Genomic DNA, 71,313 nt, shown 5'->3' with positions numbered 1-71,313 from the left:
AAAATATTTTGTGTATATGTGTGAAAAATGCAGCTAGGAAAATTGTTGAGACTGGTTTGGAAAGGGAGGAGGAAGTGGAAGAATGATGCAGGGGGTGAGTCTGATCAAGATGCATTGTATACATAAATGGACATGTTGAAATTAAATCCCTTTGTACCATTAGTTAATACTAATTTTAAAAACTAGCTGGGAGCCGGTGCCTCATGCTTGTAATCCTAGCTACTCAGGAGGCTGAGATTTGAGGATTGAGGTTCAAAGCCAGCACAGACAGGAAAGTCCGTGACTGTTATCTCCAAAAAACCACCAGAAAACCGGAAGTGGCACGGTTTTTCAGATAGAGTGCTTGCCTTGAGCTGAAGAGCTCAGGGACAGTGCCCAGGCCCAGAGTTCAAGCCCACGACTGAGAGGAAAAAAATTAATGAGCAGCCGTGTACAGTGGGTAATGCATTTTCTCAGTAGGCAGAGATCTGAGTATCATAGTTCAAAGCCAGCCCAAGAAGGAAAGTCCAAAAGAATGTTATCTGCAATTCAAATACCCCCAGAAAAAAAGAAAAAAAAGAAAAAGCTAGAAGTGGAACTGTGGCCCAAGGGGTAGAGTGCTAGACTTGAGAGAAAAAGCAAAAGGATCGTTCCCAGATCCTGAGTTCAAGTCTCAGTGTCTGTACAAAAGAAACAGAGGGGGCAGTAGAGAAGTCAGTAGAGAGGTAGAGTCCAGGCTCTTCCAGGACCAGGCTCGTCTAGAACCAAGATCTGGGTCCTGAGAAAGGAAGAAGGGCTACACTCCATCTGACAGAGGAGTCGTACACCTTCAGGAAATTGTAGGAGTTCAAGAGCAGCAACCTCATGCTCATAAAAGACGGGGTAGGGGGGCAGACAGGGCGGGGACAGCAAGCTCTTCCAACAACTAAGTTGATTATATTGAGAGAGGCGGAAGCAGCTCAGTAGGATTTCCTTAGGTCCCACCTCCCACGTGTCTCCAGATTGGGTGGCACCAGCCTTGGACAGGAAGTACGTCATCTTTCGTGGACCATCGCTGTACACCGAGAGGTAATGGCTTACTGCTTCGTGTTTTGTCTCTTTCTTCTTTGAGGGGAAAGTATTAGGGTTCAAATTTATGAACTCATGCTTGCTAACAGGTACTCTTGCCACTTGAGCCATACCCTAGCCCTGAGGTACCAGCTTAAGGTTAGGCAGAGCCAAATGGAGAAGGCTAGGCTCCAGGAGGCGTAGAAGAAATGGCGTAGACTGGACAGAGGAAGCTTTTCTGTATGAAGGAGTAGAAAAAAACAGCCTAGAGGAAGCCACTTCATTTAGCAGGTACTCAAATGATGCAAGTGTACCTTTGCTTTTAGGTCTACAGAAGAAAGAATCTTCTAGTCCAGCGAGCATCTGTCCCCGCCCCCACCCTCTTGTTAGACTTCCGCAAAGTGCTGAAGGTGAGTTCTAAGGTAATTAGTTCATGTCCTGTGAATGGTCTAGGTTAGAGCTGAGAAGAGGCAGAAGAATCCTCCTGCCATGTAGAGGGGCCCCAAAACCATGGCGCCACATGAAAGTGCCATTCCCCTAACTCCACACACCCCGTCTTCCGCCTCATGGAACCTTGGAGTCAAGAGCCTGCTCTGTGGTAAAGTGGAGCAGCTCAGCACTCTCTGAGGCATTGGTCATGTGGAGTGGTATGGGAAGGAGGGAATACTTCAGGGATTTTTTGTTGTTGTTGCTCATGGGACTTGAACTCAGGGCCTGGGCGCTATATTTTGGCCTTTTTTTTTTTTGTCGGTCGTAGGACTTGAACTCTGGGCCTGGGTGCTGTCCCTCAGCTCTTCAGCTCAAGGCAAACACTCTACCACTTGAGCCACACCAACACTTCCGGTTTTCTGGTGGTTTATTGGAGATAAGAGTCTCACAGGTGTTCCTGCCCGGGCTGGCTTTGAACCGCGATCCTCAGATCTCAGCCTCCTAAGTAGCTAAGATTGCAGGCATAAGCCACCAGTGTCCACCTGTATTTTGGCTTTTTAATGGGAGAGACTTGAGGATGTCTGAGTATTAGTGAAAAAGAAATGCAGTAGGTAAAAAAAAATTGGTGGTTCAAGAATAAGTAAATACAATGCCAGAAAATAAGAAATTGTCTTGAAGGTGACTCAATTGTACATGGGAATTTGACATGGCATGGATAGGGTTAAACTTCGATAAATCATGTGTTGTTTCTGAAGCAGACAGATTATATATATATAGAGAGAGAGGGAAATGATAGCTAGATAGACAGAGACAGACAGACAGACAGACAGATAGATAGATAGATAGATCAAACAGACAGATAGGTAGATAGATAGAACATCTCTTTATGGACTTATCTGTGCATATATATGTGAAGAGTGGACAAAGAAGATGTGTCCCCAAATAATCCACTTATACTTTTTTTTTTGTCAGTCATGGTGCTTGAACTCTGGGCCTGAGTGCTTTCCCTGTACTCTTCAGCTCAAAGCAAGCACTCTACTGCTTGAGCCACAGCACCACTTCTGGTTTTCTAGTGGTTTATTGGAGATACTCTCCCAGAGTTTCCTGCCTGGGCTGGCTTTGAACCATGATCCTCAGATCTCAGCCTCCTGAGCAGCTAGGATTACAGGCATGAGTCACTGGTGTCCAGCTCCACTTATACTCTTGTTAGTTCTGCATGCAGATGTATGGACATCTAGTCAGACAAGTGCTCACGCCACTTCCCAGCTATCTCCTTCTACCTCTAGAAGTCACAGCCTTGGACTGAGGTTAGAAGATACAGTTCAGGCTCTGCTTACAGTCAGAATGTTTCAGGAAAGATCAAGTGGACAAAAGGGAAGAAAGGGGACAGAGACCTCAACAGATCAGATCAGAGATGGATCATTGCTAAAGAGGGGCACCACATACCATCAAGCAAAGTCTGACATACAAGGGCACCGAAGGTGTAGAGTTGAGTCTAAGGGAGCTGTTGTGGCAGCTCCAGATCCCACACGTAGCAATGTACATTTTCAGGTAGGGCTGGGGTTGAGGTTTATTTTTTTGAGAACCACTCCAGGGTGGGGATTTCTTTTTTTTTTCTTTTTTCTTTTTCTTTTTTTTTTTTTTTTTTTGGTCGGTCATGGGGCTTGAACTCTGGGCCTGGGCACTGTCCCTCAGCAATTCAGCTCAAGGAGAGTGCTCTACCACTTGAGCCACAGTGCTACTTCTGGTTTTCTGAGTGGTATATTGGAGATAAGAGTCTCATGGACTTTTCTGCCTGGTCTGGCTTTGAACCACGATCCTCCGATCTCAGCTAGGATTACAGGCGTGAGCCACTGGCATCTGCCTTCAGGTCGGGGATGTCTGAGAATAGGTCCTGAGAATGGACTGGGAGGGAAGGAGGTCAGTAAGCTATATTGGTTGATGAGGGCAGTGCACATTGCCATAAGAGAGGACAATCTGGAAAAATGGAAAGATCTTCACAAACCTACAGTAAGTCTGCTCTTTCTTGCATTTTCCAGGCAAGGTGACTACATGTCTAATCACCTAATTTCGTCATTGGGAGTTAGCAAAGAAGTGAGGGATTTGGACACACATCACAGGGCCTAGATTAAGAGAAAGAAGATCTTAGGCTGCAGAACAAGGGAGACCCCATGGCATCCTGCCCTCGCACCAGTCCAGGAAGGCCTCAGGCAGGGTGAGCAGATGGATGATGGGTGACTTCTGCATGTTTGTCTGAGAGACGATGAGGATTGGCAGAAATAGCACTACCTTAGCATTGGGAGAAGTTCAGGTCTTGTCAATGATTAGACACTAGACAGACATGAGAGGCCCAGAATGCACAGCTTCAGCTCTGCCCTAGCTATCAGACTGAATGAGCTATGTTTTCCATCCAGCTCTGCAATCCAAAATAGGATTCAAGTCACTGAAGGGTGGGGCTCCTTTTCAAGTCTAAGAGAGATTTAAGAAAGAGTAACAGAGCATATTACACTTTGAATCAAACGAGGACCTCTACCAGGACCTCTGGAGCCAGGAGCCCCTGTGTAGAGTGACCACATTCTTAGCACCTTCACTTCTGCATCTGGGATGTTAGGGAGGGGTACACGTTGCTGTGAGTAATGTGGCCTCTGGTCTTCAGGGCCCTGAGCATGTACAAAGAAGATCCATAATTTTCCCAAGACATGAGAAACCTGACCCTTCTATCAGCCCTGGGTGGCTCTGACCAAGACCTTGGGAAAAAGAGATGCTGCTCTGGCTTCCGACTCAGGGTTGGAGTGGGAGTCAGTGAGACAGGGTCCTTGGCCAGTAAGATAGACATGTGGTTAGTACAGGAAAAGGGTCCAGGGCTGCTGAGAAGTAAACATGAAAACCTTGGGGACATTGCAGACATTCCAGACACAAGGGCCCCTGAAACCTGCCACTTCTGTCAGCCTTGGGAAAGTGGTGCCAGTATGTGTACATGAGCTGTAGCCTCACTACTATCTCCTAAGTTTCAGGGAGGTGAGATTTTGAGGTGAGAAGAGCCATCAGAACAAAAACAAAGGAGCACCAACTGGTCAGCAGAGAGGTGCCAGGATCTCTCAGAAGTAAGGGTGAGGAGAAATGGAACCCTTCACTAAAACACAGAAGACGCCAATACCAACCTACACTTCCATCAGCTATTGAATAATGTAGGGGCTGTAGTTAGGTTGGCTTTCTATCTCTTCCTCTTCTAACATTGCACCCACACAAACACACAAATACACACACACACACACACACACACGGCTTTGGCTGAAGTGGCCTAAAGTCATCAGAGGGGAACTGTAGACCCTGCCTTTTATCAAGACAAAAAGCAAGCAGTTATTCTACCTATGTGGCCCACATTAAATTTGGACATCTGTGGCTGTCGCCCCTGGGTAGATGTAGGCAGATGTGAAGCCCCTCACTGCTGTTGTTGTATTCCACCTCAAGGAGCTAGACCTCTGTTTTGAGAGGTTGCCTCAAGCCATCAGAGGGGTGGTACCTGAGCTTTTCCAGGGGAAAGTTGAGGATCAAAATAAACACAAAATGGACCTCACAGAGTCCAGGCCATCTGTTGTCCTTGCAAGCTGCAACTTGAAGAAAAGAAGGAGGGAGATGAAGTGGCACTGTAGCTCAAGCGGTAGAGTGCTCTCCTTGAGCTGAAGAGTGTAGGGACAGTGCCAAAGCCCAGAGCTCAAGCTCTATGACCGACCGAAAAAAAAAAAAAAAAGACAGGGAGAAGGAGGGAGGGAGAGAGAGATGAAGGGAGGAAAATGATTCTCAGTGTCTACTTTAGTAGCTCTAGGGTCTAGAAGTTCAGAGTAAGATCTGAGGCAATGTTCTTATAGGCCACACAGCTGGCACCCAGCGAGAGTCAAAAGTCAAGGGGAAGTGACTACTCCGAATATGGACTGATGGTTCCACTTATCCCAGAACACAGGAAACCCCCACATTGCAGCCCCAGAACTTCAAGCTCTGGGAGCTACCTGCCCCACGAGGAGCCACCAGGAAACCAGGAGCCTGCCCCCCCAAAAAAAAACACCAGCAATAAAGCATTTGCTAGAACACCAAGGGTGGAGTTCTAGGCCGTGTCCACTCACGTGCTCCCTCTCTCCCCAGGTCTGGGAGTCCGCATCACCAAGTTCTTGCCTGGTGTGTCCAACGACAGCCATGATGCCTTATCATCAGAGGAGCAGGCAGGGCGAGCGTGAGGAAGACTCTCAGGACCAGAGAGAGGCGCGGCAGGGCCTGGTGGGTAGGTCCCCAGTCCTGGTGGCTGAGGAGGAGGAGGCCACTGCCACTGCCTCTTCCTCCAGTTCTGCTGTGATCCCAGGCACTCCAAGGGTGGTGCCTGTTAATGGGGTACCAAGGGCTCCCCAGAGTCCTCCAAGGGCCTCCCTTCCCCCCAGTACCCTGGTCTCCATTCCATGGAGCCACTTTGATCAGGGCTCCAGATGCCCTCAGGGTAACCTGGCAGACCCTGTGGCCTTGCTGAGAGAGAGATTAAGTGCCAAGGTAGTTAACTTGGTACACTTCCTGCTCTTCAAGTATCAAATGAAAAGGTCTACCACCAAAGCTGAAATCCTGAATCGGATCATCAGATGTCACCGGGATTATTTCCCTGTCATCTTCAGTAGTGCTCAGAAATGCTTGGAGCTGGTCTTCGGCATTGATATGAAAGAAGTGGGGCCCTATAACGAGTCGTACATCCTGGTCACTTCCTTGGGGCTCACCTATGATGGGCTACAAACGGATGTCCAGGGAGTGCCCAAGACGGGCCTCCTAATCATGATCCTGGCCATCATCTTCATGAATGGCAACCGCATACCTGAAGAGGTATTCTGGGAATATATGGCTATGTTAGGGATGAATGATGGGGAGCACTTTATCTGTGGGAACCCCAGAAGTCTCATCACTGGAGAATTCGTGCAGGAGCAGTACTTGGAGTACCGACACGTACCCAACACTGTTCCTGCTCGCTACGAGTTCCTGTGGGGCCCGAGAGCCCATGCAGAAACCAGCAAGATGAAAGTCCTCCTGTTCTATTCCAAGATCAGTGGGAGTGATCCCACATCCTATCCAGTCCTATACGAAGAGGCATTGAGGGAAGACGAAGAGAGACAATAAGCCTACATTCTGCTCACTTACTCTTCCCTCTGCCTTCCAAATGATGCTACTGGTATGGCCAAAACAGAACTTCTTCTATCCACAAGGAAGTTCTGAGGCAAGTATTTCCCTGTTTGAAGATGGCCATCTATTGTTTGCAGTAGTACGCAGAATGTATGAGGGTAAGGGAAATAGAGTTACTAACATCTTTATCTCCTGTTGTTTAATACATATGACTTGGAACTTTTTAAACCTTCTGTTCTTTTTGGTATTTTGCTGTGTTTCTCCTTTTCATTACAGTCTTAGGAAATAGAGGTAAAAGTAAGAAATCAAAAACTCGGTTTTCATACTCTTTTTCTAACTACTGTTGTTCTGTAAATTCTTCCTGTGTGTGTACAAGTCCTGAGGCTTGAACTTGGCCTGGGTGTTATTCCTTAGCTTCTTTTGCTATAGGCTAGCACTCTACCACTTGAGACACAGTTCCATTTTTGGTAGTTAATCAGTGGTATGAATCTCACGGAATTTTACCCTTTAAATACTGTTGTTCTGTAAAATTTGTGTGTGTGTGTGTGTGTGTGTGTGTGTGTTTCTGTGTGCGTGCTTATGAGTATGTACTATGTGGCAGTCCTGGATCTTGAATTCAAAGCCCAGATGCTGTGCTTGTTTTTCTCAAGGGTAGTGCTCTACCACTTGAGCCACAGCTCCACTTCTGGCATTGTGATGGTGATAACAATCTCATGGACTTTCCCTTAAACCGTAATCCTTAGATCTCAGCTCCTGAGAAGCTGGGATTGCAGGGTTGAGACAACAGTGCCTGACTGGTGTAAATTTGAAATGCATGTGTTAGCCTCAGTTTGCTTTACTATTTGAGTGTGTATAAGAAATTTGCTAATAAAAAATTTAAAAAATAATAAAATATCTAATAATTTCTAATAATAGAATGGCTGGGATGGTCTGCCTTGGGCTTGACAGCATGAGAAACTGCTCTGAGCCGTTTCTGATGGGTGCATAAAGTTGAAAGGGGCCTCTGCTGTGTGTGGGGGATGGCTGGGGGGATAGAAGGGGACCCTGTGCTCTTTTCCCAGTGAGGTTGAACACAGTGCAAAAACCAGGTAATTTATCCTCATTATCCCCTAAGAGATAAATGAGTCTCCTATGAAGTGAGGCTCAGAAGCCACTGGCTATATAATCTTTTCCTTGCAGTGGTGGTACCAGAACACACAGCATTAAAATGGCATTGCAATTAGGTGATCTCCAATATAATTTGGGCAACTGTACACAAGAGATATTTGAGGTGTGGGGAGAAGAATGAAAAGAAGGTGCTATCATGTGTATGTATAGGGAGATTGGTCCTGATATACTGATACCGAGAGAGGGCTGCACCATTAAGAAAGATAGGACCCCGCAGGAGACCATTGGAGTCATTTCTCATAAGAGGAATTTGTGTAATTCCTGTGGGACTGTTCTCCCCAGAGCTTGTTATAGAAGAGTGAACCTGGTTCCAAGTCACTCTGGCTCCTGCCTTGCCATGTGGTTTTCACCCTCTTACACTTCCACTACCATATCAGCTAACATGCACTTCTCACCACAGTTGATACCTCTAAAAATATGACATAAATAAACCTCTCTGTATAGATTCCTCTCATTTAGAAACTGTTCTGTAATAACAATGGAAAATTTAGACCAAAAGTTCCAGATGGAATAGTAGCTAGGAGGGAGGGAATGGAGAACTTGCAACTGAACTTAAATTCTCAGAGCTCTGAGTTACCTCCGGATGGAGAAGGCTCCAAGAAATGAAATAACATCCTCTGGGAAGAATATTTTCATGAATTGTATCTATAAAGCAACATTTTTTGTTGAATTGCTACTCTCTGTACTATTGTGATAACCAGGCTCTGCATGTGTCACAGACATTCCAACAATCCTACAGGATAGCACTTACCAAAACTGGTTTTCAAATGAAGAACCTGAGGTTCATTGGGCTTGATAGTATTCCCATAACCACATGGCTAATATGTCAGAGAACTGGGGTAAGATCCCTATTACTATGAGCAGAAATGTGTTAGCCCTAAAACTCAAATGTTCAAGTCTTAGCCCTTAGCACCTTAGAATGTGTTTGTAGGTGAAGATGGGGTCTTTAAAAAGGGAACCAAGGTAAAATGAAGTCTTTAGTGCAGGCTCTAGTTCAATGGGGCCTATTTTGGGTTTTCTTGTAAAAAAGAGGAAATTGGGGCACAGATACATGCCCAGAGTTGAGACCACGTGAAGAAACAGAAGAAGGTTATCTGTAACAATAGGGACTTCCGTTTGGTAACAACCAAATTTACCAACACTTGATGATCATCTAGGATTGCCAGCCTGCACAGTGTGAGTTTCTGCTGTTGAAGCCATCCAGTCTGTGTGGACCTTTTGCAAAGTAATACATACACATGCTCTGAATTCATCTAGAGCCCACACCATGCCCATTCCTCCCAACCCATGTCTTATAATTACTTTTCTTATCCTACCTCCACAATGTCTCTCAAGCAACAAAAAGAATGATCTTGTAATCAAATTACTAAAAGTAAGCCTAAAGAACAGTTTCAAATTTTTAAAGTCACTCCTCTGGCAGCTGTCATGCCCTGCCCCCACCCGCCATCATCCCCATTCTGCACAAAGTAGCCAACTCAGAGCTCAACACCCAACACCCACCATGTCCTGACAGGGACAGAAGTCAGGAAAAACTGAGAAGGGGGAAATGAAAGAAAACATCAGCCAATTGGTCCAGGCCAACTTACAAGCTTACTGTATCGCCACGGGTAGCCACCACCAAGGGCAAATTCTTGGATCCTTCTATAACCCAAAGCAACCCTCCTACAAGCCACTACCCAAGGGAGGGTCTGGCTTGTTTCAAACAAACCAATCACCATCTGACAAATTGGAAAGAGCTCCCCCTTACAATACAAAATAGCTGGTCCCCTGACCACAAGGTGGATAATTGATTTCTGGTCCCACTGCTCCCTCTCCTAAATGGCCTTTACTTTCTCTTTTCTGAAAAAAAAAAAAAAAAAAAAAAAAACCTCTTACAGCTGTAAAAAAATTTTAAATATTGGTTTAAAAAATCATAAACATGTTGAAATAGAACCACAAAAAATAAGCAACAAAAGCAAAAAGGGTTAGAGTGATGGGTGAAGGTAAGGCCTCTGAAGCCCAGTTCAAATCATAGTTCTGAAAAAAAGGTTTTATTTTGAAATAACTAGATTTAAAGAAAGTTGATTTTATTTTTTCCAATGAAGCTATAAAGAGAAGTTCTAGCCTGCATCCAGTTTCATCCAGGAGTTAACGTAGTACCATGCTGAAAACCAAGAAACAAACATTGTATAGTTCTGTCAGTTTATCAGAAATGTAGCTTTATATAACCACCATCACAATAAAGATGCAGTCCAGATACAGAATTGTTCCATCTCTTTTGTATCATATTCATCCTTCTTTCCCCTACTATTCCTAACCCCTGGAAACCAATCATTTCTTTTTCATTTCACAATTTAGGGGTTTAGGGGTTTTTTTAGGAGGGGGATACCATTCTTGGGTTTGAACTTAGGGCCTCAGTGCTGTCTATAAACTTTATTTGCTCAACGCTAGTGTTCTATTACTTGAGCTACAGCACCACTTCCAGCTTTTTGGTAGTTTATTGGAGATAAGTCTCACTGACTTTTCTGCCAGAGCTGGCTTAAACCACAGTCTTTGGATCTCAGCTTTCTGAACAGCTAGGAATACAGGCATGAGCCACTAGTACTCAAAGACAACCTTATTATTTTAACAGTATTTAACACACAAATTATACAGCTTAGGATTTTTGGAGATGGAATTTTTCACTCAATACAATGCCCTTGATGCCCACATAAAATTACTGTGTATGTCAATAGTATGCTCCCTTTTCATGCTGACTCTTCTAGATCCCCAACTTCATGACAAATGCCTTTGTATAGCCAAATGAGATCAAAACCTAAACTCATTCCTTGGTCTCTGCTGGCTAGAGTTATATATTTTGCTGTGATATTTGGCTAGAGTACAACAATTATTGTCTAAAAGTGTGCTATCTTGCAGATCCTTTCCAGGTCCTTTGAATAGAGAGCAGAGTTTTTGCTCTAACTTTTTCATCTGTGCAAAATTTCCAGGTTGCACTGCTTCATCTTGAAGTCTGGGAAATACAAGGCAAAAATAAAAACCAGGAAACCCTCTACCATGACATTTCTTATCACTAGATATGCTGCCTTCTTCATATTGTTCAGTCTTCCCATGCTTAGTTTGTATTCAGTGTTCAGGCTGTTTAATTGTACATACTAAGAAGAATAGGAGAAAGTACTTCTCCAGTCTGGCACCACTGGCTCACATCTGTAGTCCTAGCTACTCAAGAGGCTAAGATCTGAGGATCACAGTTCAAAGCCAGCTGAGCAAGAAAGTCCATGAGACTCTTATCTCCAATGAACCACCAAAAAAGCTAGGATAGTTGTGGCCCAAATAGTAGAGCAGTGGCCTTGAGCAACAAAGCTCAAGGACAGCACCCAGGCCCTGAGTTCAAGTCCCAGGACCAGCAAAATAGAGAGGGGAAATAGAGAGAGAGTCAGGGAAGAAAGGAAGGAAGGAAGGAAGGGAGGGAGGGAGGGAGGGAGAGAGGAAGGAAGGAGGGAAGGACGGAGGGAGGGAGGGAGGGAGGGGAAGGAAAGAAAAAGAAAGGAGAGAAGGAGGGAGGAAGTGAGGGAGGGAGGAGAAAACTACTCTAGCTTCCTGGAGGCAGAAGTGAGATTTTTAAACAGTACTAAACCAAATTTTACGTCTTAATAATTATCAAGACCAAATTCGAGCATTTCTAAGTAATTACAGTGATTAAAAACTCTCCCTAAGTTTTTGTCTATTCAACAGTATATATTCTTGCAGAAAACAATTTTTAAAGCTCTATTGAGGTATATTTGATATATAAATTTTATAAGCTTTAACACATCTATATTCAGGGAAAATTTCACTACAATAAAAACAGTGAACAGATCCATCATATACAATAGTTTTTTCTCAGCCCTTTATAATTCCTCTAGAAAGTTATCTACTAATCTGTCTCCTTTTGCCATGAATATTTTTAGTCATGGAGCTTGAACTTAGGTCCTGGGCACTGTTCTAGAGCTTTTTGTGCTCAAGGCTAGTGCTCTATCACTTTGAGCCACAGCACCAACTCAGTTTTCTGGTGGTCAGAAATGTATTCATGGTGGCTGGGAAGGTGGCTCAGTGGTAGAATGCTTGCCTTGCATGCATGAGGTCCTGGGTTCGATTCCTAAGCACCACATAGGCAAAAAGAAAAAAGCCGGAAGTGGCACTGTGCCTCAAGTGGTAGAGTGCTAGCCTTGAACTGAAGAGCTGAGGGACAGTGCCCTGGCCCAGAGTTCAGGCCCCACAACCGGACCCAAAAAATAAAAAAAAATAAAGAAATGTACTCATTACTTTGTTCCTTTAATTGTAACCCCTCTGTATGGTATTTTCACAATTAAAAAAATTATTTTTGGGGGGGGTCGCCACCCCCCAAAGTTGTAAAGTTCGTTTTTCAACATAACGGCTTGCACATCTCATTGTTGCAATGGGTCCACCTGTATTCTTGCATCACAAAGTAGTTTCGTGTTTCATAGTTTTAAGAACTGCCAAATTTGCCAGGTGTGATGATACATACCTGTAATCCCAGCAGTCAGGAGACAGAATCAGACAGGTTGCAAGTTAAAAGCCAGGTTGGCCTACAAATCAATTTTGATGTCAGCATGGGCTACATTGGGAGACTGTCTCAAAAAGGAGCTGTCAAACCAATCTGAAAAGTTTTTGGAAAGTTGCAGGGCTGGGAAGGTGGCTTAGTAGTAGACAGCTCACCTAGCATGTATGAAGCCCGGGATTTGATTCCTCAGTACCACATACACAGAAAAAGCCAGAAGTGGTGCTGTGGCTCAAGTGGTAGAGTGCTAGCCTTGAACAAAAGAAGCTCAGGGACAGTGCTCAGGCCCTGAGTTCAAGTCCTAAGACTGGCAAAAAGAAAAAAGAAAAGTAGTTGCAGTATTTTATGTCCTAAGTACTTATAAAAATTCTAGTAGTCCAAATGTATACCAACACTTGGCATGGCCCATTATCCTGATACATGAGCTGTTGTTCCTCAACTGTGGTTTTGACCTTCATTTCTGAACTGACTAGTGAGCTCTTTTTCTTGTGACTATCATGTGTTTCTGGACAATAAAAAAAAAAACAAAAAAACCCAAAGTTTTATGGTTTTCAGTGGACATATTGGTCATGTGTTTTGTATATCCTTATGTATTTCATATTTTCTTTTTTATTGTGAAAATACTGTACAGAGGGGTTACAATTACATGGGCAGGATAATGCGTACATTTCTTATCAAGCATTGGAGCCTCCTTCTTTGTTTTCCCTTCCCATCCCTTCCCATCCTCCCCCTGCCCCCGCCACCAAATCCTCCTTCCCTTCCCCCCCCACTAAAGTTGTAAAGTTCATTTTTTGACATAACATCTTGGACATCTCATTGTTGCAATGGGTCCACCTGTATCCCTGTTTTAATGATTTGTTTTTTTCCCTTCCCCTTCACAAATTATACCAACATTAAATATAGTGAAAGCAGGGGTTATATATCATGGGGGAGAGACATACAAAGCAACAAAGAAATCATCTTATAAATGCATTAGAAACAATTGCATGAAAGAAAAATAACATTTGAACACATATCTTAGGGTTCATTTCCCTAACATCAATTTATCTCACCTTTTCTGCTTCACTCAGACATATACTACTTGTTGCAAATAAGGGAAACCATGGGGCCTATGTTTCTTTGGCCCTGGCTTACTTCACTTAATATAATTTTTTCCAAGCCTTTCCATTTCCTAACAAATGGGGCAATGTCATTCTTTCTGATGGAGGCATAGAATTCCATTGTTTATATATACATTTTCTTGATCCATTCATCTACTGAGGGGCATCTGGGTTGATTCCATATCTTAGCTATAGTAAATAAGGCTGCAATAAACATTGTTGTGCTGGTAGCTTTAGTGTGGTCTTGTTTATGATCATTTGGGTAGTATTTCATATTTTCTAAAGGTATTTTCAATTCATTATTATCACTGCTTCCCAAGTCATGATCTCCCCACTCTTACATTGAGGTTTCCTACAGCACAATCCCACCACATGAATTTCTGCCTTCTCTCCCTACACTGTTAAAAGCCAAGTCTGAGTTGTTACTGAGGTAAGTGAGCATTGAGGATTGTAATAAGACTCAGGCACCAGAGGAACAAGTCTATTCACCGAAGTTTGACAGTTTTGGGCAATGGGTTTTAGTTTGGAAAACAAATCCCAAGGGTCAGCTGTAGACCCCAAGAGAGGGAGAGGGTGGGTTGTGAAAGTTTCCTGCTGGTCACCAGGAAGTGTGTCCTTAAGACGTTGGAGAGAAATTTATCGGAGGCAAGCGGGATGATCACGTGTCCGCGAGATGAACTGTGGTCACGTGACCATGGCGCCATGCCGCCTGGGCGATGACGAATTGTGCAGAGGAGAGAAGGTGCAGTTGGGAGGTCGTGTCTGGGAATGGACACGGGCGGTGAGGAGGGGAGGGTGGCAGGAGATTTGGAAGGATGTTTGGGCGTGCTAGAGCAAAGGCCCCCTTGCTGGGACACCTTGGCCTCCCCTCCCTGAGTGGTCTGGGCCGCGGTGCTTTGTGACACCTGAGTCCCGCCCCTGGGCGGGGCGGGGCGGGGCTTAGTGAGCGTACAATGCGTAAGGGCGGGGCCACGCTTTATCCATGGGGCGGAGCTGAGTTCAGGGCAGTCGGTTAAGTTCAGGGCAGCCAGACAGCCACATTATTAGCGTACAGTAAAATGGGAAACATAGGAAGAAAAGAACCAACACCAAGCCCAGACATGGAAATACCTATGGAAGAGAAGAAGAAGACTAGGACCATTTTAAAACACAGACACAAACTCAAGATGAGTTGACCCATCCAAGATACTCTTCTTCCCTTGATTTTCCTTCCCAGAATTCCTGCCCTTTCTTCACCTGCCACCAGCCCTTCCCACAAACCCCTGTCCCCATGGTCCCTGCCTTCTTCATGCTTTCTGTAACCTCCTTTTATGCTTCCAGCTGCCAAACAAAAGAATGAAAGTACCCAAAACTCATCATGGAAAATCAAAGAAAAAGTCATCCTCTGCCACTCAAAAGAATTCTTTCAAAGCTAATACAAGGAAACGACCAGCACAAGGCAACCATTATGATCGGAAAAATGTGAAGCACCATCACCATGGGCCAAAGTGAAGCCAGCAGAGGAAGATTGATTCACCAAGCTCAAGCAATGAGCTGGATGCCCATTAGCACTAGCAGCAAGGCCAGAGACCTCACATCTGAGTGAGTGTGCCCATAGGCCTCTCCCGTTAACTGGTCAACCATGTACGTTAGTTTAACTAACTGGTACACAATTTTAAAAATAAACTGACCTCTTGGATGATGATTGTGTATGTGCTTTGTGATAGCCTGGAGAAGAAGGAGGGGAAGGGAAGGGATGGATGTTTGGTGAGGGAGGTGTGAAGTGAGAGGGACATATTCACAGTGAACCAGACACAGAAGACAAGCACTGGTTCAGACCCCAACCCCAACACCAAAGATAGATTTCTCCCTTGACATTTTATCCCAAAGGATAAAAGGAAAAGGACTGGGTTTTTCTACGTGTGTGTGTGTGTGTGTGTGTGTGTGTGTGTATGTGAAAAGGGACCAGATAAAAGTGAGACGTGGGGGGCTGGGAAGGTGGCTTAATGGTAGAGTGCTTGCCTAGCATGCATGAAGCCCTGGGTTCAATTCCTCAGTACCATATAAACAGAGAAAGCCAGAAGTGACACTGTGGCTCAAGTAGTACAGCACTAGCCTTGAGCAAAAGAAGCTCAGAGACAGTGCCTAGACCCTGAGTTCAAGCCCCAGAACTGGCAAGAAAGAAAAAGAAAAATACATATGTGCCTATGGTGACAAATACTCCCCCAAAATAACACAAAGTCAAGTGCTTTGCATATCCCTTTAAAATTTTAACTCCTAGTGTATCCTAACAAATATCCTGGTAACTTTCCTTGATAACCTTATTAGGGAAGTAATTGATGTTCAAAATTAGTTATTTGGGGGAGGCGGGGGGGCGGAAGATGGGAGGGGAGATGGGAAGGGATGGGAAGGGGAAACAAAGGAGGAGGCTACAATGCTTGATAAGAAATGTGTGCTCATTACCTTGCCCATGTAATTGTAACCCCTCTGTACAGTATTTTCACAATAAAAAAAAATTATTTACTTTAAGTATCTGGTTTGTGTTTGAATTGATTACATTGCTGTCCACTTGCCTCAGAGTTGACTGAGATATCCAAGGTAACAGATGCTCAAATCACAACATAGAACGCAATAAAGAACACAAGAAAGCTTCTAGCAACTCAATAACTGAATCCACACATGAAATGGCAGATAATTTGAAATTTTTCCCCTCCAAAAGATTCCTGGTGGCTCAGGCTTGTAATCCTACATACTCAGGAGGCTGAGATCTGAGGTTGCAGTTCAAAGCCAGCCAGAGCAGGACGTTTTACGCCCCCTCCCCTCCCCATAGTACTGACCAGTCCCTTCCCCCTCTTCTGCTGACACCGAATTTGTTCAGCTTTGGGAGTAGAGATGTTCCTTGTGCTCTCAGTAACTATGGAAATCCCAGGGTTTCCCTAGCAACACTTCTACTTGGGTCTTGTTGCTAGGGAACGCTGGGATTTCCCAGACTGCCAGATGAACAAGAGTGCTGTAGCTCCAGGGCAGAATCAGGAACTGAGTTGCGGGTCTGAGCCACAGGGAATGGATAGCTAGCTCCCTTTGACTCCAATCCATTCAGAGTGCCCAGAGCCATGTTAAAGAGAAATGGCTGCACACTGAGAAAGGACATCTGTAGGGAGGGCTGAGGAACGAATGCTGACTTAGATAAGCAAACTAATAATAAAAGTCCAAATGAACCCAAAGGCTAAACTAAAGACAGTAAACTTTAAGATATTCCTTATCTTCAAGTCCAGGATAACTGTGTATCAAGTGCTTTTGCCAGACTTATCGCACAGTACACACCTGTTCAGTTTCAAGAACAAGTCCAACATTAGACCCAAGGCTGGATTCAGGGGTGTACAACCTAGGTAGTCACACAGCATCCCACACTTTGTTCCTTAGTACCTAATTGATTTTAGGGCAACAGGAAAATCCATGTGCAACACTCCACACACATTTAATGAGGCCCTGCTTGTCAGAACCTAGTTGTCCAAATTCATATGGCAAAGTCTTTATCCCCAGCGCTACAGAATGTAACTGTATTTAGCGATAGGATATTTAAAGAAGTTAACTAAGAAGTAACTAAACAGCCAGGCGCTGGGGACTCATGCCTGTTATCCTAGCTCCTCAGGAGGCTAAGATCTGAGGATTGTGGTTCAAAGCCAGCCCAGGCAGGAAAGCCCCTGAGACTCACCCCTAATAAACCACTCAGAAAACTGGAAGTGGTGCTGTGGCTCAAGTGGTAGAACACTAGCCTTGAGCTGAAGAGCTGAGGGACAGCATCCAGGCCCAGAGTTCCAGCCCCACAACTGACAAAAAAAAAAGTAGCTAAAGTAATTGGGCAACAGTGGCTCATGCCTGTAATCCTAACTACTCAGAAGGCTGAGATCCTGAAGACTGCAGTTCAAAGCCAGCTTGGGCAGGAAAGTCCAAGAAAAACACTCTTACCTCCAATTAACAAGCAAAAAGCGAGAAGTAAAGCTGCGGCTCACATGGTAGAACAGCACTAGCCCAGAGCAAAAAAAAAAAAAAAGCCAAGCAAACTGGGCACCAATGGCTCAAGCCTATAATCCTAACTACTCAGGTGGCTGAGATCTGAGGATCAAGGTTCCAAGCCAGCTGGGCTGGAAACTCATCTCCCATGAACCACCAGAAAACCAGAAGTGGTGCTGTGGCTCAAAGTGGTAGAGCACTAGCATGGAGCAAAAAAGCTTAGGGACAGTTCCCAGGCCCTCAGTTCAAGCCCTAGGACCAATATTTTCAAAAAGGCCAAGCAAGAATGCAAGTCGCTGAATTCAAGGTCTAGTCTCTCACAAAAAAAGTAACTAAGATAAACTGAGGTCTTCAGTGTGGGCTCAGATGCTTCCTGCCCTCAGGCCATCACTAGTACATTTCCCTACCAGGTTTGAGTGTCTCGGAGCTTCCCTAGGATTTGGACCCCTGCCTCAAGTTAAGATGACCTCCCAGGTGTGTCCTTTGACAGAAAGACTCTAGGGAGATATAGATGGGGACCATCCTAAAAATCAAACACATGGTTGGTTATGCATGGCCTTGGAAAAGTACCACAAATTAGAGTGGCAGTTACATGCCCAGCCGACAAGTGCTCTCCAGTGTGAAATTGGCTCTGCCAGGAAATCCCAGATTCTGATGTCTTCCAGTGGCAGTACCACCGTTTCTGATTTTCTCCTTTCTTCCCTAAACATTGGAGGCTTTCTAAGCAAAGAGCTTCCTACCCAAGGAAGCTGTGCTACTCTTGTGGAAGACAAAAACAACTACCAGTGATTGTAGAGGTTTCTATTTTTAATTTGACAAAAAAAATGAGGCTAACAGAGCTTTAACAAGATGTAGTGTACAGACAATAATTGCACAGATATTGAGTGATAAGACGTTTAGCAAACATACATGCCCTCTCTGCCCAGCATCCTGGTTCACATGGCCCTTTAGAAATAGAAATCTCCACCTTTTTGCTACAAAGTCTCCATGGCGAGGTCGGCACTCCAGGCCATAGCACTTGCAAAGCTCCAAGCATGTAGACAGGCAGAGTTGAAGCACAAGAACAGTGCTCACAGATGGCCTTTTTTTGCTGTCGTTCAGAACTGAGGACTGAACTCAGAGCCTCACACTTGTCAGACAAGTGCTCTTCCACTGAGCTAAACCTCCAGCCCCGACACATGACCTTTCTAACGCAGCAAGACAGAGGTATGGCAGGGAAGCACAGAAAGGAGACCTGCTCCAGCCGAGAGCTGTCCCAGGAGACTCCTTCAAGATGTGATCTGTGAGTCGCCTTTTGAACAAGACACTGAAGGAGAGGGGAAAATGAGGAGACTGTGTAGACATCAGATGTGCAAAGTCTTAAGGGCTTGGGAGGTACTGTGCAGTGTAAGTACAGGAAGGGATGGCTCATGGGGTTCCATTTGGGGGTCAGGAACAAGACATGATTGTAGAGAAATGAAGCCAAGTTTGTTCTCTCACTGAGAAGCTATTTCTGAGGGCAGAACAGTCAGTGCCTATCTGATGTTCATGTCAGGTTTTATTGTTGTGGTCAAAGGCTGTTGCACAATACACAGAGCCCACAGCAGAGACTGTGTGACTATTTGGAGCAATGTCCAGAGGAAATGTGAACCTCTGCATGGAAAGTGGTATTGTCGAGCAAATATGGAAACAGAACCATCTGTCTAATAGATCATAGCACTAGTTGATCAAAGTACGTAAAAATCAGCTTAGTATTAATATTGAAAACAATACCAGAGATTTCAAGTTATAAATTTTTCTCAGTGCTGGTGGCTCATGTTTGTAATCCTATTTACTCAAGAGGCTGAGATGTGAGGATTGAGGTTCAAAGACACTGTGGGAAGGAAAGTCCATAAGATTCTTGTCTCCAATTAACCACCAAAATACCAGAAATGGACCTGTGGCCAAGTGGTAGAGTACTAGTCTTGAGTGAAAAAGCTAAGGGACATCACCCAGGCCCTGACTTCAAGCCCCAGTACTGGCATTAAAAACAGTTATAGAATCTAAAAGCGTGTTTCATTTCATTGTCCCAATATGTCATTTTCTCCATCTCTAAGCATTTGTTTTATTCTATGTCCTTGAACATATCTTTTCTTTGTGTGGGGGGGGAAGGGGGTGGGGGAGGGGGTCCGGTCGTGGCTCTGAACTCTGGGCCTGGGCACTGTCCCTCCTCAGCTCTTCAGCTCAAGGCTAGCGCTCTACCCCTTGAGCCACAGCGCCACTTCCGGCTTTTTTTTCTTTTTGCTTATGTGGCTGAGGAATCGAACCCAGGGCCTCATGCATGCAAGGCAAGCGCTCTACCACTGAGCCACCTTCCCAGCCCTGAATATATATTTTTTAAGTCATTATAATTCTCTTCTGGAACAAGGTGAGTATGAACATATGCATAGATGACCCCATATATAGATACATACCTGTTGCTTCAGAAATAGCTCATTGGGGCTGGGAAGGTGGCTCAGTGGTAGAGTGCTTGCCTTGCATGCATGAGGCACTGGGTTCGATTCCTCAGCACCACATAAGCAGAAAAAGCCAGAAGTGGTGCTGTGGTTCAAGTGGTAGAGCGCTAGCCTTGAGCTGAAGAGCTGAGGGACAGCGCCCAGGCCCAGAGCTCAGGCCCCACAATCAACAGGGGAAAAAAAAAAGAAACAGCCCATCATCTGACAGTATTTAACAGCATGCCTGCCTAAGACATTCTCTCGTACCTTTTTGGGGGAGCTTTAGTTATTTTTTTTGGACATGGTCTGGAGTTTTGCCAGTGGTCCATCTTGGACTGTGATCCCCATACCCTCAGAGTTGAGATTACAGGTGCACAATACCATACCAAGTTTATTTGTTGAAGTAGGGAACTTTCTAACTTCATGGCTGGACTGGCCTCAAACTGCTATCCTGCCAATCCCTATCTCTTAAGTAGCAAGGATTAGAGTGTACGTGTACTTGTCTAACTTCATGGCTGGACTGGCCTCAAACTGCTATCCTGCCAATCCCTATCTCTTAAGTAGCAAGGATTAGAGTGTACGTGTACTTGGCTTTCTAATTTTTAAATACCATGTCCTTTTCCTCATTTACATGCAGCTCCACTACAATCGCCAGAACCCTTTGTGATTAAGATTTCCATGTCCCCATGTGACTGAGCTATGGCCAAGATGATGGAGAAAGAAACCTCTGACGCTTGCATGTGTGTCCTGGTAGACCTCACATGTGCTCCTCTGTGATCCTTCTCTTCATTCATGTTCCAACCAAGTGCAAAAAGATGAGCGGAGGTCTCTGTGTGGCCAGGGGGCCCTGATAGACTTCATGGAGCAGAGCCCAAGCCCCATTCCAACCCATGTTCCCCAACTTGGAATTATAACATGACTGAAAAATACTCCATTATTGAGTCAGCTCATTGAGAGGCAGAAATTGATGCGCAGCAATTAGCCTAGTGCAACCAGCTCTATGCTAATGACAATCAAATATTTGAATTCCAGGCTTGGGTTCCTAATTGTTCATCAAATAGTTGACAATGGGGCTCAAAAATGATAGGGCAGAGAAAATTTATTTAAGCAGATTGCTGGGAAGCCACAGAGATTTATTCATTCAATTCATCCATCCGGCAAATGTTTACTGAGTGCTGTCAGTGTACCTAACACTGCCATCAGCTCTACCATTGCAGCGATGAACAAAAAGGGATCCTGTGCTTGCTCTCACAGTGTTAACAGAGCTGCACGAGAGAGGTTCCATGTGGCTTCTTTGCACTCACAGCTGTTAGAAACTTCCGCAGCAGGTGCTATTTTATATAAGCATACCAACAAAAGTGTTAATGTTTGCATGTGTAACCTCACATCTCCTTTAGGTGTGTCTATGAATTTACCTGTTGTGGGTACTTGTGTAAATACACTCATGCACTATTGTTCTCCAAATCTGGCTTTATTCACTAAGGGCAATGAATTCATGGTCTGTCTTTGCTGTGGCATAGACAACCCTTTTTGTGACCAAATACTCCATTGTATGGATAGACCACATTCTGTTTATTCATTCATCCATCAGTGCTACTAATGCTTCTGGGAGCATTAGTACTCGAATGGCCGCACATATCTCTGAGAACCCTTTTGATTCTTTTGCATGTATGCTGGCAAGTGTAATGCTGGATCATATGGTAATTCTGTTTATCCTGTGAGGAACCGCCACACCCTTCTCCAAAGTGGCTGCACCCGTTTACGTTTCCACCACCTCCGCCAATACTTGGTATTTTTATTTCTTTACTTACAGCAACTATTCCTAGCACCTGTGAAGTTGTATCTAACAATATTTTGTAAAATATAAAAAGTCATGCATAAATGTAATCTTTTCCCAAGAAATGCAATCCCACAGAATAAAAGGAGTAAGCTTGTTTCATTGTCGCCACCTCCAAGCTCTTTCCTTTGTGCAGAGAAAACTACTACTAAAGGATTTTTGTGGAAGCTTCCAAACCTTGCTTTCTGTGTGGGAGTGAAAGATGACATTCAGTACATGAATGGGCATTCTGTGAGTAAAGTCATTTTTCTCCCTCTTTGAACCCATTGCACTTGGTGTTCTGTGAAAGACAACTCACTTTTGAAATCTTGCCCTACAGCTTCCCCTGCTGTGGAGAAGGTGGTCTTTGACTGCAAGAAGAAAGCCTTACCGGGAAATGTCACTAGCAACAACTCTGAGATCTGCTTCATAGGGAATGCATTACCTTGGTCAGCCACCTCAGGCCAGACCTGGGCTAAGCCGCTCCTGTCATGTATACCCAGAACTCTTCATGCTTTCTTTCTGTGAAATTGCCTTCTTTGCTCTGAAAATTTAAAACAAGAATTAGAAAAAAGAAATATTTCTCCCTTTTGAAGAAAACAACTGTGCAACCGTCCTAACGTAGAAAACAAGCCATGCTTGGAACGCGATTGCCCTCTGCTGGCTGAATTTGTCAAAGGGTCTCCAGAAACAGAAGCAACATAAGAACTAATGTAACATATAAATACTGTATATTTTATACTGTATGTCAATATACACCCTATGGAGCATAAAATTATAGAGAGCTATATATTAGGAGGAGCTGGCTTTCGCAATTATGGAGCCTGGTGAGACCTGAGATCCTTACGGTGAATCAGGAAGGACAGCTGAGAATTCCTTTCTGAACCCGGCAGACTTAAGACCCAGGAAGAGCTGAAGCTACCATTTAAATCCAAAGGCAAAAAAGAGATGATGTTCCAGTTGTTGGCAATCAAATTCCTAAGCAAGAAAAATTAAATAAGCACATAAACCAAAAGGGAAGGGGAACACCTGGTATCTTACTTTCCTGCTCAGAACCCCACAATTGCTCCCCATCACCTGTAGGTCATCACTGTTACCTAAAGATTTTATGAGGCCTCACCCACTCCTTGCCTCTTTTTTTCCCAGTGCTGCCTTTAAACTCATGGCCTCGGGCTTGTTAGGATGATGAGCTACCACGTGAGCCACACTTCCAGCTGTATGTTTTGCTGGTTATTTTTCAGATAGAGTCTTAAGAATTTTTCTATCGAAGCTGGCCATAAACCATGATCCTTCTGCTCTCAGGCTCCTGAGTAGCGAGGATGGCATTGTGAGCCACCAGTTCCTGGTGCAGTTCCTTTGTGCTGCATCACATAGACTTCTCCATCGTTCCTCACTGTGCCAAGATAGTTGCTGCTGTCTTAGGACCTCTGTACTCGCTGTTCCTTCTGCCTGGGTACTTTTTCTTCCACTGTGCATAGTACTTCACATTTTGTCTCAAATGTCAGAAATTCTAGGTGTCCCCTAACCACTCTGCCCCAAACAGCATCTTTTTCTCCTTTCTTATCCTTCATTGCCTTGAGCTTGTGTCTATCTCCACTAGAATAAAAATCTATGAGGCTTTAATTTTTTATTGGCAGGTCCACATGGGAACAGGTGCAAAGTATTTATTGGGGAAATGAATAAATGAATGAGTGAATGAATGAATGTGAAAGATAAAAGGAGAGAATGGACCTAATGGTATATAAAGCCCACAAACGTCGGTGTGGATAATTAATTTCAGAAAGGCTAAAGCTGAACAAGAACTGAGGTTTTCAAAAACCGTTGAAGACAGAGACATAACGTGTCTATGGAAGGAAATGAATGAGCGATTTCTTGGAAGAAAATAAATCCTTTTTCACTGGTATTTTTCCTTCAAGATTGATCTCTGAGCTAAAAATGTGGAAGGGGAGAAGGGAAGGGAAGTGGACAATTCAGGCACATGATATGATTGTTGGGTCCCAGAGCCCTCTACATAGGTACAGAGACCGTATCACAGACACACATTTCTGGACACAGAGTGGCCCAGGAAGCAGGAGTCTCAAGCTCCCCGGCATGAGACAGAGCTACCTCACTGAAAGAACTGGCAGAGCCATGACAGCTACAGGACTCAGGCAGCACCTGTGAGGACAGAGAATCCCAAAACCACATTCCACTCCCCAAACACATGCTGCACATGCACACCCGTACACACACACACACACACACACACACACACACACACACACACACAACCTATGGTACAATTCTGTGACTTTGCATATTTTTCTTCATGCTCAATTCCAGGACAGTTGTCTCAATTTAGAAAGATTTTTTTGAAGTCTTTGACCAAATCTGGTGAAAACTGCCCACCTGCACATATCACAAGTGTGTACATGATTTCAGGAGGCATAAAAACCTCCATCTACTGGGATCCCTGATATATATATATATATATATATATATATATATATGTGTGTGTGTGTATATGTATGTATAAATGTAGATCACAATGGTATGTTAATCATGTAACTCCTGAACCCTACAGCTGAAAGGTGGCAGTCATAATTCTGTTTATTGTTTCAACAAATATTAACTGAATGCCTACTATGCAGCTAGGCTTGTTTTGTGTTCTTTTTTAAATACGCTTTTTATTGTAAAAATACTGTACAGAGGGGTTACAGTTACATGAGCCAGGTAATGAGTCCATTTCCTATCGAGCATTGTTTCCTCCTCCTTTGTTTTTCCCTTACCATCCCTTCTCTCCCCACCTCCCCAACTCCTCCCTCCCCCCCACAAGTTGTAAAGTTCGTTTTCAACATAATGTCTTGCACATCTCATTGTTACAATAGGTCAACTGTATCCCTATTTAAGCATTTTGTTTTTTCCCTTCTCCTCCCCAAATTAGAAAAGTGTATTACAAGATTCAGGGCACCAGAATCAAATACAGTGAAAACAGGGCTTATGCCACGGGGGAGGAACATACAAAAGAAACAAAAAAAAAAAAATCACACAGTATTTGATGTTGGTATAATTTGTGGAGGGGAAAAAACCAATTGTTTAAATAGGGATACAGGTGGACCCATTGCAACAATGAGATGTACAAGACGTTATGTCGAAAAACAAACTTTACAACTTTGGCATGGGGCGGGGAGGCGGGGGGATGGGAAGGGATGGGAAGGGGAAACAAAGAAGGAGGCAACAATGCTTGATAAGAAATGTACTCATTACCTGGCCCATGTAATTTGTAACCCCTCTGTACTGTATTTTCACAATAAGAAATTTTAAAAAAAGAAATGTACTCATTACCTTGATCATGTAATGGTAACCCCTCTGTACAGAATTTTCACAATAAAAAGAAAAAGAACAAATAGAAAAAAAATCACACAGTACATTATGTTAAAAACAATAGCTGGGAAGAAAAAAACCATTTGTGTCCCTGTCTAGGGGTTCATTTCACTTAACATCACTTTATATGGTCATATGTACATAGCTTTTGATCTTTTCTGCTTGTCCTAGACATATACTAATTATTGTAAATAAGGAAAATCATGGGACCTATGTTTCTTTGGGCCTGGCTTACTTCACTTAATATAATTTTTTCCAAGTCTTTCCATTTCCTAACAAATGGGGCAATATCATTCTTTCTGATGGAGGCATACAATTCCGATAGATAGGTAGATAGATAGATAGATAGACACACACACACACACACACACACACACACACACACACACACACCACATTTTCTTGATCCATTCATCTACTGAGGGGCATCTAGTTGCTTCCATGTCTTAGCTGTGGCGAATAATGCTGCAATAAACATAGTTGTGCTGGTAGCTTTAGTGTGGTCTTGTTTGTAAACATTTGGGTAAATGCCCAAAAGTGGGATTGCTGAATCACAGGGGAGCTCTATGTGGAGTCTTTTGTGTTCTTTAGACATACTTGCTCATGCAGTTCTCACAACCGCACTTGAGATAGGTTTTATTACATTAATATCCTCCCAGTAGGAGAAGTGAAACAAATAAGGGTATCATGCTTCAGGTAACTTTCTGGGGGTCACTCACTAGCAGCAACGGAGCCAGTAAGTCCTGCTGCCCCACGATGCCTCTCACAAGGTTGGTGCTTGTTCATTCGTAGGGCCAAGCTCTTCTGAAAGTATTTCTCTTAAACTACACATACCAGGTGGAAACAATAAACTCCACCCCTAATGGAATCCTGACACTCTGCTACCCTGCCTCTACTTATCCACCTTTCCCAGCCATTACAGCACACCTTTTGGACCTATAGTTAGAGGAATTGCACACGTATTTTCCTACACGTAGCATCTCATAAGGAAGTGATCTACACATACATGTATCAGCTCAGGCACTAAGTCAAAAGAAGAGTGTTTGAGCAGTGCTACTGTGTACCCCCAGGTGCTCATGGATCTACTCCTGCCCAGGGGGCGGGGGGGGGGGGGCAGGGGGAAGCACTTCCAGTGGCCATGGAGCAGGATGTTTTGTAGCACAGATTCCCATTCCATTTTTGTTTCCTTGGCATTTACTGCATTTATTTCTGACAAGGACACTTCTGGGAACAGAGGAAGTTTTTCAGTAATACAAACAGATTGTATGAATTTGCTGACTGTAGTAACAAAGTACCACAGACTTGAGGTATTTTATTTTCTCACAGTTTTGAAGACCGAATGTCCAAAGTTGAGTCATGTGCAGCATCTGTTTCTAAAATCACTTCATGATCCAAGACAGCCCAGGCTGTAGGGTGGAGGAAGTAGGAGGAAGAGGCAAAATGTGCTTGCCTCTGTCTTCCAGGGATGATTGCATAGAATGCCACGTGGATGACACACACTCATCTGCCATGGGCCAGTCACATGGTTACACACTTCACCGTGGGCAAGCTAGAGAGTGTTGTCTTGGTGCTCAGCTGCCCTGTGCCCGGAGAAACCTAGTTCCACAGGGAGGCACAGTGGATGACTGCAACGGAGACGCCTCTTCTACCAACCGTCCTGTCACTCCACCCCGCTCACCTGCTTGCTCAGATCACCCTCCTGAGCAGGCCCCTCCCTTGATGTGTGTGTGTGTGTGTGTGTGTGTGTGTGTGTGTGTGTGTGTGTGTGTGTGGCTGTCTTCCCCCTGGGTGTGTCTCTGTCTCTGTGTCTCTGGGTCCAAATTTCCTCTTTTTGTAAGGACAACCAGTCTACCCCCATGAGCTCATGTTAACTTGATCACCTCTGTGTTTCTAAATATGGTCACATCCTGTGGTACTTGAGGGCTAGGAGGACTTCAAGATATGGAGGCCACAATTCAATCCATAACAAGGGATAATTGTCAGGAACAAAGAGCTAGAAAAGGCTAAGAAAATATTACAGAATTAACAAGTCCTTGGTATAGGAACAATAAACTGAGCAAATGGCTCAGCATGATTATAGGTGGAGCATTATTCCAGGTACAGAGCCTAGCCATGAAGAAATGAAAGGCACACTGGCGGCCCTCCCTTGAGAAATCTTTAGGGGAAAGCCCATGCAGCAGGTAAATAACTGCATAAGCTCCACGTGCAAACATGTCACTGGATTCTCTTTTAATTAGACTCAGTAGGGCATTCTTCCAAAAGAGCAGTCATTTCATCAGTACTCACTTCTCACAGCCTTTGCCAAAGGGTTCCCAAGCCACCAGCTTCCCCTCACAGCCACACCTTTTCCAGCAGACTCCAAAGCTGCGTATGTACCAGGGAAGATTCATCTATCTATCTATCTATCTATCTATCTATCTATCTATCTATCTATCTATCTATCTATCTATCTATCTATCTAATTTCTATGTATCTGTATATATCTATATATAGAGAGAGAGATACAGATACGTAGAGATATATGTCTTGTCAGGCACTGGTGGCTCATGCCTGTAATCCTAGCTACTGAGGAGGCTGAGATCTGAGGACTATTGTTCTGCCCCAGCAGGAAAGTCTGTGAGACTCTTATCTCCAATGAACCACCAGAAAACCAGAAGTGGAGCTGTGGCTCAAGTGGTATGGTAACATAGTACCCATGAGCCAAAGAACTCAGGAACAGTGCCCAGGTCCTGAGTTCAAGCCCCATGACTGACCAAAGAAAAAATGTCTTGATTAGTACAAATTAGTGGTACAAAGGGGTTTTCACTGTGCTATTTACAACAAGCACATGATGTATTTGGATTAAATTTGTCCCATCTAGATTACTTTTTTACCTCATTCCCCCCCCCCCCCCTCCGCCGCCGCTTTTCCCTTTCCCCCTCCTCTTACCCAATGCCAACCACAAAATAAAAAGCAGTCTTCCTTTAGGATGACCCATCTTAAACCAGTGGTGAACTCCAAGAGGAGTCAGTGACATTACCTCTCGGTTTCTCTATTCTAGTACCCCATCTAGTGGCAAGTGATATATTTGCAAGACTATCATCTCCGATTTCCAGTTGAGAAATCCTCTGTTCAAACAAGGAGTTCTGAATAGTGTCCTAAGGAGAGAAACAGGTTTAGGGGAAAGATCGGGAATAATGCTTCAACTGAGAAGTGTGCATTTAGAAATGAACTCTAAATCCAGGCCAATACACATAGGCAAGGACAATGCATCCCAGATAGGGGGAAAAATAAAGAAAAACAGGCCAAGGCATCACCTGTGGCCAGGAGTGGATTGGTTTTGCCCAGACTGGCAGGTGAGACCATCACTTTCTGTGCCTGACATTGGCCACTCCTTTACATCTCACAGAACCCGTTTTTCACATGAGCAAACAGAAACTGCTGTTTGGAGACTCAGGTCCCCCAGTATGTCCTAGGACAGTAACACTGATTCACAAATGCAATCAATGACCACAAATCACCTTTTTTCTTTTTGGTACTACTAAGGATTGAACTCAATAGTATCATTCTTTTTTGTTGTTGTTGGTCGTGGGGCCTGGACTCTGGGCCTGGACGCTATCCCTCAGCACTTCGGCTCAAGGCTAGCGCTCTACCACTTGAGCCACAGCGCCACTTCTGCCTTTTTCTGTGTATGTGGTGCTGAGGAATGGAACCCAGGGCCTTGTGCATGCAAGGCAAACACTCTATCACTGAGCCACCTTCCCAGCCCCAAGAGTATCATTCTTGCTAGGCTGTGACCTCAGGTTAGTCTTCCCAAACCAACCATTCCCACCATTCTCCCTAACTCTTATCTGATCCAACCCCAGATCAACTGACCTTTGCTCTCTTGAGACCAATCCCCACACCTAACCATTTCCTTGAGCTAGCCCCATATGAACTGCCCTTGGCTTTTTCTTCCTCTTCCCCATGACCTCCCTTCATTGCTCTGTTCTGTCCTGCATGAACTGATCCCATCACCGTCTAATCCCTTCCTAGTCCATGTTTCCCTCTCCCTTCTCTTCCTAACATTCCCACTTGCTTCTGTAGATGCAGCAGCACATACACTGATCCTGATGGCTGCTCCTCCCCCCACTCTCACTACATCTCTCTGCAGGGATGGGCCTTATGTCTGCCACTGTATCCCATCTATCCTTTCTCTCTTAACATTCTCTACATAAGGTGACCTCAGCTCCTTCCCTATCAATACACTCCACTCCCCTACAGGGGTCTTTTCTGCCTCCCCATAAGTTGACACCACTTCCTCTTTCTCTCCACCTTCCAGATCCTTTTACAAGTCCCTGGCCCCACCCCATCTCAGCTGACTCACGCTCTCTCTGTCCCTATTTTTCTCCCCTGAGCAACTGCAGACCTCGCAGAACAGCTGCTTGGCCGAACATGGCGAATGCCTTATGCTTGTTATTATTTTTAGGGATAATGTTACTTGAAATCCTCCTACCTCCCTCGAGAGATTCCAGAGAGACTCTATTTTGTGTGTGGGAACACTAAGGAGGACAGAAGAATGTTTTCGTTTGTTAATTAGCTTCACTTAGCCATTCCACAATGTGGATATTATTCAATAATTATTTTGTGTAAAATAAATGCACAATACGTCTACATGTTCATTAAATACAGAAATTAATTTTTAGTAAAATGTTCCTAGAAGGCCAGGCATCAAGTCATGCCTGTAATCCTGGCTACTCAGGATGCTGAGATCTGAAGATTGTGGTTCAAAGCCAGCTCAGGCAGGAAAACGTCCTAAGACTCTTATCTCCAATTAGCCACCAGGAAGTCAGAAGTGGAGCTGTGGCTCAAGTGGTAGAGTGCTACCCTTGAGCACGAAAGCTCAGGAACAGCACCCAGGCCCTGGGTCCAAACCTCAGGACTGCACAAATACTGTCCTTCACTTCTTTCCAAAGTCTTACAGCATATCACAGGATTCTTTTTTTTTTAAAGCAATATAACAAAGGTCATATCCTCCCAAGAAATGCTGCCAACTGCCCTTGGAGACAATAATCACAAAAGTTTCATGGACCTACATTTTCACAATAAAGCTCATATGGTAACCCTAACAGGCATGGCTCAAGAGGTGCTGCCTAGACAGCACCAGACTCACCAAGAAAATGTAAATGAAAATGTTGAGGGGCTGGGAAGGTGGCTCAGTGGTAGAGTGCTTGCCTCGCATGCATGAGGCCCTGGGTTCGATTCCTCAGCACCACATAAACAGAAAAAGCCAGAAGTGGCGCTGTGGCTCAAGTGGTGGAGTGCTAAACTTGACCTGAAGAGCTGAGGGACAGCGCCCAGGCCCAGAGATAAGACCCCACAACCAAAGACAAAAAAAAAAAAAAAAAGTTGGGAGGCGGGTGCCAGTGGGTCATGTTTGTAAGCCAACCCAATTCAAACAGAAAAGTCTGTGGGTCTCTTATGTCCAATTAAGCAGCAAAAAGCTGAAGTATAACTGGGGCTCAAGTGGTAGAGTGTTAGCCCCGAACAAGACAGTTAAGAGAAGCTGGGGTGCTGATGGCCCATGTCTGTAATACCACTGGAGATAGTGGTTCAAAGCCAGCTTGGATAGGGAAAAGTTCGTGAGGCTCTAACCTCCAATTAATCACTAAAAAAAAAGCTGCAAGTGGAGCTGTGGCTCAAGTGGTAGAGCACTAATGTTGAGGGGAAAAAACTTAGGGACAGAGCCTAGGCCAATATATGTAATTGCTCATTTAAAATGTTGTTTTATATTTAGAGACACACACATATAATTGTTCCTCTGAAATTTGTATTTATCTAGCTTTTTTTTTTCTTAGCTAAGTCAAGCAGCTCTATCCTGTGAGGACTTGGATTCCCTTAAAAGTTTGAAACCTGATTTGGTCCCTCTTCGTATATGGATGAATGCATATTGCATTGTTCATTTTCTATTCCTCCTTGCTTTCCTTGTTGCCCACTCTCACGTGAAGCACACTTGAATGCCATCTACCTGGGCTTCTCTTACAGATAATCTTGTGCGGGGCAGGAGGGCAGTTGGACAATGTCCCTTTCTTTTCCAATATACCAAATTTATGATACTGTAAGTGAATAAACTGATGACTGCCTGAATCCTACCCACTATTACTCTTTACATTTTGCCACTACTTTGACTATATCAGTTAGGTTTAGGTGGAATGCAAATTCTAGTTTTACAAACCTACAAGTGCCCAAAGCAAGAATTATTTCATGCCAAGGGAATAGCAAAAGATTATTTCTTTTTTTGTATATGCTATTTTAAATCTACCAGGATGCCCTTGACACAACTATTTAGATGAGGGCTGGGAATATGGCTTGGTAGATAGCTTGCCTACCATGCATGAAGCCATGGGTTCGATTCCTTAGTACCACATAAGCAGCAAAAGCCAGAAGTGGTGCTGTGGCTCAAGTGGTAGAGTGCTAGCTTTGAGCAAAAGAAGGTCAGGGACAGTGCCCAGTTCAAGCCTCAGGACTGGCAAAAACAAAAACAACTATTTAGATGAATTCAAAGTCAAGGATAAAAGAAAATTCAGCCTTAAAAGCCAGTTGCTGGTGGCTCATGCCTAAGCCTAGTTACTCAGGAGGCTGAGATCTCAACTATTAAGAAGATGAATTCAAAGTCAAAGCTAAAAAGACTTGGCCTTAAAAGACAGGAGCCAGTGGCTCACACCTGTAATCCTTGCAACTCAGGAGGCTGAGATTTGAGCCCAGTTTAAAGCCATCCCAGGAAGCAAACACTCTGAGACTCTCATCTCCAAGTTGCCAGCAAAAAGCTGGAAGCGAATCTCTGGCTCATGGATAAAACATCAGTCTTAAGCAAAAAAACTAAGAGACAACACCATGGTCCTAAGTTCAAGCCCCAGTACTGGCACAAAAACAAACAGAAGAAGAATACTCAGCCTTCGATAACTAAAGCTTAAACTACAGAAGTTTTTATTTTTAAGACAGGATAAATAACATCAACACACCCAAATACCATAGCAAGAATTCACGCTATTTTATAAAAGACAAAACTGCAGTCAGGTATCAATTAAAAACCAGAACCACTGAAAAATGACCACTGTTTGGGGTGACACTGTCTATGTGCTTGTCTCAGGTATGCTGTGGCTGCATCCGTGTGGAAAGGCATGACAAGAGTGAAGCAATGCAGGTGAAATGGCAAGTGGTCAAACTTCGAGACCCTTTTCTCCACTTGAATGTGCTTGCTTTCTGCTTTTAAAAATCAGCAGGTCGTTTTACAAAGAACCTTAATATCAAAGAATACTTTCAAAAGGCTAAAAGACATTTAAGGTCATAGCTAAAGTTGTACAGTAAAGTCTGGAGCGGGGAGATTAGGTTGTCAAAAGCCAGATTTCACACAATGGCAGGCACACGTGCTTGTGATAGAAAAGAAGACACTGATCTTAATAGAGGCTGGTCTTTTTCATAATGCGTAGGAATTCTTGCTCATTGACCTCTCCATCTCCATCCCGGTCAGCTTCATCAATCATTTCCTGGATGACAGTAAGGATTAAGCTTAGATTAATTCACAAACTAAACTAAAAGATGATTATGGAATAAGCATCTAAAAATGCTACGTGGAGAGATGATTATAGTTCACCAAATGTGGATCTGCCACCTTTTATAATAGCTCACTTCCAGAAAAATTAGCGTAAACCATGTCATACAGATCAATTTGAAGCAAGCCCCCAAATCACTTTAACAAGAGGGATTTCTGAAACCTCAAATAAGTTCATTTGCAAATTTATGCATTTTTCTGGAAGCAGGGCTTAGGTTTGTATGTCTCACAAAACAGAACTGTCAGCTGAAGGACAAGTGGACTGTAGCTTTCCTTCAAAGAGACACTGTCAGTAGAGAAAGTGTAATTCACAAAAGCTCAAAGGCAAGAATTCTGAGCTGTACATCAAGGCATTACAGACCTGCAGCTCCTCATCAGTCAGGTTTTCACCCAACTCCTTGGCCACCCGCTTCAGATTTTTGAAAGATATCTTCCCAGTTTCATCGTCATCAAACAACTTGAAAGCTTTCAGGATTTCTTCTTTAGTATCTTTCTCACACTTGAACAAGTGAAACACAAAAATCCTGAGTAGTGAACAGCAGTTACTCATGGCCTACAGTGGCTCCTCCCACTCCAATCCCTCCATCCTCTCATTGTCAACGGGTACCTCAGGTGTAGACTAGGACAAATGTTCAGAAGCCTGGTAAGTCAGGTTGTCCACTCCATTCTAACATTTTTTCCCTCTCTACTGACTATCCCTATCCAGGGGGAACAGGTATGTGCTTGATGCATAAGCATTCAGTGTTTAGAAATAAGAATGAGGGCTCATTTTTTTTTTTGGGGGGGGGGGGTGGACCAAAGTACCATGGGGGAAAGGCAGGCCTCTTGCAACTACTGCATCATGGCAAACCAGGGTTTTGCTTTTTAGTGTGCAGCATTAGATATCACTAAGTATTATTAGGTATTACTAGGTGTGTCCACTAGCTGCCTCTCTATCTCTTTCTCTTATTCAGAAATTTCCCTAGTTCTGAAGCCAAGAAGGGACATACAGAAGAATTACTTTCTTGGATGTACTCCCTATCATATCCCCAGTCCTCTATCAGCACACAGTCTCAGTGATGGCCGTCATGATATAGGTCACAGGAGAGCAAATATCATCCATGGTAGAATAGGAGGTCAAAGTCAAAATTATGCAAACTCAGAGGTTAATCAGGAACTATGGGCACAGAAATGGAGGGACAAAGGGTGAACAAATGCAGCAGTGGTACTCACTGGACACTATGTTGAAAATGACAATTTGTGGGTAAGGTGGGAGGGAAAAAACTGGGAGAGAGTGAGAGAAGGGGTGACACTGTCCAAAAAGAAATGTACTCATGACCTGACTTATGTAACTGTAATCCCTCTGTATATCACCTTTACAATAACCATCAAAAAAGAAAAAATGAAGGGCTCTGTCTAAAAGACTATATAAAACAAAAAGATAGTGGAATTTTGTATAATATAGAAAAGTAGGCAGAGTTATAATTGGGGAAAATACACATTTAAGTGGATGAAGCTGGGATCCTGTTTGAGCAGAGAGGAAGCAGGGAGGGAACAGAGCAGGTGTTTTCCTTTTTTGTGTATATACCAGTACTGGGGCTTAAATTTAGGGCCTCCAGCTTTCCCTTCACTTTTTACTTCTGGCTGGAAAAAAGCCACAACTTCCACTTCCAGCTTTTTACTAGGTAACTGGAGATTAGAGTCTCACCAACTATTCTGTCCACATTGGCTTCACACTGTGATCCTCAGATCTCAGTCTCCTAAGTAGCTAGGATTACCAGTTACCAGTGCCTGGCTTACTTATTTAATTGCAGAGAACTACTGTGAGCAATTCTGAGTTCTATACTGAGGCATTACAGCTTGCAGCTCATCAGTCACATCTGTGCTCACTTTGCTAACTTACCATTTTCTGAGTCATCACAGTCAAGAAGTCACTGAAGTTCATTTTTCCTGTCCCTTCTTTATCAATTTCACTTATCATTTTCTTTATTTCTTCTTTCTTGGGCTCAAAACCAAGAGCCCTCATTGCCACCTACAATGAAAACATATCCCTCTTGATAAGTACATGTAATTCAAGTAGGAGTAAAGGTGACCATGGAGGATATAAACCCAGAATCTGATAAAATGATAAAAAAAAAAAAACAACAGGTGGGGAATGCCCTAACACTGATCGAATTTGGTGCTTGTAATCCAGTTTAATACTCTGAGGTAAGTAAAGACAGGAGAACAGCATAGTACCTGTCCCATGGTTACTTTCTACAGGGAGGAGAGTGAGAACAGTGCAGGAAGACAAGGAAAAGACAGAGGAAAGGAAAGGCAGTAGAGTAGGAATGTGTATAGCTTGCCTTTAGTTCTTTAACATCAATGGTACCAGTTCCATCAGCATCAAAGAGATCGAAGGCTTCCCGGATTTCCTGTTTTTGCTCTTCAGTAAGCTCTGGTTTGGGACTCATCCTTTTACGCTGGGCACTTGATGTCACGTTTGTCTTCTTAAAATTGGAAGCCTTTTGACATAATACAAACATATGAGGAGAAAATAACCTAATATAGTCCTTATTTATTTATTTATTTACCCAGTCCTGGGGCTTGAATTCTAGGCGTGGGCACTGTCCCTGAGCTTCTTTTGCTCAAGGCTATCATTCTACCCGTTGAGCCACAACGCCACTTCTGGCTTTTTCTGTTTATGTGGTAGTGAGGAATCGAACCCAGGGCATCATGCATGCAAAGGCAAGCACTCTACTACTAAGCCACATTCCCAGCCCCTAGTCCATATTTTATATGAGTTACCAACATCCATATGTATTTTTAGAAGAATGCATAGTAATTTCAAATGTTTGCTAAACAAGAGGGATAGCAGGTTTTACAATGAGTCCACAAATCTCGATTCTCTGGATTTTTTAAATGATTGTTTTCAGAAACAAGGGGATCCCTTACTGTTTTTGAAAAGCATCGCGGAGGAGAGCTAGCCACGGGACCAATTGTAGATAACTGGAGAGAACAACTCTTCCAGTTCTGGAAAAGTCCTTGCAACGCCCACTCCGTGTTCTATTTACCATAAAGAAATCTGACTTTCCAATTAGTTTAAAACGTGGCCAAAAGCTACTGACAGGTAAGTCAGCATCAAGGAATAAAACCCGATCTGTTTAGTGCCCTCAAGTCTTCTCCATTAAGTTTAAAGCATCTCGTAAGTGACCGTATGTAAATTGCAAAATACACTTAACCACAGAACATAAAAAAAAAAACAAAAAACTCCCTCCCAGCTCTGTACGAAAACTTAAGGCAGAGGGAGGCAGCCCAGAGGCCAGGATCTCAGTGGGATCACGGCCTAAGGGGAACTTAAGTCTTCTGCGAGGGGGTTGGGTAGGCCAGGAGAGTCCGAGGGACCGCTGGGGGATAGACTGTGGGTATACGGAAGACAGTGGCTCAGTGTAGGCCCAGAAGAGTGTTTGGAGTCTGTAGTTTCTACCCTCCCCTTCCGGGATAGAGCCCAAAGGAAGGTTTGGCAAGCCAAAGCCGATAAAGACGCAGGGAAAGAAGGCATGACTGCATTGGAGCCTCTAGAGCTCAGGATCGCCGCGCAGAGAGCAAGAGGGAACCCAGCACTCACCATGGCCGAAGGAATCTGCAGCCGGTTGTTACGGCAACCGCGTACACGCTGACTGGCGCTTTTCCCACTGCCCCGCGCGCGTGCGGCCCCGCTGCCATTGGTTTAAGACAGAAGTGGGTGGTGCTAACCTTGCAAAGCCGGATCGCGGGGGCAGAGGGCGGTGCGGTGACGACCGAGGCCTGCCTTTATTGGACGAGGTCACGATAAAAACATTGATTGGTTGAACCGGCTCCGAACTTGGCCAATCCCCTTGCTGGAGAAAGCTCGGCTGATTCTCGGCTCACACCGGCGCGGAGAAAAGGGAGGCTCCGGATCTGTAGCGCACTGTGGACTAGCTCCAAGCAAGCTGAGGCTGGCCTGTAGGATATCTACAGACAGGTAAGAGTCACTGTCTCACCCTTGGAAGCCACTTTGTATCGGCAACAGGCCTGGGAGAAGGGTTGGGTGGGATAACCTACGTCTGACGGATGAGGGAGGGGCCAGAAAAGATGTGACCAGGGCTGTTCTCAAGGACAGCTCAGACCCTGCAGGGGAAAAAGGGGGTGTAGAGTTGTCTCCCACCTACAGAGAGCAGATTCAGATGACGCTTTTTCTTTGAAACGTATCCCTTTAAGAAAAAAATCCCTTGAGGTCTCACGTGAGCCTAGGCAGCCTGGGTGGAGAGCTGGGGTTCTTGGAAATGAAAGGACTGACAGCTAGCATGGAGGGTCGAGAGGTCATCAGAATACAGCTTGACATCTAAACGTTTGACCCAGAAAAAAGAACAGTCCCCTCCTGTACATACTTAGTCGAATTTTGGAAGTGATGTGCTTCGGGAATTAAAAGGTTGTGGGCTAAATTGCAACCCCCTCGTGGACCTGAACATCCAGGGTCCTCCATCATCTGCTGCCCTTCAAGTTTAGGGGCAAAAATTTAGCCCAAGTTTTTCAGGCTGTGGGAAGGCTGGGACATATTAGCACTCCATAAATGGAACTTTTCCCCTTTGCTCCTTCCTCTTAAAGCAGTGAACCCAGTTCCAAAGCTGCTGTCATCTCTCTCTCTCTCTCTCTCTCTCTCTCTCTCTCTCTCTCTCTCTCTCTCTCTCTCTCTCTCTCTTTCTCTCTCTCTCTCTCTCTCTCTCTCTCCCTCTCCCTCTCCCTCTCCTCCCCTTCCCCTCTCCCTGTCTCCCTCTCTCCCTCTTCTCTCTCTCCTCTCCTCTTTGTCCCCTGCAGCTACTGGACATTACCTTAGCCCCCTCCCTCAAGGTTGTCACTATACTATTTGGACCACACCTCCACTTCTAGAATTTTGCTGGTTAGTTGGAAATAAGAGTCTCATGGATTTTCTTTCCCACGCTAGCTTTGAACTATGATCTGCAGACCTCAGGCTTCTGAGACGCTGGGATTAAAAGCTGAGCCACCAGAAACTGGTGTGTTTTGTTCTTTGTTGCAGGAGAAGAATCTTCCTTTACTTTATTTCTAATGCTCCAGAGGAACAGGTTAGTTGCTTAGTAAACTTTGGCTGAATGACTGCTCATTAGTCCTCCACTTTCCCACCATTCACCTCTGTACTCAGCCCTGATCTACCAGGCTAATCCACCTCATGAGCAACTCTGGTGAAGTCAGTGTTCTGCTTATAGTCAGTGTCCTGATTATAGTGTAAAGTTCATATGAACTTCCTGCCTAGGATCATGCCTGCTAACCCTACTGACTTCCTGTCTCCATATCCTGTACTGTAGTTTGGCTCTTAATTGTCTTTCAAAGGCCAATCTATTGAAGGTTTGGCCTCCAACCTGTAGTGCTATAAGATGATTGTACAATCTTTAGGGGCGGGGCCTTAGTGGACAGAAGTTAGGCCATGGGAAACATGCTCAAAAGAATTATGAGGGCTGGGAATGTGGCTTAGTGATAGAGTGCTTGCCTAGCATGCGTGAAGCCCTGGGTTCCATTCCTCACTACCACATACACAGAAAAAGCTGGAAGTGACACTGTGGCTCAAGTGGTAGAGTGTTAGCCTTGAGCAAAAAGAAGCTCAGGCCCTGAGTTCAAGCCCCAGGACTGGCAAAAAAAAAAGAGAATTATGGGACTCAGTCTCGTTTTTCTTTTGCTTACTGGCCACCATGAACTGAACAGCCAGCTTCCTGCACTACATGCTCCCAGCATTATATACTGTTATCACCACAGACCCAAAGATCAGGACCAAGTAATCATGAACCAAAACTTCTAAAACCATGAGCCAAAATAAACCAGTCCTCTTTTAGTATTGGTTGTCTCAGGTGGAAAGTTGCTTAACCACGCCTTGCTTCCCAATCAGCAGGGCAGCAGCCTGACAGTAGGTATAACAAATGCAAACTCTGCATAGGGTATGTGCCAACTATGTGACCCTGAGCCATTGCTTTGACCTCTCTGAGCCTATTTCTTATTTATTAAGTGAGATCAGAACTGTCTACCTAATTGAATACTTTTTGAACCCTAATGGGATATGTACTATTTAGAAAGGCCTGACATTTAGCAGCTCTTCAAACAATACTAGTACTTTTCTCTGGTTTATGATGGTCATTTCCCCTTCTGGCTGTCTCAGGCCTACAATCCATCTCTTCACACTATAGCCAGGATGATCTGTGGCACTCTGCCACAACCTGTGATTTCCAGGGGTATATAGTCCCTTCATGTTGTCAACTTTGCTCCCAGTCTTGCTCCACACTTGTAGTGATACAACTTCCAAAACATGCTGGCTCTATGCCACCAACTCATTCTTCCCACCTCACCCGACCCACCTGCCTACCTATATTCTGCAGGCTTATTCTTCTTGGTGACCAAACACTTTTGATTCCTTGTAACTCCCTGGATCCCTCACAGTAGGGTGGGCTCCTTGAAGGCCCTGCTGCTCTATTTGATTTTTGCCTAGCTGACTTTTGGTAGCTTGTGAATGCAAGAATGAATGAATGAACGCTCACATGTTCTTTTACAAGTTATAGCTCTGCTTTTACCCCTGGGGGCTTGATTTAGCCTCACAGCAGCTCTGGGTAATCAGTGGCTATTTTCTACTTGTGTGTTAACCAGATGCAATAGAGTAATCCAATAGAGAGCCATTGAAACCTAGGATGAACACATTATGAGCAGGTAGGTACCAAGGAAGCAGCTCATCTTTCCTAGCTAGTGGGCCTGCGCACAGAGGGCAGTTAAGCTAGGCTTTGAAGGATAATGGGAAGTTCACTGTGGAGAGGGTACAGTAGGAGCTGAGATCACAGCCATGCTGAAGGTTCCTGAGTAAATTCAAAACTAGGCATTCTGAGTTCTCAAAGGAAATGAACAGAGAGACTAACTGCACTGAAATATAAGGTCATCTCAGGTCCCTGGATTGTCCCAGTGTAGTACTGGGTCACCTGAGACTTCTGAAGACAAATGCCATCTTAACCACTGATCCTAATCCATGCTTCCTCCCCTTTATCAGATGTTTGCATACTGAAAACAGAGGCGTTCACTCATTTTCTTTTTGTTGCTTGTTTTGTTTGCCTGGCAGTTTATTTCTTTTTTACAAGGTTCCTGCTTTGCAGTATTTTCTCCAGTAAATGTATGTGAAAATATATGCTGGTATAAAGTAACTCCTGGAGGTTCCCAGCTCAGTTCTCCATATCGGAATTCCACACCCAGTGGTAGTAATGAAACTCTGCTTTCCCAACTCCATCAGCTGAGTCTTTTGTAGACGTGCGTTTGTCCATTTGTTTTTGTTTTTAATCAGTTGTGGGGCCTGAACTCTGGCCTGGGTGCTATCCCTCAGTTCTTCAGCTCAAGGCTAGCGCTCTACCACTTGAGCCACAGCGCCACTTCTGGTTTTCTGAGTGATCTATTGGAGATAAGAGTCTCACGGACTTTCCTGCCTGGGCTGGCTTTGAACTGCCATCCTCAGATCTCAGCCTTCTGAGTAGCTAGGATGACAGGTATGAGCCACTGGCGCTCAGCTCCATTTGTTTCTTTTTTTTTAAAGGCAGATCAACTCTGGCCATGAGCTCACACTCGCTGCCTCCTCTGCACTTCTTTTTCTATTTCTGGTATTGGGGCTTGAACTTAGGGATCCTGCTCTCCCTATGCGTTTTCTGCTTATGGCCTTTCTTCTATATCTAGGAGTAAGTAGTCCAGAACTTTCTCAGCAGAAATCAGATTGGGCTCCCTCACTTGTCTTCATGGAATCCTATCAGGAGCCAAAGGGAGTAAGGCAGGTGAATGTCACCAGTATGAGCTAGGTCTCTTTTCCTAGCCTAGAACATTATCACAATGAGATGGTAAGTGCACATCCTGGTTTTTAAAGATCTGAAGACTCACATTCTAAAGGAAGCAGATCTGAGGCCTCTGCTCTGTAAACCTTCACAATTCACCGCCCCCTTTTTAGGGTATTTTTCTTAATCATTCTGAGATCCTTTATTCTAATGTATATACTTGGCAAAAGTGACATCACAGAATATGTACCATTTTAACCACAGTTTACTGGAGTGGCAGCGCCTTCCCATTGTGGTACAACCATCACCACCATTCAACTCCGAGCTCTTTTCATCCTGCAAAACTAAGTCTGTGCCCATCAGTGGTCATTCCCCTCCCACCTCCCACCAGATGCTTATCTCAGTCTCTGAATTTGATCTTTCAATAAGGGTTCCCCATATGAGCACACTTAGTATTGTTCTTTGGTGGCTGGTGCTTTTTGTTTAGCATGATGTTCTCAATGTTCATCCTTTGATCTTAAGATGGAAGGACATCCATCAGGGTAGCTAATGGATTTTGTTTATCCATTTGTCCATCAATGGACAGCCAGGTTGCTTTCACCTTTTGACTATAGAAATTATTGCTGCTAGCCAGGCACTGGTGGCTCACACCTGTAATCCTAGCTATTCAGGAGGCTGAGCTCTGAGGATTACGGCTCAAAGCCAGCCCGGGCAGGAAAGTCCATGAGACTCTTATCTCCAATAAACAACCAGAAAACTGGATGTGGCGCTGTGGCTCAAGTGGTAGATCACTTGCCTTGAGTTGAAGAGCTGAGGGACAGCGCCCAGGCCCAGAGTTCAAGCCCCATGACCAACAGAAAAAGAAAATTTTGCTGCTATGCACATTTATAAATGCATAAATGTATGTTCCAACTCTTTACTTTCCATTTGGGGGGATATATACTCACAAGTGAATTTGGTAACATGGTAATTCTTTGCTTCATTTTTGAGGACCTACCACATTTCCACAGGGGCTGCAGGATTTTACATTACCATTGACAGGACACAGAGATTCCAATTTCTCCATACCCTCTCCCAATATGTGCTATTTTCTGCCTCTTGGCTCCAGATAGTAGCCCTCGTAATGGATGTGAAACATTCTCTCATTGTGCTTTTGATTTACATTTCCCTCAGGATTAGTGATATTGATCCCCATTTAATATTGTAGTAGCCATCTGTTCTCTTAAGCAGTAGCTTGTGGCTCACCTATTATCCTAGCTACTCAGAAGGCTAAGATCTGAGGATCATAGTTTGAAGCCAGCCTGGGCAAGAAAGTCCATGAGATTCTTATCTCTAATAAATTACTGGAGTAGCTTTTTACAGTTCATGAAAGGGGTAGACCCTTAAACTCTGGACTCCTGGCCTGTGTACCATCTAATGACCACCCCAAGAGACAGAATAATTGAGACATGTAAGTGTCATAGAAAAAGCTGTAATTCAAACAACGTTCTTGTTGCAACTGGTAAATGAGGTTATTTGACTGCTTTCCAATTTGCCTCTAATCCAGGTCTATGATGAGTTATGGGCCCAGCCATGGCCTCCCTCACAGGAACATGATTCAGCCACCAGCTCCAGCTATGATTCAGCTATCTGTGAAAATTCAGCACCTAGGGCTGGGAAGGTGGCTTAGTGGTAGAGCACTTGCCTTGCATGCCTGAGGCCCTGGGTACGATTCCTCAGCACCACATAAGCAAAAAGAAAAAAGCCAGAAGTGGCGCTGTGGGTCAAGTGGTAGAGTGCTAGCCTTGAGCTGAAGAGCTGAGGGACAGCGCCCAGGCCCAGAGTTCAGGCCCCACGACTGGACCCCCCCCCAAAAAAATAAAAAAAGAAAAAGAAAATTCAGCACCTGCCTAAACACTAACAGCTAAAGATGTAACACTAGTGTCTGTCTCTAACCCTGCCTTTAGGAAGAAAAGTTGATTGCATAAAGCCATACTTGGAACCACAATGGAACAAGCAGTTGGTGAGCCAATCAGAGACCGAGGGGCACAGACTCTTCTGACAGAGGATATTCTCAAAGTGAGTACTGCCATGAAAAAGGTTAGCAAAAATCAGGTAGGAGGAAGTCAGGCCCATATATATTAGCAAGCCATTGACATTGACCGGTATACTAAGAATGTACTTAAAGCCGCCTACTGGTGGCTCTCCTGTAACTACTCAGGGGGTTGAGTACTGGAAGATCATGATTTGAAGCCAGCTCAGTAAAACAGATCTATTATACTCTATCTCCAATTAATCAGAAAAAAATGCCAGACTGGCCGTGTGGCTCAAGTGATACAGTTCCAACTATGAGCAAGAAAGCCAAGCAAGAAATATAAGTCCCCAAGCTCAAAACCTGACACCAAAAAATATATTTAATACATTTACTAAATTAGTCAATTCTGAGTATGTTTATTTAAGATATATCAGTTACTTATTCCTGCATAGCAAACAACATCACAATGCAATGGTTTAAAAGAACATCCAGCCGGGAGCTCATGGCTTATACCTGTAATCTAAATAGCTACTCAAGAGGCTAAAATCTGGAGGATCACAGTTGGAAGCTATCCCAGGCAGAAAAGTCTGTGAGACTCTTATTTCAACCACTCAAAGCCAGAGTGGAGGCATGGCTCAAGTGGTAGAGTGCCAGCTGAGCAACTGGGAGGCCCTAAATTTTTAAACAATAATTTCTTTGGTCCTGACTGCAGTTTAGGCTGGGCACAGCTGGGGGACTGGCCACTGGTCTCCTCTGGCTCACTCGTAGCTCCAGTCACAGGACCCCAGGACTCACACATACTTCTGGAAATAGTAGTTGGGCTGTCATGATACAGCTCTTTGTCTTCATAGCGTCTCCAATAGAGTACCCTAGGCTTCCTGGTAGATTGGCAGAAACTTTTCCAGAGGGAGGCAGTAGCAAGCACTAGGCTTCCTAAGATCTGCCTGGTGTTGCAAGTCTTAGAAAGGACTTGAAGGAACTACTGAGCCCAGTCAGGCCTCCTAGTGTGTCTTCACATAGATATGCAGGTGAGGTGTTTATTTAAATTAACTTTTAATGAATGTTACACTTTCAAAAAGTGATCATGTTGCTGAGCACCAGTGGCTCATGCCTATGGTCCTAGCTACTCAAGAATCTGAGAGCTGAGGATTGGGAATCCAAGCCAGCCAAAGCAGGAAAGTACATGAGACTCTTATCTCCAATTAACCACCAGAAAATCAGAAACCAGGCTAGGAATGTGGCTTAGTGGTAGAATGCTTCCCTAGTATGCATGAAGCCCTGGGTTCGATTCCTCAATACCACATAAACAGAAAAGCCCAGAAGTGGTGTTGTTTGAGCACAGAGAGGCTCAAGGACAGTGCCCAGGCCCTGAGTTCAAGCCCCAGTACTGGCAAAAAGAAAGAAAGGAAAAAAAAATCAGAAGAGGCACTGTGACTCAAGGTGGTAGAGTGCTAACATTGAGCAAAACAGCTCAAGGACTGTGCCCAGACCCTGAGTTCAAGTCTTACAACTGACATTAGGAAGCTAAGATGTGAGGATCATGGTTCAAAGCAAGCTCAGGCAGGAAAGTATCTCTAATTAACCAGCAAAAAAGGTAGAAATGGAGCTATGGCTCAATTGGTAGAATGCTAGCCTTTAGCAAGAATGCCCAATAACAGCCCCCAGACCCTGAGTTCATGCTCCAGGACCAGCACACACAAAAAAAAATGTGATTACAGATCAGCTAGTTCTTCATGTGGAGCTCAGAGAAAGGTCTCTTCTGGGCCTCTAGCTCAAGCCACTTACCACTTGCAGTTCCATTTAGGTAATGTAAGTTTTGTTGCTATTTGGCAAGCAGAAAAAAGATCATACCAAACTACCATTGTCACCAAATTTCAAATTTTTATCTTTTTCAGAATAGCCTCTTTTTTTTCACTGATTGACTTTGTAGGAAATGAGTTCTAAACTTAAAGTACTAAAAAAAAGAGCACTTTTGTCTTTTATACATATTCCGTATAAAATTTTTCTGAAAACAATAGGCCTGCTAAAAACAAAGTAAAATGAAAAGGATTGGATAATACCCAGTGGCCTTGATCATTCTCTTTATCTCAAGATTATATTGCAATTAAATTCATTGCTCTTCATGTCTTCCTTTCTTTTTATAGCTTCCCCACAGTAACCCATTCCTGCGTGTGCCTACCTGGTTCCAGTCTGGTGTTCTGTCCTTGTCAGTTTCTCTTGCCTGCTTTGGGCACATTCTCAAATGGCATTGGTTTAGTTTATTGTTTTGTTGTTGTTGTTGAGGGGGAGCTATCGTCTTTGTTTTTGTGAGGGTGTATGTTTTGGGTTTTGTTGTTGTAGTTTTTGCCTGAGAAAAGCATCCAAGGATCACATTTATAGGTGGTTTAATTCACTTGTGCTGGATCCAAAGCATGGATTGGACCATCAAACCCAACAAATATATGTTAGTTCATTCTCTTGTCCCACCTTGTTGATCCCAAGAAAGGTCGTGGTATCAGGCTGTTTCAGACAAGCAAACGTGCCTGCCCTTGTCTCAGTGGCTCGTGCTGTGTGAGCCTGGGCAGTTTATAGCTTCTGATTCTCATCCCACTGGTCCTCTTGCCATCCATCTCTTTCCACAGGTGAAGAAGTGTACAGTGATAGGAGGCTCTGGGTTCCTGGGACAGCACATGGTGGAGCAGTTGCTGGCAAGAGGCTATACTGTGAATGTCTTCGATATTCGCCAAGGATTTGACAATCCCCGTGTGCGCTTCTTTTTGGGTGACCTCTGCAGCCAACAGGTAATGGCCCCTGCAGCCTTTCTGATCTTCCCAAGCACTTCTGTGCTCTGGGGTCAGATACTGAAACCATGTGACAATTTTAGTGCCTGAAAAACAAACCTCCTTTTAAGAGTGTTAAAAGTTATGGGAAACAACACACACAACATTTTCATTACTCCCAATGAATATGTATGTGTGTGTATGTGTGAGGGGAGGTGTGGGGGGGGACACCAAATGTCATAGGAGGGCTATAACAGCTACTGTCCATGCCTTAGTGAGCTGAAGGGGCTGGGTGTCAAGAAAGCCTTACCAGGAAGGTTTTGCTACACATGTCATGGGCTAGAATGTTCCATCCACTGCTGTGGAACACTCTGGTGCTGAGGCATAGGGTATCCAGTTCCTTTTAATTGAGATCTAATTCACAAACCATAAATTTCAAAACAATTTTAAGCATGCAGTATAGTATTTTTCAGTATATCCACAGAGCTATGCAAACATCTCTCACTGTCTAATTCTATAACATTTTTATAACCCCAAAAGAAAATCTTTTTTTCCCATCTACTTCCTGTTCCCCCCTCCTTCCCTTTCTCCCTCCCTCCCTCTTTTTCCTTTCTCTCCTCTCTCCCTCCCTCTCTCCCTCAGTCTCTCTCTCTTCCCTCTCTCACTCCTCCTCCCATGTCTCTTCCAATTCCTGACATCCCCCTTCTGTTTTCAGTCTCTGGATTTCCTCACTGGTCTCCTAGGATGTAATACTTAGTCATTTCTCTTCCAACCTCAGGATTGCCCCTCCTCAAGTTCCTTTTCTCTGTCACTGCTAACTTTCATAGGCCCTAGGCTTTTTTTAACCTCCTTTTCTTCCCCAACTACAGTCACTTTCATGGTGAGCCCTTCCTGATCATAGATTAAGTACTGTCTAGAAGCTTCTAAGTCCCCAGCTGTCTCTGCGTAACACATGGCTCTCATACCCTCCTCTAACTATCTCAGCCAGGATATCTCACAGGCATTTCTGCTTACCCAGCTCCCTGCCACGTCCTCCTCCCCTAGCACAGCAAGCTTAGCTCATTCCTCTAATCTTCTCATGTCCATAAATGGCCTAGTGTCTTTCCCTTAGATTCATCCTGAAGTCCTTTCTCTCATCCCTTCCATCTCGTTTATCAGTAGACTACTGCTGACTCTGCTCTTAGTCCACCAACTTCTTTCCCCTTTGATTCGGCCACCTGGTCTAACCCACCATCATCTGTCACTGTTAGAGGCATCCTTTTAATGCAGAAATTAGATCCCTTCTTCACTTCTCTGTGCAGAAGCCTTCAGTGTCAGCCTAATCCATTTAGAGCAAGTGATAAAGGCGTACATAATGCATATCGCAGGCATGATGTGCCTGTCAGACTTCACTCCTCCCGCCTTTCCCTCATTGTTCTGCTCCAATGAACCACCAGAAAATTGGAAGTGGTGTTCTGGCTCAAAGTGGTAGAGGGCTAACCTTGAATGAAAAAGCTCAGGGACAGTGCCCAGGCCCTGAGTTCAAGTTCCATGACCAACCAAAAAAAAAGAAAAGAAAGAAATGAACATTTCAGGTAAAAGGAAACTGTACTTTGCAGAAGAATGCCAACTAATGAATATAAAGGGTATATACTAAAAGATGAATGCCCTCGTTTGCCACCAGCATGCTGTGCAGTGTCCAGGCAGGGAGCATCAGTATGATACAAGGAGGAAAGGTAATTTTTGGGTGGCCGGATTCTTTCAGCCTTTTGTCAAATGATCCAACAGCATTGCCAACAATAGAACAAACCTGTGCCACCCAAGGTTTGCATGTCCTGACAACATACTACACTACTGTGCAATTCCTGCCCAAACAATTATGTCTTAATGGAATCATAAAGAAATAGACAAATGCAAATTAATGGACAGACTGTAAAGTAGCCAACCTGACCCTTTGGCAAAGACAGAAAAAGAAACATAGGAAATTCTTCCAGATTAAGAGAGATGGAAGAAACAGAAGGGCCAAATACAGAATGTAATAGGTGATGGGATATGAGACTCCTCCCCCCCAAAATAAAAATGACTGTAAAGTACATTGTCAAGAGAGAGAAACTTGAGACTAGAGTAATTGTTGGATGAGATTATCCAATGTGTTGGGATCTTCTCTGTGTTCATTGTTTTCTGGTTATTTGAAAGAACATCTTTGTTCTAAAGAGCCAGGTAAAGAATTTCAGGGCACATACATGAGGCCTGCACCCGACTCGAGTGGTTTCTACATGAATTGTGTGTGTACTGAGAAAGGAAATTGAGACAAAAATGCCAATGGTAAAGCAAGGCATATGATCTGTAATTGTCGTATTCTGGTGAAAACTATGAGGCAGACCTAGAATTCATTCCTTCATTAAGATTTGGAAAAATGGTGGCATGCTGTCACTCTGTCTTCCGTTACTCAGATCTTTGTAACTGACCCAGATCCAATGGTTGATTTTTCCCTTTACTTACGTGTTTCACACACACACAAAAATATTTTTTTGCAGTACCAAGGCTTGAACTCAAGGCCTTGTCCTTGAGCTACACTTCAGCCACCGTTTCATAAATAACTCTTACTGTTTTGTGTATGCACGTGCCAGTAGTGGGGCTTAAACTCAGGGTCTGTCACTGCCCCTGAGCTTTACTGCTTAAGGCTACTGCTATACCACTTGAGCCACATCTCCACTTCCGGCTTTTTGGTAGTTTATTGAAATTGAGTCTCATAGACATCCTTGCCCAGGCTAGCTTTGAACCATGATCCTCAGATCTCAGCCTCTTCAATAGCTGGATTACGGCATGAGCCACCAGCACCCACCTAAATAATTCTCATTTTTATTGATGATCATATTGTCCCTTCTTGACCAGCAGAAGCTTCTTCATGTTGGTTTGAGGCTCTCTTATCATATGTCCAGTAGCTTGGCAAACTTCCTTACCTTCTCATATTACATGATTGTGCTGTGTATCTTGTGTATTTCCTGCCTCCAATCTGCAACTAGCCATTTCCCCCAGGAGGGTTCCCTTTTATTAGCAAATTAAATATACCTGCTTTTAAGTCCCTTTTGGGTTGCTATGTTGTCTGGCTTCACAGGTAGAACTACATGTCTGCATTGCTTGTTACAGTGTTTTGAATGGTGTGAGACTTTTTCATGGAAGCTATATGTCTATGAATTCACCTTCCTCAGGTGGGAGTTTTGTCTGCTAGATCCCCTGAACATGTAGAGGGATATTGCATCCATCTATATCACAGGCTTCTCATACTCCAAACCCATTTCTATTGGGGACTAGTTAATGGGGCAGGGACAATTAAAATCAATTAAATTGCTAGGCGCTGGAGGCTCACACCTGTAATCCTCGCTACTCAGGAGGCTGAGATCTGAGGATCAAAGTTCAAAGGCGGCCTGGGCAGGAAACTGTGTAAGACTCCCATCTCTAATTAACCACTAGAAAACCGGAAGTGGTGCTGTGGCTTAAAGTGGTAGAGTGCTCACCTTGTGCAAAAGAGCTTAGGGACAGGCCCTGAGTTCAAGCCCTATGACCAACAAAAACTTGGTTTCTGTCCATGTATTTCTGTATTGCTTGACTCTTTTATAAGAGTATGTTTCTGTGTTTATAGAATTTTGAGTCAGCAAGGGACCTACTAGCGATAGATTGGAGAGTGAAAATATGAGAAGACTGTTGACCTGCCCAAAGGTAGAGTGATTCTTTTGTCTCTGTTTGCTTTTCTAGGACCTGTACCCAGCTCTGAAAGGTGTTAGCACAGTTTTCCACTGTGCATCACCACCACCATCCAGTAACAACAAGGAACTCTTTTATAGGGTGAATTTCACTGGCACCAAGAATGTCATTGAAACCTGCAGAAAGGCTGGGGTTCAGGTAAGGGGAACTGCAGGGAGTGTTGTCAGGAATATGCGGTGGCCTGCGGGGGGGATTCTACTTATTGTCTTCCTCCACTCACCCAGGGTTTCCTCTTAAATGTTGTAAAGGTCTTTGAAATTCAGCCCTGGTGGTCATGAAGGATCACTTGCAAAGGCCAATTGGGTTTTCAATATTCTATCTGCATACAAATAGACCATCTGAAGACTTAGGTTCTTTGATCAAAGAGCTAGGAAATTTAGCCATTGCTTGTATTTTCAATTGTGATAGTCTACGTGACCATTTAAGTATGCCTTTCAACCATGTTGTAGTATCCCTTCCATGGCATTAAGTATGTTCACATTGTTTTGCAACCATTATCTCCATCTGTCTCTAAAACTTACCTTCCTACCTGACAAATCTTATGCCTCTTAAACAGTGTCATCATGACTCCCTCCCCTTAACCTCTGGCAACCACTGTGTCTTTATGAATCAGACTACTTTACAACATTCCCATGAGTGGCCTCATACAATATTTGTCCTTTTGTGAGTCTCATTTCACTTAGTGTAATGTCTTCAAAGCTCATCCATGATGTAGCATGTGTCAGAATTTCCCTTTTGAGGAATGACGTTTCTTCATTTTCCTTCATCCATCAGTGAACACCTGTCTTCCTTTAACCTTTAGGCTGTTACGAATAATGTTACTGTGAACATGGGTGTGCAAATACCTGTCCCAGTCCCTGTGTTCAATTCTTTTAAGTCTATACCCAGAAGTGAGATTCCTGAGCTTGGCCATAGAGTAATTCTCTGTTTAACCTTTTGATGACCCAGCACATTGTTTTCCAGGCTTTACGTGCATGTGCATGTGCATGTGCGTGCGTGCGTGCGTGTGTGTGTGTGTGTGTGTGTGTGTGTGTGTGTGCACGTGCACACGTGCCATCTGGTCCTAGGGCTTGAACTCAAGGGCCTGGGCACTGTCCTTGAGCTTTTTTGCTCAAGACTAGCACTCTACCACTTGAGCCACAGCTCCATTTCCCAAGCTTTCCTTATGTTTTATTTTTTTATTTTTATTTTTTGACATTTTTTTAAATTGTGAAAATACCATACAGAGGGGTTACAATTACATGAGCAAGGTAATGAGTACATTTCTTATCAAGCATTGTTGCCTCCTCCTTTGTTTCCCCTTCCCAACCCTTCCCATTTCCCCCCATCCCCACCCCATCCCCCTCCTTATGTTTTAAAAGAGAAAAACATTATTAGGTGCTGGTGGCTCACACCTATAATCCTAGGTATTTGAGCAGCTGAGAACAGGAAGATCATAGTTTGAGGCCAACGTGGAAGAAAGTTTCCAAGACTCATTTGTAACCCATAGCTGGGTACAATGGCATTCAGCTGTCATCCAAACCTACGTAAGAAGCTGAGATTGGGAGGATCAAGGTTCTAGCCCAGACAGAAAAGTCCACAAGACTCCATCCATCTCAGCAGAGGGAAGCTAGATATAACAGCATATGCCTGTCATCTCAGCTAAGATAGGAAGCCTAAAATAGGTGGTTTGCAGTCCAGACCCTATCTCAAAAGGAACCAGTGACAAATGGGGCTGTAGGTGTGGCTCAGTAGTAGAGCACCTAGATAGTAAGTGTGGAGGAGGAAAAATACTGTGTTTGCTTATAGCAAATAGAAATGCATGATTCGGGCCTGGGGTGATATGCATTCCCACCGGATGGTAGCTTGCTGCACTGTTAGAAATTCTGGTCCTCAGCTGGCCTTGACAGCACTCCCACCACTGAGTGTAACAGCTCCCTGACAGTGGTGTGTGCCACAAGGCAGGGTAACTAGGAGCAAAATTTGCAGGGATCTGGGGGCTTTGCTCCTTGTGAGTATTCTTCTAGTTGCAAGCATATTTATTATCCACTGGCCCAGCAAGAACAGGCAGCCAAAGAAGTCTTCTGGGCTTCCATCAGTACAGTAAGAAGCTGCTACGTACTATAAGCAGCTTGTCATAGGTATTCTTGTCCTGCCTGAGCCTCTTCCTGGGCTCTCCCTTCAGTAACACTGGCCTCTACATGTGCCTTTACCAGAAAGTCCAAGTCTCAGCATGGGGCTCAGTATGTGGTGATTACAGATCTCCTAAATGGCTAGGACTGTCGGTGTGAGCCACTGGGGCTCAATTGGGATTGTTGTAATTGTACTGAACTAGGTAATTTCACACAGACTTCATAATCTTCCAAATACTGAGTCTTGCTATCTGTATGAGATAGCTCTCTAATTAATGCCTTTCAGTGGAGTTTTATATTGTATTTCATAAAGGTTTTGCATGCCTTTCATTGCATTTATGCCTGTGTATCTCATTTTTGATACTTTATTTTAAACTACATGTTTAACTATGGCTAATGTTTAAGACTGGTTATTATATTACATTTTCGATCATTGCTAAAATGTAAGAATATGGTTAATTTTTGCATATTGAATTTGGATTCCATAACTTTGCTGAACTCTGTTTTCTGTATGTTTAAGCACATGGTTAATTTTTGCATACTGAATTTGAATTCCATAAATTTGCTCCATTCTAGTATTTTTTATATGTTTGCCTATGTGTAGATATTTTTATCGTCTGGGAATGATAGCACTTTGATTTCTTCTTTTCAAATTGTTACAATTCTGTGTTTATCTTATCCCACCACTCTGGCTAGGATTTCTAGAAGAATCTTGAATAAAAGTGGTAAAGATGTGATGTTATCTGATGGTGTTTAGTGTTGGATGAGCTACTCTTAACCAAAAGCTGAGGGCTGTAATAGCTTTCTTCTTTTCTTTCAATTTTGTTTTCTTTTTGGATAGTGCTTCAGGGGATTGAGTTCAGGGCTTCATAGGTGCTAGGCAAGTGCCGTGCTTGGAAAGCATTTCTAAAGTTACATGCGGGCACATATGCATATATTTACATGTGTTTGTACCTGTGTATTTACATGTGTTTGTACCTGTGTGTTTACATGCAAGGTTAATATCAGACTAACCAGTGAACGGGTTTTTTTTTTTTTTGTTTTTGTTTGCTGGTTCTGGGGTTGAGCCTGGGTGCTGTCCCTGAGCCTCTGTGTGCTCAAGGCTAGCGTTCTACCACCTGAGCCACAGCATCACTTCCAGCCTGAGTCTCATGGGGACTTTTCTGCCCAGGCTGGATTTGGACCATGATCCTCAAATCTCAGCCTCCTGAGTAGCTAGGATTGCAGGGGTGAACCACCAGTACCTGGCTTAACCAATGAACTATTACAGATAGACATCTCCCTAGAAGTTTATGGCGATGAGAATAAAACCATGAAATTCATTGTTTTAGATTGTAATGCTATAATAATGTTTGGAACCTGCATAGATGTGAGAGTATTGACCGGTGAATTCACTTTAGAAGATATGAAATGTGCTCTGACTACTGACTTGTGCAGAGTGCTTCGTGAGTGGGGCTGGGAAAGAAGGGTGGGACTAGGAAAGAGGTGCCGTTTCACTCCTGCTCATCCATGACCCCTGAGCTGTTGGCATTGTAATTATTCCTGACATGTTTTCCTTTAAATCTTCCTCTGCCAGAAACTCATTTTAACCAGCAGTGCCAGTGTCATCTTTGAGGGCACCGATATCAAAAATGGAACTGAAGACCTGCCTTATGCCATGAAGCCCATTGATTACTACACAGAGACTAAGATCTTACAGGAGAAAGTACGTATTCTGAACTGGTCGAGTGAGTGGACAGCTGAAGGGTTTACATTTCTAAGAAAAATGCATATGAACATATGTTCATAGGAAGTTAGTATTCTGAGGCCCAAATGACAAACCTTGAAAGTAAGATATGTGGGTAAAATGGAATTTAAAAATAAGAATAGAGGGGCTGGGAAACTGGCTCAGTGGTAGAGTGCTTGTCTTGCATGCATGAGGCCCTGGGTTCGATTCCCCAGCACCACATAAGCAAAAAGAAAAAAAAGCCAGAAGTGGCGCTGTGGCTCAAGTGATACAGCGCTAGCCTTGAGCCGAAGAGCTGAGGGACAGCGCCCAGGCCCAGAGTTCAGGCCCCAGGACCAACCAAAAAAAAAAAAGAATAGAATAGCTTAATGCAGCCTAAGAGTATTGAATTTTCTGTGGATTGTCTCCTTTAAGCCTCACAAGGGTCCTGTTAGGGCACTATTACTATTGTCAGATTACATATGAGGACACTGATTTACATTGGGATCAAGAGACTTCACCCAGGGGCACCTGATTTTCACGTAGCTAGCTTCACCAGCAATCTTGGTTGAGGCTACCAGGGGTCCAGGAAAGTTCTTTATGTCCATCATAACCTGTCCCTCAGTTCATCATAACCTGAAGACACTGGCTGCTCCTGAACTGCAGACAGTTGGCCTTCACTAAGTACCTCTCCTCAACGTTTGCAGTATATCGCTCCCACTGAGCTTTGCTTGCCAAATGAGTACTTACTGAAATGGAGCTTGATACAGAACCAATACTAGGCCACCTATGCTGCTGGACACTCTCGTAACTCACAACTGTTCAGTTACTTTCAGCTCACAAAGTCACAGCAGAATCTATGTCGGGGGACTTGAGAGTCTTCCCAAAGCAAGAGGTGCAAGAGTGCCCTTTGGGAAGCTGACATCCTGCATCTAGACTGTGCCTACATGTGCCATGGCACTCTCACCTAGCTCTCATTCCAAAGCCTTTTGTGGGCCCTGAAACAACTTTAGTTACCCTAGAAAAACTATAAACTCTCCGCTTGGGGTGCTGGGACTCCCACCCACAGCTGAACTCACCAGGGCTCAGCAGCTCCAGGCAGATGGCATCAGTCTCACTGGCATGGGCTTTATGGTATTCAGCTAGAAGTCATTATAATCCCTGTTTTAACCGAGCATGGAACAAATGCTTCAGGAAGTTGTCTTTCTTTAGACACAAAACCCATTGCTCTGTATAGCCCTGTGTCCCTGAACAGAACAGTGCGCACAGCTTCTGAGGAATGCACTGTAAGTTGATTTCTGACACTGTGGAAACATCATGCACTTAGACAAACTAAGATCATCCTCAATGATACATTTCTTTCTTTCTTTTTTGTTAGTTGTGGGGCCTGAACTCGGCCTGAACACTGTCCCTCAGCTCTTTAGCTTGAGCCACAGCGCCACTTCCAGTTTTCTAGTGGTTTATTGGAGTCTCACAGACTTTCCTTCCTAGGCTGACTTTTGAACCACGATCCTCAGATCTCAGCCTCCTGAGTAGCTAGGATTACAGGCCTGAGCCACTGACACCCAGCCTAGATAATATATTCCTAAGGGACCACCATGCTATGCTATATGTATCTGTTGTTGACTAAAGTATTATGTGATGCATGATGATTGTGCCCTTGTGTTCTAGCATTCCATACAACCTCACAGAATGCATTCATTCATTCTCTGTCTCTCTCTCTTTTTCTCTCCCTCTCCCTCTCCCTCTCCCTCTCTCTCTCTCCCTCCCTCTCTCTCTCTCCCTCCCTCTCTCTGTCTCTCTCTCTCTTTCTCTCTCTCCCTCTCTCCCTCCCACCCCTCTCTCCCTCTCTGCAATGGTGACAGAAAGAACAGCTGCCTCCTCTAGAGTATTTGCAGCTCATGTCTTTTGGTGACCTGCTGTTGCCCTGTTTCTCCCAGGCCATGAACTTCACACCCTCAGCCCTCTCAGACGCATCTTCTGAGCCCACTTTGGTTTGTGTGAGTCCTCTCCTACAAGGCAGTACAATCAGTATGGATTGAGCAGCCTGAGCCTGGGGGAGATGTGCAGCCAGCACATGTCACTTAAGTCAGGAGTCCTTTGGATGGTGGCCGCCTCACTTGAGGCTCATGGCTGACTCATGAACAGGAATGCTCACATGTTTTCCACAGACTGCTGCCATGGTCCATCTGCTGGATGCATCTGTACATTCTAGCCTTTGAATCCAAATCTAGGCTTTCAATGTAGTCTTGCTGGGTTTTATCTAGCAGTCTCCTGTTTCATCCTGTTTGTACCAGTGGCTACTGTGAGTTATCCCAAGGCAGATAACCAGGAAGCCTGGTAGCCTATATACATGCAGACCACATTGCCTGTGTGTGTCCCATGTGCTGCCCACCCAGCGATGTGCCATCTTGACTCAGGCTGAGAGTTCACAGTGGACATCTTCTTCTGTTTTCTTTTTCAGGCAGTGTTAGATGCCAATGATCCTGAGAAGAATTTCTTAACCATAGCCATCCGACCTCATGGCATTTTTGGTCCAAGGGATCCTCAGCTGGTCCCCATCCTCGTTGAGGCAGCAAAGAAGGGCAAGATGAAATTCATGATTGGGTAAGTAGGCCCCATTTCTTCTCCAGCACTCCCTGATCCAGGTGAACACACATGCAGAGAACACTTTGTGAATGGTGTTAGTGTCTTAGACTATTCAGGCTGCTGGAGCAAAATACCTTAACCAATAGCAGAAATGTAATTGCTCACTGTGCTGAAGGCCAAGAACTCTGAAAGCACTGCATCAACAAGTCTGCTGTCAGGTAAGAGTCTGTTCTGCATAGAGTTCCCTATTGTGTATCCTCACATGGCACCAGAAAAGCAGGCTCACTCAAGCCTCTTTTATAACGGCACTGATCACATTCATGAGGGCAGCGCTCTCATGGCCTAGTCAGCATCAGAGTCCCCACCTCTTAATACCAACACAGTTGAGATTAGGTTCCAACATGCTGACCTTGAGGGGACACACATTGAGTAACCTCTTACCTATATATTCATTTTCTCAGGCTGCCATAATAAATTACCACAAACATAATACTTAAAACAATAGAAATTGTGGGCTGGGAATGTGGTTTGGTGGTAGAGTGCTTGCCTAGCATACACGAAGCCCTGGGTTTGATTCCTCAGTACTATATACACAGAAAAAGCCAGAAGTGGTGCTATGGCACAAGGGGTAGAGTGCTAGCCTTGAGCACAGAGAGGCTCAGGGACAGCGCCCAGGCTCTGAGTTCAAGCCCCAGGACTGGCCAAAAAAATAGAAATTGAATTTCTCAGTTATGGAAGCCAGAGAGATCCACAATGCAGATGTTGGAAAGGTTCGTTCTATCAGCTGTGTGAAAGAATGTGTTCTAGGCCTATCTAAGCTTCTGGTGATGGCCATCAATCTTTCATGCTCCTTGCTTGTCAGTACATCCATCACTCCTCACTCGGTTACCGTTTTCATATGGCTGTCATCTTTCATTTCTTTGTCTAAATTTTCCTCTTATAAAGCCATCAGTCATTGGATTTAGGCTCATCCTGCTCCATAATGACCTTAGCTAATTAAATGTGCAAGGCTCCATTTCCACCTAGGGTCACATTCATAGGCTCCAGAGGGACATAAGTTTTGGAAGGACACTATTTCCTTGTATCTGTGTATCCTCTCAGGCAGGCTGGGAAAAACCTTTCTATTCATGTTTGGAAAGTAAGGAAAGTGAGCCTCAGAGGGGTAACAATTGGCTTAGAGTCAAGGATTAAGGCCCTGACTGTTTGCATCGTCTTAGAAGGAAATTTAAGATGTTACAGTCCTTCCCAAGGAGAACAGATGGCCATGGGCCCTAGAGCTGACAGTAAGTGTGACTGTCTCCCAAACATGTCTTTTTCCTCCATCTCTTTTGTTCCTCCTCCTTTCCGTTTATTTTTTTCCCTTTGGTGCTGGTCATGCTGGAATGATGTAGGCAAGGACACTAAGCTTCCACAGTCATTGTTGGCCCTAGAACTCCTGTTCTAGGGCCCTCATCTGTTACAGGCATCCAGATGGGCCGTGGGGAGCACTCTCAAAGTACTTGTGCTGTAGATGGCAGTCTCGGAAATGCCCATGTCCAGGAGCTCTGCTGTGCTCGCAGCCAATTACTCCCATTCTCACTGAGCCATTCCTTGTACATCTACAGAAACGGGGAGAACTTGGTGGACTTCACCTTTGTGGAGAATGTGGTTCATGGACACATCCTGGCTGCAGAGCGCCTCTCCCACGATACAACCCTGGGCGGGAAGGTAAGGCACCTGCTTCTCCCGGCACTTTAAGGCCCCCATTGGCCTCAATGGAGGCCCTCAAGTTGGGAGTTCTGTATTATCATATATCACATATCTTGGGATAACCAAAATGCCAGAGCCAATGAGCTGGGTTTGCCCAAAGACTCAGGATACTGTTCTCAGTGGAGCCTGTCAGTGTAAGCACCCCAAGCTGGATCCCATATCCATTGGGCAGGGTATGTACTCCTCACTGTTTCTCCGACTTCACCCTCCAGTGTCTATTTTTGTCTTGGGTCACACATGCTCACACTGCTGTCACCCCCCTCCATTGGGCGACAGATGTGAATCTCTTGGACTTTTGTGTGCAGCATGTAGAGCAGCAATTGATAAAGCTGCTTAGTCCCCTGACCCCAGGCTTTCCTGTTTTCTCTTGTTTCTCACTCTTGTATTTGGAATCCCTCTATTTTCAGTCTTCTTTTATTCTGAATGTGTGCTGTTTTCCCACAATAGGAATAGGAATAGGGTTAGTGTGGCTTGCTCTAGAATAAGCATAGCGTCTTTGGGGAATGTGATATGGACATGAGATCAGTTTTACCATGAGCAATAATGAAATTAACAAACATAACCTTTCCAAGTTCACTTATAATCCTGCAATCATACATCTAGCTTTCTTTGCCTTCCCTCCCCACGCCTGAATGCTGTCCATTTGCAGACTTGAAGGCAGACTGTGTCATACACTATAGCATCTAAGTACATGGGGAGGTCTCATATTCATTCACCTCATTGTTCAGCTGTTCTGACAAAGAGCTGTGACTGACACGGAATGAGCTGTTTTCCCACAATAGGAGTTATGAATTGAGCTGCCGAGTGTGGCTGAGCTTAGGGGGCCCCGGCTGCAGGGCAGAGGATTCTAACTTCTTGTTCCTTCACCAGGCATTTCACATCACCAACGATGAACCCATCCCATTCTGGACGTTCCTGTCTCGTATCCTCACAGGCCTCAACTATGAGGCTCCCAAGTATCACGTCCCCTATTGGGTGGCCTACTACCTGGCCCTCCTGCTGTCTCTTTTGGTGATGGTGCTCAGTCCTGTCATCCAGCTCCACCCCACTTTCACACCGATGCGGGTCGCACTGGCAGGCACATTCCACTACTACAGCTGTGAGAAAGCTAAAAAGGTCATTGGCTACCAGCCTGTGGTCACCCTGGATGAGGCCGTGGAAAGGACTGTGCAGAGTTTCCATCACCTGCGGAAGGTCAAGTGAGGCACCCGGGAGAGCAGCCAGGCCACTGCCTGTGCTCACCTGTCACTGATGAACTAATTAATCTCCTTCCATCAGCTTTCTTCTGAGATTACAACCCTCTGACTAGTTAGAGGGAAGCGTGTCCTGTCCCTTCCATGACTGGGGGAGTGAGAAGAACAGCAGGCACTGGATTCCTGTTTCTTGAAACAGGAAGCTTCCTATTGTGCTTTGTGCTCTCTTTGTCCCCCTGTACTCCCGCACATTCCTTCCCACAAAGACCATCCTGAAGTCACCCGTTTCGTCCCAGTGGCCTTTTACATGATCCACGAGGCCCATTTGCTGATGAAGGCTGGGGTACCAGATTCTTTCCATGCAGACCAATATGAGAGTGGAAGCCATTAGGCTCTGTTCAAGGGACTACACCTTACCAATAACCTGGAAGCAAAGCAGAAGTGATAGACACATGACTGAGATTTCCAATGTAGATGTTTTGTGATCACAGCATAAATGAATATAATCCCCATTAATCCCTGAGGGGAATGACAACCCTAGTTTTTCACCTCCTACTGTGCTTTCAAGGGACAGTTATAATACCTGCCTACTTTTTTTCCCCAGAAGACATTTCCTTTATCAATAGCATCCTGTCATCCTTGTTAGAGTAAGATGGTGATCTGACCCAGCAATGTGACGTACATGGAAACTTCGCTCCTGCTTAGTGGTCACCATCAAGCTAGGAGACCCTGAGCCAGAGAGAAGAGCCTCTTTCCTCTCCATGGAGTTTTGACAGAACGCTTCAGGCTCACTTCCAAAGAGTAGCAGTTTTTAACATTTCAGCTTTTTCTATTTTCTCATCATATTCAGCTTATAGAACCTGGTTTCTTCTCAGACTAATGGAAATGGAATAATATTAAAGAATTCTAATTTTCTTCTTTGTGTTTGTCCAAGGGTAGGGAGGTGGGTGGGGAGACTAAAGGGAATGTATGCAAGCCATGCAGCTCACGTTACTGAATTATTAGCTTTCACTGAGGAGAGACCAACCCAGCTAGGCCCTCAGGCAAGTGAGATACAAATGTAAGTAAGACACTGTCTTAGGCAGTGGTGTTGACCTGGTGTTGAGCCTCTGTAATACCAGACATGAGATGATGTTCTCACTTAGGATGAATGGTATGAATCCCCAAGGAAGTGGTCCAGCTTTGGCAGGGCAGGTGGTGCATTGAGATAAACCTCGAAGAATAAGGAAATGGCCAGCAGATCCAGACTCTTGGTTGACATTTCAGGCTGAAGAATTCAACAGCTGGGCCTAGTTTAATTAGCAGCATGTTGTGTTTCTCAGCAGTACATGAAATCATGGTGTTTCTTGCTCTCATGGTTGGCTTCAATTCAAAGGCAACAGGCTAGTTTGGGGTAGGAAGCTGCAAACAACAAGGTGAAGACGGATACAAGGGAGTGAGCTTTACTCTATGTGCCTGAGAGACATGTAATAGTTTACACAATTGGCAGTGTGCTCATGGAGGACAGAAACAAAGGAAATGCTCCTGGCCACCCTCTATGGAGCCTGGGAGAGCAGAGAGGCCCATGTAGTGACATAGAAGTAGATTGGAAATGAAAGCTCAATGGAATGCCTGGAAAGAAGTCAGAGCTCAGCACAGAAAGAGAAGGCCCAGCTTAGATGGAACAAGGCTGAGTTCAGCCCCAAAGGAAAAGTACAGGTGTCCTAGGCAAGAGACCAGGGCTACCTGTGAATGTGGTCCAGGTAGACACTGAAGTAGAACAGTCATGAAAACAGTGACCTGAAAGATGAGACAGGTTAATTACAAATAGACCAGAGGAGTCTTCTGGACAGACCTTAAGCTCCCAGCAGACCGACTACATTTCCTCTGTGCCTAGTGAGGGCTTTCATAGTTCCCTGTGTTACCAAGCTCCACACCCCTTTACAGGAAATCAACAGCCAGGAAACCCTGTTTTCTGTTATCTGAAGAGCTCAGGCCCCACTGCAGACCTACTACTAAGTTGAGACTGAAGGTGGGCCTGGCACTCTTATGTCCACAAGCTCTGTGGGTGGTTCCAAACCAATGAACTGTCCTCCTGAGGTCACTGAGCCCAGCCTCAGCCTTGCCCCAGCCACTTCAAGACAGAACTTGCCCCAGGCCCATTTCATCTCCACCCATTCCATTCCTGATGACTGACACCTTGAAGTGACTTCCTGGAACCCATCAAGACCTCTGCGTCTCTTGTGTGGCACTTCCTGTCTGGAAAACCAGGTCCAATGGAAAGCAGTTTTCTCCCAGCTTGGTGATAGCTAACACCCCACTGCCAACTTCTTCCCCATCATCTCCACTGCCCTCGTTCAGATATGTGACACCATCTGCATCTCGGTCAACTGTGTCTGGACAGATCACATCTCCTCCTTAGCCTACCTTCTAGTGTAGTTTCTATACGCATACCAGGGCATCAGATCTATAATAGACCTAAAGTGTGTTTCTCCAACAAAAATGATTTAGCAGGTCCCAGCGTTCTCTAAGCTCCTCCTTCTGCTTCTATTGGACTTCACCTCTGCTGTGTTCCAGCCCAGCGAGGCCATGGTTTCCCATTCCTGCCTTGTCCTACATACCTTTGCTTAGACCACCCAGCTGCTGACATCATCCTTTCTTTGCTGCATTCCCCAGGCCCAGAATAGCCAGCCTTTCCCCACCAAGTCCTGGACTGTTCTGCCTTTTCTCTTTGGATTTCCAGCCTGTGGTTCTTGGTTTTTTGACTTCCTCTCATATGTTCTCTGCTTGCACTCACTGCCCACCCCCTCACCCTCTCCCTTCATCTGGCCAGGGGCTCCTTGGGGGCAGAGCCAATCTGTATCCTTACAGCACAGAATGAGGGCTCAGGCAATGTAGGTAATAAACTCCCTGCCTTGGAATCTTAGAGTAATAATCATGGCCACACACATAAAAAAAGATCACATCCCAAGGAATTTGCAGCTACCTGGATGGGATTGGAGCAGAGGTGCCAGACCCAGTGTTTATATGTGGATTTGGGAACTCTGTTAACTGTACAAATTGTACACCGCATGTCGTTTAGTAATAGACACAAAACTTTTACTATGTTATCAGAAGAAGGCTGCAGCCTGCCTGTGGGGTGGGGGCCAGCACCTGCAGGGAAGCTTGCTTTGGAGAGACAGTCCAAGAGACACAAATCAGGAGGAAGAGTGAACATCTGTCCCTTCTGTGTGTGCTCTTGAGTGGACTATTTGACTGCAGGGTCAGTGATTTCAAAACAGAAGGAATGGAAGCCATGTGGAGGCAGACAGTCCTCCAGCCGCAGCCTTCCAGGATTTCTGTCTGCTAACAAGGAACTTGGCTTCCTCCCCCTCAAATATTCTTGGCTTGCTGTGTAGAAAGTTCTCCCTCCTTGCACTCCTTCCTTCCTGCACCCCCACCCGCCCATCCCCACTGAGCCAGTTTATACCAGTGCCATTCCCCTCCAGCTCCACCTGGCACCTCCTGGGTCCTCAGAGAATTCTGCTGAGTACCATGGGGCATCTGGTTGCTCTTAGAATCTCCACCTCCAACATAATTTCCTCCTTACAGCTCGCCTCCCCTCCCTGACAGGGCTCTGTCCTCTGGTTTCCTATATGTCCTTCAAAGCACTTCCTCATATACAGAAAACCATCAACCTGGCTATCCAGATTTCCTACAAACCTTTCTACTCAAAACGCAGGGACTTTCCATCTCTTCCTAGGAAGGTGCCCAGTTTAAGTATGCTGAGACTGAAAGGAGGTAAGTTACTTACAGAAGACACCAATTCCCATATTGGCCACATGGGGGAGCTCCAGAGAAATGAAACTACAACGAAGGGCACTGGGGCATTTAACAGAACCTGGGTGCTATCTTGGGCTCTGATCTCCTAGTCCAGCAGGCTTCAGGTTAGCCATTGAGATTCAAGCTGTTTACTGAAGCAAAGGTGCCCAGGCAGGGAAGAAGGCTGTTACGACACCGAACACCATTCAATCTGATGCTCTAACCTGATGGAACTTTGAGGGGGAGAAATGGAGAACCTCCATTCTAGCATGCGCCTCATTTTCAAATAATGATGTACCCAAAGTAGAGCTTTCCCTTTGCCAAGCCTGCCTCCTATCCACTCAGCCCCAGAAAATTATTTATCAGCTCCTAGGACTCAGAATTTTTCAGAGAACTTCTAGAGTGAAGCTACTTGTGGGGGGAAAGGAGGGAAGAGAAAAAAGGCAACCTGTCTCCCAATTCTTTTGAGTTTCCGTTTTTAACAGATAACTAGCATACACACATGCATGCGTGTTTGTACAAGCATGCACACACACACACACACACACACACACACACACACACAAAATCAGTTTGTGGTATGATCTAGCAGTTCCACTTCTTGATACATACCCGAAAGAATTGAAAGCAAAACCTCAAGGAGATGTTGTACAGCCCAAAAGTGGAAGCAGCCCATCAATAGATGAATGAATAAATGTGATATATACGAATGTTATCCAGCCATGAAAGAAAAGGAAATTCTGGGACATATTACAACACGGATAAAACTTTGAGAAAAAAAAATCATATTAAGTGAAACAGGGACAAATCCTCTATGATTCTGCTATGAGGGACCTGGAGTCATCCAACCCATAAAGACAGTAGTAGAATAGTGGGTCCAGAGTCTGGGTGGGGAGTTCATCTTTAACAGGACATTGTTTCATTTGAAGAAGATGAAAAGGTTTCGGGGGTGGATGGCAGAGGATGGATGTTCAAAAATATGGCGAGTGTGCTCAATGCCATGGAGTCTATATTCTGAAATAGCTAAGGCAATAACTTGTTTATTGAATTTTGTTAATGTTTCTTTAAAAGAATAAGAAAGGGTTATGAGTGCACGAAGAGAGGTCACAAGAACAGTATCGGGCAGGGTGTTCGATGAGCCAGCCATGGAAAAATGGCATTGATGTGGCCAGCTTGAGAAGAGGAAGAATGGCTTCCACCTTCCAAGCTAAAGGAACTCCCATCAGGTTGTGCTCAGAGATTAGACTATGAGGGTTAAGGACCTTGGACTTGATCACTCCCTCAGAAGTGATATAGGTGACATTTGTGTTAGACGGTGGGGAAAGCACAAGGAGAGGAACTGGAGGTAAGGGACCAGTAAGGAAGAGAGTGTGTCTACCCTGGGGAAGTGGTAACAGGGGTAAAAAGAAGACATTATTGAGAAACGGTTCTGTATTTAAATGTACAGAAATCGTTCTGTATGAAGGAAGAGAGAAGGGACAAACATAACTAGTAGATCCAAGCTTAGAGGAATTAGTGGCTAGCTGTGTCTTTTGCTGGACTAGGGACCTAGAATATTAGGGCAAGACATAAGTAGTACAAAGGAAAAGATAGGACCCTATTCTGGCCATGGTGAATTTGTTGGACCATTGGGGTTTCCAAATGGAAGTATCTATCAGGCAAGACATAGTTGAAGTGATTGGAGAGTGAACAATGAAAGGGGGGAACTTGAGGACTAAGAGATGAAGCAAAACCTAAGGTGCCAAGCAAAGGGCCAGCAGTGTGAAAGATGAAAGCTGAGCAGGGTGATGGAAAGAAAGACTTCTCCTTAGCCAGCCCAACACATTTCTGTGTCTTGATCCTCACAATGAGTGTGGTGGGCCAGCAAGACAGATTATTGTCCCTACTTTGGGTGGGGAAATCTGAAGTTTCAGAGGAAAGAAACTTTCTCAAAACATACAGCTAGTTCAGGGCAGAGCTGAGCCTTCATCCCAGGTTGGTGGCCCTACAACCCGCCATCCATGCCCAGTGACCTTCCAAGGACGAGCCGGACCTCCACCCCCTCTCCTCTGCACTGCTTGGAAACACTGGATATATTCATCTCCTATGGTTTCTGTATTAAATTACTATCAAGTCAGTTACTTCATGTGAACTCATGGTACTATTTATTTTTGTAGTGCTGGGGAATCAGAAATCCAAAGTCAGTTGTGTGGTCTAAAAGTGAAGCAATCATCAAGGCTAATTTCTTGTGGGGTCTCTGAGGTGAAAACACATATTCTTGTGCTGTAAAAAGAAAGAAAGAAAGGAAGGAAGGAAGGAAGAAAGAAAGAAAGAAAGCTGTATCTGCCACCTATTCTCCTTGGCTTGTGGCCCCTTCCTCTGTCTTCAAGGCATATTACTTCAATCTCTAGTTCCACCAGGATATTTCCCCTCTAATTTTCTCTTGTGAGAGTATATGTGATTACACTTAGGTTTCACCTAGAAAATCTAGGATCATCTCTCCATTTCAGGAGCTTTAATTGACAGCATATCATCTGCAAAATCTCTTTTGCCATATAATGAACAGTTTTAAGGGATTAAGGCATGGGTACCTTCAGGGGTCATTATTTGTCCTATGAAATGGCTAGTGCGATACCTGAGACTCAGCAGAGGGATCCGCTGGCTAGTGAGGTAGGAGGCAGGGGTATCATTGTGTTCTAAGGGTTGCTTGGCAAAACCAGTCAAGCATGAGATTCTGTGTGAAGCTCAGCCAAGGCAGGGAGACTGAACTAGCTCAGGCGGTAGAAGCAGATAGAGTTGAGTCTGAAGCCCAGTCACTGTGGGGCTCCACAAACAAAGGAGGTTACTTCACAGTCTGCTGAGGCATAGAAGATACTGGGGCCCAGTTATGAGACTGGGCTGCAGATAGAAGAGAGGTCAAAGGGTAGGCAAGTCTTAGCAGGTTCAATTGTCGCAAATCCAGGAAAAGCAGTCCATCGAGCTGACTAGAAGAGGCAGGCTCTTGGGTAGGGTGCTGAAAGGTTGCTTACCCAATGCCCAGCCTACTTCACAAAGCCCCTGCCTGGCTTCCAGAGACCTTCAGTAGACTGTCTCCCAAAACAATTCCAACCATTCACAAAGCCAGTTTGGCACCTGCTAATTATTGTGACCCCTGTTGAGAGATCACCAAAATAGGATGATACTGATAAATGTCAAAGGCTCTACCTGAGAATCCAAGGACCTGAGTATGCGCTTTGCCTGCCACTGCCTCCACCCTGGGGATTTGAACCTCTTCTAGTGAGTCTGGGCTGCAGGCTCTAGCAAAGGTGAAACTCACACTTAGACACATCCATTTGTACCACCATTTTGGAGGCAAAATTAGCATTTAGGGGAGGGAAACTCAGAGGCTAAGCCATGGCCTCTCAGTTGAATACCATCCATCCATAGTCCAACCAAAGAAGCTTCCAATGTGGGCCCAAGTGGCCCTGAGACCAAGCCTGCAGAGACACCAAGGGCACAGCAGGCTGTTGAAATGTAGAAAGAAGGGAAATGGCCACAGGAGCTCAGAAGGGCACTGAGCAACAAGCATGTTGATCCCCTGGGAAATAGAGTCTTCATAGATACATCAAGATAAGTCTGGGGGACCCTAAGCAAATACAATGGTGTCCTCGGAAAAAAAGAAAATCGAGCCAAGTAGTAGTGACTCACACCTGTAATCCTAGCTATTCAGGAGGCTGAGATCTGAGGATCACAGTTGGAAATCATCCCTAGGAAGGAAAGTCCATTAGGTTCTCAGCTCTAATTAATCAATAAAAAGCTGGAAGAGGAGCTGTGGCTCAGGTGGTAGAGTGTTAGCTTTGAGCAAATAAAAAAAAAAAAAGCTCAAGGACAGCTCCCAGGCCCTGAGCTCAAGCTCCAGGACCAGCCCAAAAAGAAAAAAAAAGAAAAGGCAATGGAGAATGGACACATGAGGAAAGACAGTCATTTGAAAAAGGAGGCAGAGACTGGAGTGAGGTGTGACACAGCAAGGAACAGGTGGAGGAAGCGGGAAGAGGCAAGGAAGTTTCTCCCTAGCGCTTTTGAAAGAATGTGGCCCTGCTGACACCTTGATTTCAGACTTCTAACCTTCAGAACTCGGAAGCCATTTCTACTCGTCTACGCCTTCCTGTTCTGGGATTTGTTTGCTCCAGCAGCCCTAGCAAACCCAGGCCCTTTCACGTGTCTGCCAACATCACTCTCCCCTCCTCCCCCCCAGCCACACAGAGAAGGGTGGCCTGACTTCTCACTCAAAGTCAGTGCTCTCTTAGCCTCTCTTAGCTTGCCACCGCCACTCCAGCTGTGAATAAACAGTGCTCCTCATCTTCAAAGCACTTTGGAAATACTAATTAACTCTCAGTTAATTGGATGAAATAACACGAAGCTCTAGTGACATCATCTCCACTCTGTGCCCAGATTTAGCCACAAGCAAAGTCTGGTGACTGCTGGGCTATGAGCTCTGTCTTGTGGTAACATGTTGTGCCTTTCCCATCCCGCAGAGCACGGCTGGGGAACACACCTCAACTCTGCCAGTCTCAAAGCTGACCAGCTGTGTGCCTGCACACATAGATGGCTTCTGTGTGCGCATGAGTATTAAGCCCACAGCTTAGTGTCCGCACGTGACTAAAATGGTCTTACTGCCATTTACACAAATGCCCCTGAAAGTGTTCTTCCAAGTATTCACCACACTAAGCCTCCCTTCCCCCATGACCCTGAGGACCTGTCTAGTCCCTGCCTTGTAAAACTAAGTAGAATCCCTCTGCTGTTCATGTTCAAGACCCCAGTGAGCAAGTATTACTTGAAACGGGCAAGTAACTGCTTGCAATGCCCGAAGGCAGGAGCCTGCCGGAAATCAAAGGCAGGCTGGGCCAGAAGCCAGAGTGGGGGTGAAACCCAGCCCAAGACCCACGTGACATGGTAGAAGAAGGACAGGGATAGGGCTGTCCCCACCATGTCCAGACCTTTGGTGGTCAGACAGTAGGCGTGCCATGGTAAGCAGACTCAGGAGACTGACTGGGGTTGGAATACTACCTTCAGCTGCTACTAATTAACCTGGTGATAGCGATACTCCAATCCCACATCTCTCCTTCATCCTTCAGCCGTGACTAGGAACACAGTGAGCCAGGCAGACTGTTCTTGGCACTGCCTACTAAAATCCTCACCTGTGTGTCCTAGCAGATAAGACCTGCACATCATCAGAGATACAAAGATTATCTTTGTTTAATAACAAACAAAGGAAGGCCGTCCCTCCCCAATTCTCTTGGAATCTTTCAGATTTTGAGGGGGAGAAAATTTTAAAACTGCAAAAAGCACAGGAGTATTTGCTCTCATAAACTTTGACTTTGTACTCAAGCATAATATATATTAAAAGAAGTATATTTCATACATTACGTGTGCAACTCACAGAGCATATGCTTGAAATTTGGGCTCACAGCTTTAGAGGCTTCAGTCCATCATTGGTTGCTTCCATTGCTTTGGGCAATGGTGGAGGGGGCACATGTACCCTCAGACCACTCCATCCAGTTTTTTATAGAGCCAAAGCATTCCCCTTGTGACCAGAAAGCAAAGGAAATGCATTGTGAGATCCCACAATCCCCTTCAAGGGCCAGTGACTCATTGGCTACCCACTCACCTGCATGATAAATAGTAATAGTGAAGTGTTTACTTGACTTCTGTGAGATGTTCTAGAAAATTAAGGATCCTGAAGAGGGGATAGTAGGAACCCTGGACATACAACCTATTCTTGTACAGCTGGTAACTTTGGCCTTGAGCTGGCATCAGAAATGGAGGCCATCTCAAGAGATCTATGCTAATTCTGGGTAACTAGGATCAGAATTAAATTTAATTGGAGGACACTCAGTTGGTATGTACACATTTGGGGTCAGAAGTGTGACTCCAAATTGTTCAGACCCTGGTTATTCAATTAACTAATCTAAGTCTTGTTGTGTAAGTATTTGGCAGACTTGATTGAAGTCTGCTATTAGTTCACTTTCTGCAGGAAGATTGTCCTAGAGCATTAGCGTGGACCTCAGCCAATCAGCTGGAAGGATTAAAGAGTATAGCTGAGGCTTCCCTGAGAAAGAAGGACTTCTGTTCATGGGCTGCAGCATTGGTACATGTCCAAGAGCCCGCTTGCCTTTCCTGGTGGCCTTCCTAGGAATTTTAGATGTCCCGTAGCGAGCAGCAACTATCACATAAGCCAGTTCTTTGCAATAGATCTTCTATTTGTGTCTTCCACTAATTTCATACTGATTCACACTTTCAGTCTCCAAACAAAATCTTTAGACCCAAGTTTCTGGGTAGTGAATTCTGTCACCCACCAGAAACGAGGAAAACAGGGTACCTTCCTTAATAGGAAAAGCATGGAAGAGAAAAAAATGACAGTGTCTAGTCCCACTTCTTAAAATAGATTTCACAATAAAAAACAACTGAACGAAGTCTTAGCTGTAGTGACAGCGTTTTATTTCATGAGCAAGTTAGTGTGGGCCAGTTAATGGAAATGAAGCAAGATGGAATCAGTGCAGGCCCACTATCAAACTGTTAAATGAAATGCACATCACATCAATGACTTCATATCCATATTGTCCTTGGCATCTTCATGCCCCAGAATTCAAAGCCAAAAAACATGGTTGAAAATGCTTCCTGGGTTTGCAGCTTCTTCAGAAATATGTAGGTATCAGCTAAGCCCTGGTGGCTCACGCCTGAAATCGTAGCTACTCAAGAGGCCTTAGCCTGAGGATCTGAGGATTGGAGTTTGAAGTCAGCCCAGGCAGGAAAATCCATGACACTCATCTCCAATAAACTACGAAAGGCTGGAAGTAGAGCTGTGGCTCAAATGGTAGAGCACTAGCCTTGAGGACAAAGGCTCAGGCACAGCGCCCAGGCCCTGAGCTCAAGTTCCAGGACCAGCACAAACAGAATGCAGGCATCACTTTGCTGCTGTTCTCAAGCCGTAGAGTGCACTGAGCTTAGAGAGTTGTTTAAAATGTGAATTATCTCCTGGGGCAAGTTAGTGAACCCATCACACTCGTTTGTCTCACGTGTGCCAACTGCCTTGAATTTCTGTCCAGACTCAGTTACTTCCCAGCTCCGTGAATTTCGATGAATGACGTCATAACTCTGAGCCTCAAAATGTCCTCCTGTGACCCACATGGGATCCCTACTCCAAAGGGGAAAGTGGTGGTTCTTTTGCCCACCCGGCAGGGCCCCACATGTACTGGTGGCACACGTGTTTGGACAGCCTGGATGGAAAGGAGCAGCTGTGCTTTGCTCAGCTCCAAGACATGTCCCTCTGCAAAGGCAGCAGCTGGTTGAGAGAAAAGACAACCATGGGCCATGTCCTCCTAGGGGCTGAGAACGTACACTCTTCACTCTCGTTACGAGCAGCCAACCGTTGGAGGTGGGGCTACCAAATTTAGATTATCTCCAGATCCTTCTAGAAAGATTCTACTAAAAAGCCAATCCCATACTTCCTGTCAAATTTGGCATTGTGCCACACATTTGTGGCCCATACCATGTGCACATTGTGCGTGAGATTTACACGGGGCATCGCAGCATGTTACATCTGCCTCTTACATTGCAGGCCTGTGGAATTAATTAACTTAATTACTGAACTGAATGAATTTTGAAAGCCTCTGTCCAGAGTGACAGAAAGCAGGGGGATGCATCCCCAAGTGTGATTTTTCTCAGGAAACTCAGTAGCCAAAGCACCTAGCAACATTCCCAGAACGGAGTAAGCCATTGATAAGCATCAGCTCCATTATTGGTACTGCTAGTGCAGTTCCCATAGTGACCCTTGACCCATGGGTTTATAAACATGAAAAGTAGGAGGTGCAGGCTCTGAGGTGAGACCGCCTAGGTTCAAACGGAGTGCCAACCCTCACCAGGTGTTTACTCCTCTCATCGGCAAAATGGGGGTGAGAGACAAATTTATCTCACGGAAGGTTATAAAAATGGAATGAGGTGATATGGGGAAAGTGCTTGGCACAGTACCTGCTATACACCAATTTAAATCAATGTCAGTGAAGTATGCGCCCTCAGACCACTCCAACCAGTTTTGGCAAGTTGGCTTTGCCCATCCATTAACAGCATCATGGGAAACTGTCAGAAGTTTCTGCTCTCTTGAGGTTACTAAAACTCACAGAAGATAGATTTGTCCATCTCGGACTTGATTTCATCCTCCCTCATCCAGGGAAGTCTCCTGAAGGAGGCATTTTCTGCCTCTTGCAACCTGAGGATTCTTGAAGAATGGGACTACCAAGGCATTCCTGCAGGCTCCTTCCTTGCGGGGGCTCCTCAGCGGCGCTTGCTGGGGCTTCTCCATCTTCTCTGACTATTCTGCATACCCTCAGCAATTCCCACACTGCCTAGGTCATGTCTTGTTTATCCCCTGTGGTGTCAAGGGGTGATCACTAGTTGCCCCTACCCCCAAATGCCTGGCCTTTCCCCTGGATGGCCCCATTCCTCTCAGATTCTGGTGTCAGTTTGTCTTGATTAGCACACAGCCCCCTCTATTCACTATCTCTCCCAAACCAACTTCATTACCCAGCCCTCACAAGGGCAGCTAGAAGAAAAGATCGTGTTCCTCAGTTGATTCACATAGAGGCTCGAATTCTTGAATACACGAGTTGTGCAAGTAACTGATACAAGCAGCACCCTCCCCTTCCCAGCCCAAACACACTCTGATCTAAGTCCAGTCCTCCAGATCCAAACAAACACCTGTCCTGTGTGGGAATGGGAACTCCAGTTTTCAAGAGAAGAGAGCTGGTGAAGCTAAGAGTCGGGCCAGGGAAAGGGAAGATGAAAGTATATCCTAGGCCCATAGTAACATTTCTGCTGGTACAAGAAATCTACATCAAAGTGGCCACAAGATGAGCTAATAGAAGATGGACGAATGTGACTCTACACTCCCTGTGTGGAATCTAGACTTCATAGGGAGAGGCCCACCAATGCCATTTTCCTGCTGCCTTGCCCTTCATGGGCCTCAGGACCCCATTTAGGATTAACCTTGAGCTTAGAAATGTAGGCATTTGCAAAAATGGCATGCCTGTCTTAGAATGGGTTTGGAGGGAGTGGGTCTGTTACACAAATGATCCCATCCCCTTGTCCATAACACTTTCTGAACATTTGGTGTATACCTGACCACAGCCTGTGAGCAAAGAAGACTTGGGAGTGTGGGGGGGGCCGGAGGGGGAGAGAATGGGCATTGGCTTCTGTCTTTGCATAGGGCTATGGGAAAGATGGGAAAACCAAATGGGACAGCCACACAGTGCATTCTGTGAAGGAACTG

At 44.7% G+C, this 71,313-nt stretch overlaps 3 protein-coding genes across 3 annotated transcripts; 2 read left to right on the top strand and 1 right to left on the bottom strand.

The window, feature by feature from the left end:
- Positions 1 to 5,646: 5,646 nt before the first annotated feature.
- Positions 5,647 to 6,699, top strand: LOC122108475 (melanoma-associated antigen 10-like). The gene is given in 1 exon segment (XM_042680400.1): positions 5,647 to 6,699. A coding segment is annotated over 1 exon segment (1,053 nt).
- Positions 6,700 to 31,957: 25,258 nt separating this feature from the next.
- Cetn2 (centrin 2) lies at positions 31,958 to 36,297 on the bottom strand. The gene is made up of 5 exons (XM_042680372.1): positions 36,192 to 36,297; positions 34,930 to 35,088; positions 34,488 to 34,616; positions 32,967 to 33,104; positions 31,958 to 32,540 (listed from the first exon to the last, which is right to left on the bottom strand). The coding sequence occupies exons 1-5, from the start codon at positions 36,192 to 36,194 to the stop codon at positions 32,451 to 32,453; spliced, it is 519 nt and encodes a 172-aa protein (XP_042536306.1). The 5' UTR covers positions 36,195 to 36,297; the 3' UTR covers positions 31,958 to 32,450.
- Positions 36,298 to 36,486: 189 nt separating this feature from the next.
- On the top strand, positions 36,487 to 59,164 carry Nsdhl (NAD(P) dependent steroid dehydrogenase-like). The gene is made up of 8 exons (XM_042680375.1): positions 36,487 to 36,569; positions 42,333 to 42,444; positions 45,022 to 45,180; positions 48,895 to 49,041; positions 52,591 to 52,719; positions 55,184 to 55,326; positions 56,913 to 57,015; positions 57,928 to 59,164. The coding sequence occupies exons 2-8, from the start codon at positions 42,373 to 42,375 to the stop codon at positions 58,258 to 58,260; spliced, it is 1,086 nt and encodes a 361-aa protein (XP_042536309.1). The 5' UTR covers positions 36,487 to 36,569; positions 42,333 to 42,372; the 3' UTR covers positions 58,261 to 59,164.
- Positions 59,165 to 71,313: the final 12,149 nt, after the last annotated feature.

The sequence above is a fragment of the Dipodomys spectabilis genome, unplaced genomic scaffold (genome assembly GCF_019054845.1).
Source record: "Dipodomys spectabilis isolate Male_0828 unplaced genomic scaffold, ASM1905484v1 ptg000060l, whole genome shotgun sequence".
In the NCBI taxonomy this organism is placed as follows: domain Eukaryota; kingdom Metazoa; phylum Chordata; class Mammalia; order Rodentia; family Heteromyidae; genus Dipodomys; species Dipodomys spectabilis.
This window is presented reverse-complemented; position numbering and strand designations above follow the sequence as displayed.

Bases quoted from the DNA above. Each gene is read 5' to 3' on its own strand.
- Nsdhl (XM_042680375.1), top strand. From the start codon at position 42,373: ATGGAACAAGCAGTTGGTGAGCCAATCAGAGACCGAGGGGCACAGACT. The intron at 45,181-48,894 runs GTAATGGCCCCT...TTGCTTTTCTAG, and splicing joins GTGACCTCTGCAGCCAACAG to GACCTGTACCCAGCTCTGAA. The intron at 57,016-57,927 runs GTAAGGCACCTG...TTCCTTCACCAG, and splicing joins ATACAACCCTGGGCGGGAAG to GCATTTCACATCACCAACGA.
- Cetn2 (XM_042680372.1), bottom strand. The intron at 34,617-34,929 runs GCAAGCTATACA...TTTTCATTGTAG, and splicing joins TTGATGTTAAAGAACTAAAG to GTGGCAATGAGGGCTCTTGG. The intron at 32,541-32,966 runs GTCTGTAATGCC...ACTGTCATCCAG, and splicing joins TGACTGATGAGGAGCTGCAG to GAAATGATTGATGAAGCTGA.